At 64.2% G+C, this 65,916-nt stretch overlaps 5 protein-coding genes across 7 annotated transcripts; 3 read left to right on the top strand and 2 right to left on the bottom strand.

Annotated features, from left to right (window-relative positions):
* The first annotated feature begins 2,135 nt into the window (after positions 1–2,135).
* On the top strand, positions 2,136–9,789 carry ZP1 (zona pellucida glycoprotein 1). Its single transcript, XM_059710918.1, has 13 exons — positions 2,136–2,442; positions 3,666–3,787; positions 4,043–4,163; positions 4,269–4,358; positions 4,532–4,675; positions 5,353–5,540; positions 5,632–5,729; positions 7,370–7,497; positions 7,579–7,768; positions 7,948–8,092; positions 9,140–9,221; positions 9,310–9,429; positions 9,599–9,789. The coding sequence occupies exons 1-13, from the start codon at positions 2,247–2,249 to the stop codon at positions 9,739–9,741; spliced, it is 1,767 nt and encodes a 588-aa protein (XP_059566901.1). The 5' UTR covers positions 2,136–2,246; the 3' UTR covers positions 9,742–9,789.
* Positions 9,790–13,893: 4,104 nt separating this feature from the next.
* Positions 13,894–23,476, bottom strand: PRPF19 (pre-mRNA processing factor 19). Its single transcript, XM_059710518.1, has 16 exons — positions 23,248–23,476; positions 21,220–21,369; positions 21,003–21,079; positions 20,235–20,376; positions 20,084–20,157; positions 19,926–19,988; positions 19,164–19,205; positions 18,986–19,060; positions 18,642–18,717; positions 18,404–18,513; positions 17,112–17,267; positions 16,861–16,930; positions 16,627–16,712; positions 16,190–16,360; positions 15,971–16,076; positions 13,894–14,330 (listed from the first exon to the last, which is right to left on the bottom strand). Exons 1-16 carry the CDS (start codon positions 23,264–23,266, stop codon positions 14,233–14,235), a joined length of 1,515 nt encoding a protein of 504 aa, XP_059566501.1. The 5' UTR covers positions 23,267–23,476; the 3' UTR covers positions 13,894–14,232.
* Positions 23,477–25,430: 1,954 nt separating this feature from the next.
* TMEM109 (transmembrane protein 109) lies at positions 25,431–33,670 on the top strand. Of its 3 annotated transcripts, none has more exons than XM_059710520.1 (4): positions 25,431–25,590; positions 30,656–30,899; positions 31,554–31,656; positions 32,140–33,670. In XM_059710520.1, the coding sequence occupies exons 2-4, from the start codon at positions 30,663–30,665 to the stop codon at positions 32,529–32,531; spliced, it is 732 nt and encodes a 243-aa protein (XP_059566503.1). In that variant the 5' UTR covers positions 25,431–25,590; positions 30,656–30,662; the 3' UTR covers positions 32,532–33,670. The 3 variants fall into 3 exon arrangements, with proteins under 3 accessions (XP_059566503.1, XP_059566504.1, XP_059566502.1); XM_059710521.1 differs by lacking the exon at positions 25,431–25,590 and adding an exon at positions 26,015–26,037; XM_059710519.1 differs by lacking the exon at positions 25,431–25,590 and adding an exon at positions 30,186–30,283.
* A 916-nt stretch (positions 33,671–34,586) lies between these two features.
* Positions 34,587–47,250, top strand: TMEM132A (transmembrane protein 132A). Its single transcript, XM_059710515.1, has 11 exons — positions 34,587–34,844; positions 37,582–37,796; positions 38,009–38,227; positions 38,910–39,235; positions 40,485–40,634; positions 42,495–42,690; positions 42,774–42,917; positions 43,859–44,061; positions 44,751–45,021; positions 45,424–45,615; positions 45,991–47,250. The coding sequence occupies exons 1-11, from the start codon at positions 34,763–34,765 to the stop codon at positions 47,029–47,031; spliced, it is 3,039 nt and encodes a 1,012-aa protein (XP_059566498.1). The 5' UTR covers positions 34,587–34,762; the 3' UTR covers positions 47,032–47,250.
* Positions 47,192–59,927, bottom strand: SLC15A3 (solute carrier family 15 member 3). Its single transcript, XM_059710517.1, has 8 exons — positions 59,330–59,927; positions 55,605–55,894; positions 53,121–53,268; positions 51,907–52,017; positions 51,092–51,260; positions 49,331–49,489; positions 47,884–48,039; positions 47,192–47,458 (listed from the first exon to the last, which is right to left on the bottom strand). Exons 1-8 carry the CDS (start codon positions 59,879–59,881, stop codon positions 47,304–47,306), a joined length of 1,740 nt encoding a protein of 579 aa, XP_059566500.1. The 5' UTR covers positions 59,882–59,927; the 3' UTR covers positions 47,192–47,303.
* Between the last annotated feature and the right edge of the window lie 5,989 nt (positions 59,928–65,916).

Raw genomic sequence — 65,916 nt, 5'->3', positions numbered from 1 at the left:
GAACCGGAGCGAGGCCGGCCTGGGCACCTGGCCTGCAGGCCCCCGGGATGTGCAGGGGGTGACGAGGGGAGAGTGACAGGGACTGTCCCAGGTCGGAGGCGGCCAAGGCAACAGGATCCTGACCTTGGACGGGACGCTGGCCTAGGAAACAAACACACAGAAAAACATACCTTTCTCGGCTGTAAAAGTCCTCACGCCAACACCCATGAACCGAGCGCGTGAGGTGGGCAGGTTACACAATCGGGTGCAGAGTGCTGACCTCCTGATTTCTATCTGTTCACTGTGGTTGCTTGTTTTCAAGAAGCAGGCGCTGCAGACCTTACGGGGCGAAGGAGGAATCAGGTGTGTCAACGACTAGCTCTCAGGTGGCGTGGAAGGGTGCGTGCGCGCGCAGAGAGCAAGAGCCAGAACCCCAGCTCCTGCCGGAGGAACCTGGGCGGAGGGTATATGGGTATTCTTTGCAGTGAGTCTGAAATTATTTTTTTTCAAATATATTTTTATTGATTTCAGAGAGGAAGGGAGAGAGAGAGGGAGAGAAAAACATCGATGATGAGAGAGAATCATGGATCGGCTGCCTCCTGCAGGCCCCACACTGGGGATCGAGCCCGGAACCCGGGCATGTACCGGGAATCGAACCACTCGATCTCCTGGTTCATAGGTCGATGCTCAACCACTGAGCCACCACGGCCGGGCCAGGCATAACATTTAAAAAAAATTATTTTAGATTGGAGTCGGGGGTGGGAGGGCGAGAAACATCAACGTGAGAGAGAAACATCGACCGGTTGCCTCCCCCGCACACCCTGACGGGATGGACCCCCACCTCCTGCCCCAATGACACGCCAACTGCAGGAGTTTAAAAACATGCAAACCCCAATCCCTGACTATTCAGTCAGGGGCTCTGGCCTCTTTCCCCTTAGATTGTAAAATAAAAAGACAACAGCCAACACAACAATAGCCGTCCAGTGTGAATTAATCAAAATGATACCATTTTTTTTCTTTTTTTTTGGTCAGATCAGCCAAAAATAAATTTTGGGTGTGCCATGCGATGACAAAGGTTGAAATCACTGCACTTATCGGCCCCAGCTCACACACAGGAAACCCAAAGCTCAGGCAGCGTGGGCCTCACAGCCTGCAGGGCACTGGGCTGGCTGGACCCCGCCCCCACCCGCACCCCCTCCGGGCTCCCGCCTCAGGTTACTCCAACCCTGTGCACTGGCACTTGCTGGGCAGGACTCTGCCAGGCCCTGGGCCCCGTGTGGCAGGAAGCCAGGGTGGGGACACCCTCCGAGGATGACCGTCAAGAGCGAACACCAGCGAGCCCTGGGCTGTGCCCGCCTGCAGGGGCCGGGCGCCGGGCTGTTCGGAATAAACTTGATTTCTTAGGACGGCGCCAGGTGGACAGCGCACCGTGAGGTCGGCACAGGCTTCCCAGACGCCCGCAGCCAGGATGCCCGTCGTGAGCACCTGGCACTAGGGTGGCGCAGGTGTTGGGCTAAGGAGCCGAGGTCGTCCATCGTTAGCAACGGAAGCGGTTGCCGCAGCTTTTACCGGACGTCCCTCTCCCGTGCCAGGACCATAGGAGGCCGGTGCCACTTGGTGCCCATCATCCCCGCTGGCTTTTATGAGCAATAACCACGCGTTAGTAGCTGCCTTGACTCTCAGGAGAGCGCTGTGAGGCGCTACTTGTTCACCTGTGGCCCGTCCGTCCGTCCGTCTGTCCGGCTGCACGCTTTGAGGGCAGGGCTGCGGCTCGGGCTCGTTCCGGGGGGCCTGAGGAATGGGGTGTAAACTAACCCGCCTGCCGCCCACCACCCCTGCCCTGCAGCTCAACCCGAGGCCCTGAGAGTCTGGCTGGGCAGGGAGGGGACCTGAGGGCAGTGGGCGAGCCCGCAGGGCCCCAGCCGTGGATCCGCCCACAGCCCACCTGCAGCTCACCCGCCCTCAGCTGCCCGCTCCCCAGCGGCCTCACCCACCTGAGCCGCATGAGCCCCAGCTGCCAGGCAGAAACCCGGTGGGTGGGCGGCGAGGGGCCGCTCTCTCGCTCTCTCGCTTACCAGGTGCTTTTGGAGCCCCAGGGCCCGGGCTGGGAGGGCACCGCCCCCGGCCTTCAGGGAGGAGTTTCCCCGGCGCCCCCAGGTGGGGCCCCTTTGCCTTTAGAGCGCCCACCTGCCACCGTCCCTATATAAGGCCCGGCCCTCCGCCCTCCAGGGGCTGCAGCTGGGAGAAGCTCTCTGGGATCCGCTCCGATGGCTGGAGCCTTGACCATGGCCTGGGATCGCGGGTTGGCCCTGCTGCTGCTGCTGGTCACGCTGGGGCTGGGCCAGCGGCCACCCCCCACGCCCGGCTTCCCGGGCCTGAGGCACAGCTATGACTGTGGGGTCGAGGGCATGCAGCTGCTGGTGCTCCCCCCGGAAGGCCGCACTGTGCGGTTCAAGGTGCTGGGTGAGTGCCCGCTGACTCGGGGACCCCGTGCCCTGGCTGCAGGGGGGGCTGGGGCCCTCTGCGTCGCAGGGACAGGAAGAGGAGGGGCCGCCCCCCACCACACAGGGAGGGGGAGGAAGGCTGGTCCCCCCTCCGTTTCCCTGGTCCCCCAGGCAGCGTCGCTGTGCCAGTTGGTGCCACCTGGCCACCGTGCGAGCGGCAGGGCCAGGCTCTGAGGCCCAGTGGGCCTGCCCACCGCTCTCGGGGGCAGGGTGCGGCCGTGGGGAGACGAGGGAGGCGGGTTTCCAACCACCGTCCGGCTCTGTGAGCGGCCCGGCTCCCGCTGGGCTTCAGCTCTTTCTAGCCCCTCAGCTGCGTGACCTTGAGCGTCCACCTGGCCCCTCCGAGCCCCCGTTCCTTGTCCGTAAGATGGGCAAGATGTGCCCTGAGGCCTGAGCACACGCGGGGGACGTGCCCACCCCAGGGGGTGCCGTGGCTGTGCCGGGCTGACCAGGGAGGTGGACGCGGAGCAGGTGTGCCCAGGTGAAGTGACTGCAAAGCCCGGTTAGCCTGGCGAACACTCAGCGCTTCCCACTCAGCGCAGCCCCAGGTGCCCGTCCTCACGGGGGGCGCTGGGGAGGCTCCCCACTCACTCCGGCCTCGGCTGCCTCGCCCAGCACGGGGAGGACTCGGTCGGAAAGAACGGACGTAAAACACGCAGCCAGTGCCCGGGACCTACTCCTTCGTCCGCACCTGCGGCTGAGCGCTGCCAAGGCGAACCGAGCCAGAAGGAGCCTAAGACCAGGGCAAGCCGCCCGCCCCTCACAGAGGTGGACACTCGGACAGAGAGGCCAAGGGGCTGGCCCAAGGCCACACAGCAAGCAGCTAGCAAGGCTGAGGCTGGAACCTGGTCTCTGTTCCTGAACCGGGAGGAGTCTTCTCAGCAGACCCACCGCCTGTGGCTTCAGCCTCCAGCCCCTCTCCCCTCCCCTCCAGCCCCTCTCCCCTCTCCTCCAGCCCCTCTCCTCTCTCCTCCAGCCCCTCTCCCCTCCCCTCCAGCCCCTCTCCCCTCCCCTCCAGCCCCTCTCCCCTCTCCTCTCTCCTCCAGCCCCTCTCCCCTCTCCTCTCTCCTCCAGCCCCTCTCCCCTCTCCTCCAGCCCCTCTCCCCTCTCCTCCAGCCTCTCTCCCCTCCCCTCCAACCCCTCTCCCCTCCCCTCCAGCCTCTCTCCCCTCTCCCGCTGCAGATGAATTTGGGAACCAATTTGAGGTGAACAACTGCTCCAGCTGCTACCACTGGGTCACGGCCAAGCCCCAGGGGCCTGCAGTCTTCTCTGCTGATTACAAAGGCTGCCACGTGCTGGAGAAGGTGGGCCCACCCCCTCTCTGGGGGGCGTCCAGGGCCGGGGGCCGGCTTGGCCTCACAGGCGTCAGGCTGGGAGGCCCCTCATGGGCCAGGGATGCACCCACATCACTCAGGGAGCGGGTGGACGAGGGGGACTAAGTCCTGGGCTGCCGCCCACAAACCCAGCCCCCGCCTGCCGCCCAGCTGGGCGCTCCCTGGACGTCAGCCTGGCTGCAGCACGGCCCCCAGCTGCTCTCCCATTTGCCTTCTGCCCTGCAGGCCGGGCGCGCCCACCTGAGCGTGTTCATCGAAGCTCTGCTGCCTGACGGTCATGTGGACATGGCACAAAACCTCACGCTGGTCTGTCCCAAGCCCGCCCACAGCTGGACGACGCCCGACGGCCCGCTGGGCCCATCCACCAGCTTCTCGCTCTCCACCCCGCACACCCATGAGCTCAGCCCCACCCCTGAGCCCAGCATCAGCCCCCCAACCCCTGCCTCCCCAGCCCTTGGGTCGGGCCCCACCCACCCCACCCAGGCCGGCGCCCAGGGGGCCACGGAGGTGACCTGGGGAGCTGACAAGCCGGAGGACATCGGTAAGTAGGACTCCCCTGTGTGCTTAGCCCTGGGACCTATTGGGCAGAGTGGGGAGGGGGGAAGCGGGGCAGAGATCGCCCTTTCCTGGGCTCAGGAAGCCACTCCCTCCATTTCCCTGCAATTTCTGCCCTGGCTCCTTCTCACGTCCTCACCACTCTGCCGCCGGTCCTAGGCACCCGCCCGACCCCGGAGCAGTGTCGGGGGGACTCGGGGCACATCCCCTGCATGGCGCCAGGAAGCTCAAAGGAAGCCTGTCAGCAGGCTGGCTGCTGCTATGACAACACCAGGGATGTTCCCTGTTACTATGGCAACACAGGTACGTTCCCTGTTACTATGGCAACACAGGTACCACGTTCCATGCCCAGCAGGGTCCCATCCTCTGAATCCTGGAGCCATGGGAGGGCCTTCTCTACCCTGTTCCGAGGAGAGCCCGGCGCAGCGTGGACTGCAGAGCAGACCCCTCGGCAGGAGGTGCCCCGGGAACCACCCACTAACAGATCTCCCCGTGCACGTCCCCCTTCCTCTTTTTAAATGATCTTTTATTCTTTAACTGATTTTAGAGAGAGGAAGGGAGCGAGAGGGAGAGAGAAGAAACATCCACGATGAGAGAGAACCATGGGTCGGCTGCCTCCTGCACGCCCCACACTGGGGACTGAGCCCACAACCCGGGCCTGTGCCCTGACCGGGAATCGAACCGAGACCTCCTGGTTCCTAGGTCGACGCTCAGCCCCTGGGCCACGCCGGCCGGGCTGTTCTCCTCGCTTCAGACCTAGAACCTCCGGGGGATGAGTTAGGTGGTGGCTTTCCTCTCAGATGATAGTGCGACCGGTGGCGTGAGACCCGGGTCTGGGAAGGCTGGCTCGGCTGGCACGGCCCCGGCATGGCGGAGAGGAGAGAACCGGGTCCTGGCTCCTCGGCCAGCAGCCCCGCGTCCGTGCTGGGCGCGCCTAAACCCCGAGGCCCTGACCGGTCTCTGACCCGCCTCTGTCCCAGCGACGGTCCAGTGCTTCAGGGACGGCCACTTCGTCCTGGTGGTGTCCCGAGAGACGGCCTTGGCGCACAGGGTCACGCCGGCCAACGTCCACCTGGCCTACGCCCCCACCCGCTGCGCCCCCACCCAGGACACGGGGGCCTTCGTCGTCTTCCGCTTCCCGTTCACCCACTGCGGCACCACCGTCCAGGCAGGCGCGGGGGGCGGGGGAGAGGGCGGGGCCTGGGGCCCGGGCAGGCTGCCTGGGGGGGGCGGGGGCTCACCCGCTGTCCCCTCCACAGGTGGCTGGCAACCAGCTCATCTATGAGAACCAGCTGGTGTCGGACGTGGATGTCCAGGAGGGACCGCGGGGCGCCATCACCCGGGACGGAAGCTTCCGGTGAGGAGGCCGTCCCCGCAGAGGCTGGGCGTGGGCTCGGGGGAAGGGAGCGTGGGTGAGCTGAGGGCGGGATTTGGGGCCATCGGGGTCAGGTTCAAACCCTGCCGCCGGGTGGTGTGACCTCGGCCCAGCCCCCCTGAGGCCCCCACCTGGTGGCTGTGAGCGTGGCCAGGGTCTGCCCAACTGACAGGGAAGCGTGGCCGTGCCCGCGGGCCAGGCCCTCCGAGCCCCGCCTTTACCCCTCCGAGGACCAAGCGCAGGGACCGGCACCCGCAGCGAAGCTGACGGGTCCCCTGCGGCCCCAGGAAGAAGCCGAGCTGTGGCCGCTCTTGTGGCTGCTCCTGTGGCCGCTCCTGTCTGACTTAGTCCCCGAGGAGGCGGGACCTGGGGCGGGCGGTTGGGGTGGTGGGCAGAGGAGCCGAGGGAGAAACCCCTGTGAAAGGGGCAGCAGGACCTGCTGACTCGGGCATGACCACCCCGTGCCCAGGATGCCCGTGGGGGTGCCCCGGGGGATCTGCTGGTCACGCTGCCTCTGTGCCAGGCACCCAGGCCCCTGTACCTGCCAGAGCGAGCGCGTTACCGTGGCTGGAGGCGCTCTGCACCTGGCACCACACGGACAACCGGGCATCTTCTCCCCACCCGCTGCCGTGGGTCTGGGGCCAGGTGCTGGCCTCGGGACACCTAAGGACGAAAGTGTGGGAGGGGGACAAGTGGTCAGGCATTAGGCCCGTGGGTACAGGAGGAAGGGAGCTGGCCAGGATCTGTCCAGCCTGGCGCCAGGGGCTCAGGGAGGGGCCCCCTGGAGCAGCCGCAGCCCAGCAGGGGCCGTGGGAGGCTCCAGGACCAAAGGCCTGGGCGGGATCACAGAACCTGTTAGCTCCCACTTTGCACCAGCGCCCCCCTCGCCTGCAGGGTGTCTCCTCCAGGGCTCCCCAGCCAAGCGCAGGCTCGTACCAGGGCCCTGTCTCAAGCGGAGGTAGCGGTAGATAGAGCACTCAGGAGCTGGGGGGCGGGGGGCGGTCAGGGGGGTCAGGAGCTGGGGGGGGGGGTCAGCTACTCTTGCAGACACCTCTGGGCGCTGGGTATGGCCCCGCCAAGACTGTGCAGGGCACTCAGCGGGTGAGGGACCCGAGACCCAGCGACAGACCAGCTACGACGACAGGGACAAGGGCCACACTGGGCACGTCCTGTCACCTCACCGATCCGACCCCAGCCCTTGAGGGGAGGGGGCTATTGCCATTTTACAAACGAGGAAACGGAGGCTCAGGCTAAGCCGTTTGCTGGGGGTCCTGTGGCCAGTGCATGCTAAGTGCATGCTAAGTACATGCTAAGGACATTCAAGCCCAGGTCTGCCCACCAGGCTTGCCTGGCAGGCAAGGAGGGAGCTTCAAATGCCAGAACGAGGGGGGCCCCTGTTAGCCCCGTGCCCTGTGCCCCGTGCCCGGCCTCCGTCCGCTGGGCCCTGCACGGGGAGGGCAGCTGGGCATGGCAGGCTGAGCTGTCCCAGGAAGGCGAGCAGGGCCGAGGCGAGGGCCGGGGTGCACGTCACCCCAGTGAACCCAGGTGCCCACCTGCCTGCCTGGGCCTGTTGTCGCGTCCGGGACGCTGACCTGCGCCCCCTCCTCTCGCCCGAACTCCAGGCTTCAGGTTCGCTGCATCTTCAATGGCAGCGACTTCCTGCCCCTACAGGCGGCTGTCTTCCCGCCCCTGTCGCCCGCCTCTGTGGCCCAGCCTGGCCCCCTGCGGCTCGAGCTGCGGATCGCCAAGGGTACGTGTCCCCGGGCCCCGCTCCCTCCTCCGCCCGCTCCTGGGACCCGCAGCCCGAGGCTCACGCGCCCTCTGCCCGCAGATGAGACTTTCGGCTCCTACTACGAGGAGAGGGACTACCCGCTGGTGCGGCTGCTCCTGGAGCCCGTCCGCGTGGAGGTCCGGCTCCTGCAGAGGACGGACCCCCGCCTGGCCCTGGTGCTGCACCGCTGCTGGGCCACCCCCGGCGCCAGCCCCTTCCAGCAGCCGCAGTGGCCCCTCCTGTCCGACGGGTGAGGGGTGGCGGCTGCTGGCTGCCCAGGCCTCCCCCAGCCCCCCCAGGGCCCCCCAGGCTCCCCCAGCCTCCCCAGGGCCCCCCAGGCTCCCTCGCTGCCTCCCCAGGGCCCCCCCCCAGGCTCCCCCGCCGCCTCCCCGCCTCAGTGGGCGGCCGCCTCGCCTTCTCTCCTCCCAGGTGCCCTTTCGAGGGCGACAGCTACAGGACGCGCCTGGTGGCCTTGGACAGGGCCGGGCTGCCTTTCCCGGCGCATTACCAGCGCTTCACCGTGGCCACCTTCGCGTTCCTGGACTCCGGCTCCAGCAGGGCCCTCAGGGGACCGGTGAGAAGCCCGTGCCCTGTTCTGGGCTCCCTGTGCCCCGTGCCCCGTGCCCCGTGCCCGCTCCCCATGCTGCTGTCACCACATCCCTCGGCACCCGGCCAGCTGGGGCGGACGCGGGTTCCCAGACGGCTCGCTTCACCAGGTGCCCTGGAGGCCCCAGTGCTGGTCTCAGGGCAGCCGAGGTGGCCGGTGAACAAGGGGGGGGGTGCAGGGGGGGGAGCGCCACCCTGAGGCTGAGCCCCGTCACGGGCTGAGAGCAGCCTCGCCTGACCCTACAGCGTGTCCGGCCTGCTCTGCCAGGAGTCTGTCTGCCCAGCAGCGTCTCCCGCAGGCAGACGCGGCAAACACGGGTGTCCTTAGGGTTCCTGCACGACAGATACACGGCACAGAGGCCACACCCGTCGTATAGCTTTTGTCCCACTGAGCAATATCTATCTTTCATGTTAATATACACAGACTCTCTATATAGTTCATTTATTTTTAAAAACATTCCTATTAATGTCAGAGAGGAAGGAAGAAGGGGAGAGAGATAGAAACATCAGTGAGGAGAGAGAATCATGGGCCAGCTGCCTCCTGCAGGCCCCACACTGGGGATGGAGCCTGCAATCTGGGCCTGTGCCCTGACCGGGAATCGAACCGAGACCTCCTGGATCCTAGGTCGATGCTCAGGCCCTGAGCCACGCTGGCCGGGCCCCTCTACATCTTAAACAGCTGCACGCCAGCCTGTCCTCCCCCTGCCCGTGGGCACTGGGGCCAGGGCAGGTCAAACCCCACCTTCTAGACACCTCCTCTGTCAGTCACTCGCTCAGGGAGCAAGACGGCCTCCCAGGGGCTCTGCGGCCGGAGGAGTCCGGGGGACAGGCCGAGGGCTGGGCAGTGGTCCCTGCCCTAAGAATCTGGGCTGTGGGGAAGGAGAGGAGATACATGGGTTGCACACTGGCCCAGGGGCCCAGATGCCCCCCGCCCGCCTGGGTCCGGGGTCCCGGCCTCGGTGCTTCTTCCAGGGCCTGAGCCAGCGCCTGCCTCGGCCTTTTTCTCCTCCGCCAGGTCTACTTCTTCTGCAGCGCCTCCGCCTGCTCCCCGTCGGGGCTGGAGCCCTGCTCCGCTCCCTGCGGCTCCAGGACTGCACGTGCGTCTGGGGTGGGGGTGTCTGTATTCTTGTATCCGTCTGTCCTGGCCTCTGGGCCTCCAGCCGAGATGCCACTCCTCCCCCGCAGGCCAGCGCCGGGCCGCGAGGGGCCGCGGGGACACTGCCGAGCCGCAGGACGTGGTCAGCTCTCCGGGGCCCGTGGGCTTTGTGGACTCGTACAGGCAGGAGCCCGCGCCGGGGGCCACAGGTACGGGCCGGGGCTGCCGGGGCTGCTCAGCAGGGACGCTCGCGTCGTAAGGGCAGGAGACATCATTCGTTCCGTGGGAGCAACAGAGGGAGAAGGCCCGGCGGCCGGCGGGAGGTCACCAGGCTGGAGGGAGGCCGCCCACCCTGACAGCCTCGCCTCCCCTCTGCAGGCTCCACAGGGAACTCGGACCCGAGGCTTCCCCTCGGGGTGGCCCTGCTGCTGGCGGCTGCGGCCCTGGTCCTGGGGATCGGTGTCTTCGTGGGCCTGACTCGGGCCCAGGCCCCGGGGCTCTTGGGGGGCAGCAGGGGCTGAACGGCTCAATAAACGTGTTCTCAGGCTCTCTGTGCGGAGCAGACTTTCTCGTCCCCGAAACCTGTTCCTTAGGTCGGCGCCGCCCTCGCAGTCGCCCGTCTCACACGCTGGGGCCAGTCGGGTTCCCCGCGTCCGGATTGGGGAGGCTCGGTGGCTCGGCCTCTCGGGGAGGAAACGTGGTTTTCGGGGGGCGGGCACCTCATGGTAGAGGAAGGTGACGTTGGGCGTCAGGGGCCACAGGAGCTGGGACTCGGAGCCCGCAGGGCTGGTGGCCTGGGAGCGACCCAGAGCCCCTGGGACCAAAAGAACCGAACCGCCTTGAACAGCTGCTCCCAGTCCTGCTGAGCCCCCAGCCTCCCCCTCCAGGCTGTGGGTGACTTTTCTGGGCGCCAGCATCCTCCCCAGCCCCGGCCCCGTCACTCGGCCCCACAACCAGTCACCCAGAAACACAGGCCTGGTGGGGGGGAGGGGGGCGCAGCATGGCCCCCGACAGTCATGCTGGCCTGGCTGGTGGCGGAGGAGCCAGGCTGGCTGCCCTTAGAGGCCAGGCTTCTGGCTCCAACCCAGCATCGTCGCTTCCTCTCCCCTCTTCCTCTCCCCTCTTCCTCTCCCCTCTTCCTCTCCCCTCTCCCCTCTCCCCAGTGCGTTCTAAGCCAATGGCATCTGCACGAAGGTGCTGCTATCAATGGCATCGGTGCTGTGTAAACGAAGTGCGATTCTGTAGATACCGATCAGAATCATGTAACCAACTCTTTAACTTTTTAACACACACTTCTTGTGTCACTTCTTATTTTGCCTGTAGTTTCCTCTGTAGTGTGGTTAAGCGGTGTTTCTGATGGAGACCCAGCCTGTGTTGAGGATGACAAGTGCTGCACACAATGGTATCAGCATGTCATTCTTTGTACCCCTTTTCCTGGAAGAGATTCTTAGAGCTGCTGGGTCCAGAGCGGCGCCTTCCGACGCCCGGGCTCTGGGTGGGCGTGGGCCTGGCCCCACGGCCTGCCCGTGGCAGATGGCGTTGCCGACTGAAAATGGGCCTCTCAACAGAAGCCAAGCATCTCCTGGCCACGCATGGGTTGCCTCTTCGGTCTTTGCGTATGCCTTGTCTATAAAGAGCGCTCACTAGTCCAGGGGTCGACAACCTCATCTGACACGTCCCCCGGGGCTGGCCACTGGGTTTCCTGGGGGGGGGGGGTGGTCTTGTTGTGGAAGAAGCTATGTAAGGAGTATTTCCCCTCGTGCTTTTATCTTGGTACATAGCAGGATCTTCCCCTGCCCCACGTACTCTCGAAAGTGCCCCCTTTTCTCGCGATACACCCGTGACAGTGTACGTGTGTCCCTCCTGCCCAGTGTATTGAGGTACAAGATTTTAAAAAATTGTTATTAATTTTAGAGAGGAAGGGAGAGGGAGAAACATCAACGATGAGAGAGAATCAGGGATCGGCTGCCTCCCGCACGCCCCACACTGGGGATGGAGCCCGCAATTGGGGCCTGTGCCCTGACCGGAAATCGAACCGAGACCTCCGGGTTCCTAGTGGACGCTCAGCCCCTGGGCCGCCGGCCGGGCCAGGTGACGTTGGGAATCAATGTTCAAGTTGTGCACGGGATTCTCTCAGTCCTTCTGTGTCAAACACGGGTGCAGCCGAGGTTCCCCAGCTCTGCTGAGGCAGGGCACGCTCCGCTTTCCCAGATGCTGAGACCTCACCCGATCCGCCCAACTCCAACCTTCCCTCCCCACCCCGCCTCCCGGCACAGCAGCACCTGAGCCCTGCGAACCTGAGTCAGACCCGATGGGGTGATAACAAACCACGCCGCTGACCTGCGGCAGGAAGCAGAGCTGGGGCCGGTCAGGTGGGTCTCTTCCTGCCTTTTCGGGGGCGGGGCCCGGGCAGCGGCTGCGAGGTGAGACCACGGCTCCCGCCTGTCTCCCCAGGCTGCTTCCTATACTCCGTGGTTGAGAGCAAATGGCCGCCGGGTGCGACACAGGCGGGGAGACGGCTCCGGCTCAAGTGAAACGCAGCTCCCGCCACGGGCTCCGCGCCCAGGCCAGTCTGGGAGCGCGTGCCACACACAAGCGCCACGGCTGGTGCAGCCGCGGGAGAGGCGGCTCCGTCAGCCTTCTGGTGTGAACGACACGGCAGGCTGTGTCGGCACATTTAGAAAACGTGTTGAAATCACTAAGATAACATCGAAAAGAAAAAGGGGAGAAAAAAGACTGACACTTAGGACCGAAACAAGCACGAACGAGGAGTAAAAGCAGCCTGGGCCACAGCCTGTGTGGTTCAGTGGATAGTGTCGGCCTGTGGACTGAAGGGTCCCGGGTTCGATTCCGGTCAAGGGCACATGCCCAGGCTGCAGGCTCAGCCCCGGCGGTATCCCTGGGTGCGGGACGGGCAGAAGCAGGGGAGGCGGGGCCAGCTCATGGGCCCAGATCAGCCCGGGAGCAGGCCCATCGATTTGGGCTTTCAGATGCAGATGCTGACAGACCGTGGAGCCTGCGGAGCTGGGACCCCAAGGAGCTGGGACCCCAATCCGGGCTTGCCTCCCGGAGCCCCGCTGGCCACTCCCGTCCTAAATCGAGCGGCTCCTCAGCTCCCGTCCCATCAGGGCGTGGTCCGCGTGGGGTCTCCAGTCAGACGGCTTCCAGTCTCAGCCTCACTCCCCGCTGGTCTCCTGTGGCAGATCAGGCCCAGGCAGGGCTGCCCTAGGGCGCTGAGCCCAGGCTGGGGCGGTGTGGGGCCACGGGGCAGGCTACGGAGCTACAGTGCCCCAAGGTGGCCGCCCTGGGCAGTGCGCCAAGGCTGAGAGCACCGCAGCCCCACCCTCCCCTTCAGCAGGGGGGACGCTGGGCTGGGGGCATGCCTGCTGGGGCGCTCAGGGTCACGTGGGAGGCAAGAGGCACCGGGTACACCCCCAAACCATTTCCCTTCACAAGCGGGACTACGGCTGCTCCTGGGCCCGAAAGACAAGCCTCAGTGGCCCGACCACACGGGTCCGGAGAAGGTTCCCTACAAGGCAGCCGAGCCCACACCTGGAGCCGTGACAGGCGGTGGCAAGATCCACCACCCCCCCCCCCCGGCACTGGGGCCGAGACCCCGGCCGCCCGCCTCCCCCCCTGCTCCAGGCCCACGAAAGGCTCGCAGGGGAATGCGGACTGAGGGAACGGGGTGAAAAGGGCAGCCCCGGGTTTTCCTAGCCCCACCCCCTCCAGGGCACACTCATCTCCCCCCGGAACCGGCCCTATGTGGACTCAGCTGCCAGTTACAAATCCTTTCTGCTTAAGCCGGTTCACAACGAAGGATCCTTGCTCACTGCTCAGTTCCTCACCAGCAAAAGCCATCTTTTAAAAAAATGTTCTTATTGATTTCAGAGAGGAAGGGAGGGGGAGAGACCCATCAGTGATGAGAATCATGGACCAGCTGCCTCCTGCACGCCCCCCACTGGGGCTGGAGCCTGCAACCCGGGCATGTGCCCTGACGGAATCGCACCGTGACCTACTGGTTCATAGGTCGATGCTCAACCACTGTGCAACACCGGCCGGGCAAGAAAAGGCCACTTGCCCACACTTCTCTCCCTGCCAGGCTGGGAGCACGAGTGACATGAAACCCTATGAAGCACAGGCCTAGGCCTGCAGGGACCTGGAGAGACTTTCTGGCAAATGGCTTGTAGGTTTGTTCTTGTTTTCTTTGATTTAAGGGGGGGTGGGGGGCGTGTAAGAGAGCGACGAAAGCAAAGGACAGAGGCTGCCGGCTTCCTGAGGGGCCGCACCCCCAGTTCCCACCCACTCCCGCCACTGATGCAGCCCAGGTCCCTGTCACCCACACCCACACCCACACCCACACCCAGGTCCCTGTCACTCACACACACACACCCAGGTCCCAGCCACCCACACTCGCACCCAGGTCCTTGCCACACACACACCCACACCCAGGTCCCTGTCACACACACACACACACACACACACACACACACCCAGGTCCCAGCCACCCACACTCACACCCAGGTCCCTGCCACACCCACACCCAGGTCCCTATCACACACACACACACACACACACACACCCAGGTCCCAGCCACCCACACTTACACCCAGGTCCCTGCCACACCCACACCCAGGTCCCTGCCACACACACACACAGAGGAGGTGACCAGCTTTATGGTTTCCTTTTTTTAATGAAATTAGGTCGCTGCTTACAAAACCCTGCGCCAGCCCTCGTGCCCATCCCTTCAGTTCCCTGGGCTCAGCCTGTGCGTCTGGAACCGGAGCCCAGGGTGTGCAGCGGCCGTGCCGACCGGCCCCCGGAGGGTGACAGCGCTACCTCCACGTCTGCGCCCGGGCCTGGAAGCTGTGGGTGAGGGTGGTGCAGGCCCCCCCCAGACCAGTGAAATGATGTGAATGTCCCCCCCAAGGCCCCCCTCCCCCCCAGTAGTCTCTCCCCTGCCTCCCCCCTCCCCGACCCTAACTCTACCCCACCGTCAGAAGGGACAGGGCCTACAGGCTGTAGAACTTGAGGCTCCTGTCCATGCCCGTGGACGCGATGAACTTGGCGTGCTGCCCGAAAGCCACCCCTGTGGTCAGGCCGCTGTGCTCTGCAAGAGACGGGGTGTCGTGAGGCCTTCCCCTCGGGTCTGAGCGCTGACCCGACGACACACGCCCCCCCCCCAGTCCCCCCGCACCCCCCCTATGTGACTGCTTGGCAGGGCAGGGCCTCACGCGGTGCCGGGCTTTGCCGTGGGCTGAGTGCACAGAGGACTACCAGCCCCCACCCCCGGCCCCGAGCTTCCGTGCAGCTGCGGTCCGCCCGTCGGTGAGCTGCCCTGAGCCGGGCGGCGAGCGCTGAGCCAGAAGCGGGCGGAGGCCGGCTTTCACTGTGGCTGAGCCCTGGTTGAAGTGTCAGTGGTCAGCCTGCTTGTAGCTGGAACGGCCCTCCGCTTGCTCTAGCTCACGGGTTCCGACTCTTAGAGAACCCAGGCCCCTTACAGGGCCTGGGGCGGGGCAGCACTCCCCCGGGACTCGGGCGTCACTGCATGTTCCTCAGGCCCGTTCAGGGGGATCTGCTGCCAGCAGTTCAGGGTCCACTGCAGGCCCCTGGCTCCCGCCGGCCTCAGACCCCGGCGTCGGGGAAGGGCTCAGCCACGGCCGCGGTTAGGCTTGGGAGCCCCCGAAACACTGCGCTGTGAGGTCTGGGAGCCCCCGAAACACCGCGCTGTGAGGCCTGGGAGCCCCCGAAACACCGCGCTGTGAGGCCTGGGAGCCCCCGAAACACCGCGCTGTGAGGCCTGGGAGCCCCCGAAACACCGCGCTGTGAGGTCTGGGAGCCCCCGAAACACCGCGCTGTGAGGCCTGGGAGCCCCCGAAACACCGCGCTGTGAGGCCTGGGAGCCCCCGAAACACCGCGCTGTGAGGCCTGGGAGCCCCCGAAACACCGCGCTGTGAGGCCTGGGAGCCCCCGAAACACCGCGCTGTGAGGCCTGGGAGCCCCCGAAACACCGCGCTGTGAGGTCTGGGAGCCCCCGAAACACCGCGCTGTGAGGCCTGGGAGCCCCCGAAACACCGCGCTGTGAGGCCTGGGAGCCCCCGAAACACCGCGCTGTGAGGCCTGGGAGCATGCCGAGGGAGAAGTAGCCTTCGTCCCGCCCACCACCTGCCACTCACACAAGAACTGTCCACACAGACGGCAGCTGCCACCACGCAGCCACCCCCACGTCCCTGCTGGCGCCACCTGCACAGCAGAGCCGCTCTGCCCGCTTCCAAGGCGGAGAGCGACAGCCCCGCGAGGGACAGGGACGCGCCCAGGCCACAGCGGCGGCGGCGGCGGCCTGTGTCCGTCTCGGCACCTTGGACCTTCTTGTCCGGCACGGTCACATGCAGTTAGGCGTTTACCGGGAGTCACGTGCACCCCTCCCTCACCGACCAGACAGCCCATCAGGGCGGGGCCTCCTCCCTCGCACTCGGCTCTAACCCCACGGACAGGGCGCGTGCGGAGCACCGAGGGCAGCTCCTCCCGACAGGCAGGCCCCGTGCTGACACCCGCTTCGCGGCCCCGGAGAGCGGAGGACTGGCCGTGTCCCCGCCCCTCCCGAGTCCGTCTTCTCAGTCACTGCGCGCTCCTGCCTCAGGCTGGCTCACCGCTGCTGAGGCACATGAGCGCCCAGAAGTTCCTCACCCAGTGAGACCCCCCGCTCGGCCTGCCCCCCACCCCCGGAGACCTCGGGACCCCAGGCCCCACCTGTGAAGTGGAGAATCTCCGTCCACTGCTTGCAGATGTAGATCTGGACGTCGGTGCCCCCCAGGGCCAGGTAGGTCCCGCTCTGGTCAAAGATCAGGGACTTCACCTGCCAGAGCCAGGACAGAGGTCACACGAGGGCAAGGGGATCGGGCCGCCGGGGGAGCGAGGCTGTTCAGATGTTCCGGTGAGTAACTGACAGATGGGGGGCGGGGGGCACACCTCAAAGTTGTTGTCCAGCTGCAGCGTCTTGAAGTTCTTCAGCTTGCGCAGGTCCCAGAGCTTGACGGAGGAGTCGTCGGCCGCCGTGGCCAGGTAGTAGCCGTTCTCGGAGAAGGCGATGCTGGTGATGGGGCCCGAGTGGCCAGGGAAGTTGGCCACGTTGGTGCGCTCCTGCATGGGGGGGGGGGGGGGGGGGGGGGGTAGGTCACCACTGCTCAGGACAGGGAGGAACGGAGCTCGCCAAACCCTCCCTCTGAGACGTCCTGTCTCTCAGGGAAGGACAGCAGCAGGAAGAGCAGGGGTGGGGCCAGCCCAGGGCCCCGACTACCCCTCACGTCACACACAGCCCTCTCCCCGCTCGGGACCCCAGGCCGGACGCCACAGGCGCACGAGCATCACGGGCTCTGGCTGCGGCAGGTGGAGGCTGCGGGTCCTACCTTCAGGTCCCAGATCTTGATCTGAGAGTCCATGGTTCCGGTCCCAAAGATGAGCCCATCGGGGTGGAACTGCGCACAGGTGAGAGCTGGGGGAAGGGGGCGTGGTCAGAGCCCCGGGACAAGCACGGCAGAAGGTGCCCCCACGCCTGGCGCTCAGTGCGTTTTTGTAAGAACACGTGAGCAAGTGACACGTAGAGATAAATGACAGACAGCCAATGAAGGGAGACCACTCACCGCAGCCGGAGGTCTCATCCGTCACCTTGGTGAGCACGCGCCCCGTCTGGATGTCCGAGAAGGCCCAGTACTGAAACACACACCAGGCAGCAGTGAGAAAGGGGGTGCCCTCCAGGGAGCAGGGACCCGGGCCGGCAAGCCCTGAAGCCAGCCCCACGGGCAGAGGAAACGCTCTCCGTGCTGGGGAGCGGCCGGGGGTGTGTGTGTGGCTGTCCCTCCTCCCGCGATGCTCGGGGCCCTCAGGGCCGCACCTGGTCATCGGAGGAGCTCAGGAGATAGTCGCCAGTGGCGTGGAGGCTGAGGCCCGTCACGGAGCTCTCGTGGGCCCGCACCACCTGCACACAGGAGGAGCTCGGGACCGACCAAATCCTGATGGTGGCGTCCGGGGAAGCAGAGAACACCAGCTCCTGAGAGGACAGAGAGGCGGGCACTCAGGGAGAGAAGAGGTGCACCGAACGACCTCAGAGGCTGGGGCTGGCCACCCCCGCGCGGCTCCTCCCAGGGCCACCGGGTAAACACCAGATGCTAAATCAACCAGCACGGGCCTTGGAGGCCTCGCCACCTAGTGGTGAGCGGAGACTGCAGCCGGTGCAGCATCCCCGGACCAGAGAAGCTGGCCGGGCGATGGGCCGCACTGCTGCGTTCATAGCCGGGCAGGGCCAGTGCCTCCGGGCGGATGGCAGGTGGCAGGTGGCGGGTGGCGGCCTCTGCACTGGCCCCGAAGGGCTGCAAGGCATGTCCAGTGCCTCTAAGGCTCCTAGGACACTCTGGGCAGGGAGGGAACTTCTATAGCATCGCCAACCACTGTGGTTAGAACATTAAAAACGAAGGTAAAACCAACCACCATCTCTTGTCAACGTGATTTCATAAGAGAAATATTAGCCCCAGTAAGAAAGGAGGGCTTTCCCTCGAAGAAGTTTATTTTATGAAAGATTCACCACGTTCTTCTGTTTCTAACTTCCTGAAGGAACAGGCAAAGGCTGGCTGAGCCCCACTGTCTCAGTGCCAGACCCACCGTCCGAGGCCTGAGCAGCCACACCCACGACGCCAGGGCGCTGCCAGGACTGCCTCCCGCAGCCCCACGGCCTGCCTATCCTGCCCCACTGGCCGCGACAGGCACCACGCCCCCCCCCCCCCCCCCCCGAGGACCGGGGGGACCGGCGGCCTCGGATCCTCGAGCCCCGGTTCCGTTGGGCTTAGTTTCCTGCGGTTTGTGTTGTAAACACAGGGCCTTGGTCCTTCTCCTAATAACACCACGTGACGAAGAGGCTTTTGCTGCCTGGTCCGAGGGCCGCCTTGCGGGCCCCACAGAGTAAAGGGGGACAGATGACTCCAAGCAGAGCCCCTAACTGTCCACTCGGGAGAGCAGAGCGCTTCCTCAGGAGGCAGCAGGGGCGGGGCTGGTTCTGGGGCCTGAGCTGCTGACAGGGAGCTCAGAGATGAGGGGGCGGGAGCGCGCTCCCTGGGAGGGGTGGGGGCTGGAGATGGGGGGGAGCCCACCTGGGAGGGGTGGGGGCTGGAGATGGGGGGGGGGGGAGCCCACCTGGGAGGGGTGGAACACCACGCTGGTGACCTTCTTGGCGTGGCCCTTGAGGGTGGCCAGGATCTGCTCGGAGCTCTTGTCGAAGACCACGACGTTCTTGTCCGCCCCGCCTGGAAGGACGCGCGTGAGGCCCGGAGCCGAGCCCTTCTGGCTCCTTTTGCCCCGCGGCTCACGCACAGGACAGACAAGCACCCCCGTCCCCCCTGCACCCCGCGGGCCAGGCCAGGCCAGCTCTCACCAGTGAGGATCTTGTTGGTGTCGGCAGGGCAGAGGTCCAGGGCGAGGATCCCGGGGATGCTGGCGCTGTGCAGGCCCTGTCACAGCGAACCCAGTCGGGCCCCGTCTCGGCAGGTCAGGGCCCCACATCCCCCGGCCCCGCGCCCAGCCAGCCAGCGGCCTGTGTTCCCACCTCTGCACTTGGCCTCTGCCTGGACCAGCACCTCCCTCACCGCATCACTGGGAAGCCAGAGCGGGCAGGAAGCGAGGTGACCAGGCAGCAGCCAAGGCTGGAGACGGGGCCAGAGGCGCGGGCCAGCTCGCTGCCCGCTGGCTCCAGGCTGGCCTGCCCGCCCGGCCACTCACCACGTGGGAAGACACCTGCCGGTACTTGCTGAGCTCCTCCGGCTTCACCAGCTCCTCAGGCACCGTCTTGCCTCTCTGAGGAAGGACAGGGCCCGGGAAGGGTGGTGAGTGCAGGACGCAGCCGCCCCCGCAGGGTTCTGCCCCCCGGCCACCTGCCCGGCCCCGGGAGCACACGCACCTTCTTACGCTCCGTGGTCAGCACGGTGGCCTTGTCTTGAAGCTGCGGACGAGAGGGAGCAGACTCAGTGCAGGCAGGCTATTCGCCAAGACGAGGGGAGCTGGGTGCGGGCACAGCCCTATCCCACAGGTGTCTGTCAGGGGCCGAGCACGAGCCCTTCCCTCGCCCTCCAGGCTGGGGGGCGGGTGCTGATGACTTGGCGGCAGGGGAAATGGAGCCTCGGAGAAGTGGTCACTCGGCCAAGGCCGCAGAGGGGACAACGGCAGAGCAAGGAGACAGGTGCGCAGAGCACCAGGCCCGCCTGGCTGAGCTGAGGTGCAGCCTGGGGGCCCGCACTGCTCGTTAGACACAAATGAGTGCGTCCTGGGGGGAGGGCTGCATCCTAACAGCCCGCCCCACCTGGCCAGCTCTGCGCTGTGAGCTGTGCCCTGGGATCTGAGTCTCCATCCTGAAAAGGAAGATGCTAATTCCTGTCCCTTCTCCCTCAGCGCACAGCCTGAAGACTTACAACAAAGTGTTTAACACCTGCAAAGAGCCCCCTGAGGGAAGCGCTGGGCTACAGTCTAACGCCCACAAGTCTGTGAGGAGGCGCTGGTCCTCATTCTAGAAGCAGCGAAATGGACACGAAAGAGCTGGTAAGTGGCCCAAGGTCATAAAGTTCATGAAAGGCGACATAAATCTGCGCCGCCTAACAGCCTGGGTCCCACTCATACCGGCCTCCAGGGGGACGCGAGGCCCCCGCTCCCCCCCCAGCGCACCTACCTTCTGGATAATCTCGGGCGTCATTCCCACCAGCTCGCCCAGCTCCATCGGCTCGCCGGCTCCCTGCAGGGAAGACATGAAGGTGAGGGGGGCCTGGGGTGCCAGGCGCGTGCAGGAAAGGGCAGCGGGGGGGGGGGGGGGCGGGTAATGGCACTCACCACAACACTTGGCTGAGAGCTTGGCACAGCCTGTGGCACAATGAGGCCAGCCTGCGGTTTCAGCGTAGCCAGAGCTGAGAGAGAAGACGGCGTTAGGAACGGGCGTGACGAAGCGAGGCCAGCCCAGCGTGGGGTGGGGCGGGGGCTGTACCTTCTCGGGCAGCGGTGACTTCCTTGGTGAGACGGGCAATGACCCGGCAGGCAGCATCGTGCTGGTACAGCGCGTGGGACAGCTCCTGGCGGGTCGTCTGCAGCTGCTGGCGCAGAGTGAAGCTGTGCAGCATGACCGCGTCCTGGGGGCAACCACGCGTGAGGGGCAGCGAGGAGCGGGGAGCACCCAGCAGAAGGGTCGGCCGTGGTGAGAGGACACGGCCTCGGCGACCTGAGCACTATTTGCGTGGCCCTGAACGCGCTGCAGCCACCCAGTGCCCGGGCCTGCCGACCTGGGCACACACAGGCGCGGGAGCCACTCTCCCCAGCCCTCGCCACGACCTCACCGGCAACCCCCCCCCCCCCCCAGAGGGACCGAGAATGCTATGCACTGGCCGCCCTCAGCGCCAGGCACCGCGCCCGGCACCCCCACGCCCTCGCTCACATCTGAGCACCTACCACATGCCGGCCCGGCTCCCAGTGCTGCAGATGCACCGACAGGTGAAACCAGCCCCGAAGACATGAATCTAGACCCTAATTCTCCCCACGCCCTGAGCGGCACTGGCCGCGCTGTTCAGGGAGGAACACTAGAGCTGGCACACGGCAGGTGCGCGCGGAGCTCAGGCGGGACCCAGATCTGTGATGTCAGCACCAGGCCCCTCCACGGCCATCCTGCCCTTGAATGAGAACACAGTGCTCCGTCCTGCCCCCAGGCCCCATCCAGTGAGGACTTCCAGTGGGGAGCCCCGGTGCTCCCCCAGGGACTCACCCACTCATCCTGGAGGGCCTTCAGAATGGCTGGGATGCTGGTGGCTGAGGGAGGCTTGGGCCGGATTGGGTGAGCCACTGCCGAGAGAGGGGGAGCGGCATGAGAACCACCTCCCGGGGGACCCTTCCACTCCCCGCTCTCCCCCCTCGGCTGCGGCTCCTCCCGCGCACACTCCCCCCACGCGCTGCGCTGGGACAGACGGGCGGCCTCCAGGCACCTTTGATGTCCACCAGCTGCTCCTCAGACAGAGGCTGGTTGTTGATGGGGTCGGTGCCGTTCTCGGCGATGTACTTCTCAATGAGCCGCCGCTCGTAGATGTGGTTGGAGACGGGGGACACGCACGGGTGCTCTGGCACTTCATTGGAGACTGCGGAGACGGCAGGCAGGGCACTTGGGTGGTGAAGGGACCTTGGGCCAAGGGGCGCCTCCTCTGCCGCTGGCCCCAGCACGCCATGTGTCCCCACCCTCAACGAACAGGAGTCAAGACATGACACCACGCCAGCTCTGTCCTGTCCCCCGAACGCTTCCCTGCGACATAACCAGCTCCTCCCGGCCTCCTGACAGCCAGAAGCCCACACGCACGGCCGTGTGCAGGCACCTGAGAGCAGACACCCTCCCGCCACCTCGTTCTGAACGAGATGCTCGTATTCTGGGACATGCAGACACACAGGCCACTGGAACCTCAGTCCAGAGCAGCGACTGTCACCCTCTTCCATCTCCCGGGGTAAACTCATTCCTACAACCCCCCGGCTAAAGTGTCTGTCCGGCTGACACAAAGAAGCATTTATCGTTTGATTCCCTCCACTGGAGGCCAGTATCGTGTTGGCTGCTGCCATGTTTTTGTTTGACAGCCTAAGGGAAAGGGGTCCCTGCCCCTGCCTGACAGCCAGGTATGGCGTGTTTTCAAAATTCCTGCCACAACCAGCTGAACGTTGCTGGTCCGGAGCCTGGATGGAGTGTGGGACAAAGAAATGCCAAAGCAACGTGACAGGTGCTATAAGGATACGAAACAGCCACGTGTTGTTTACTAGTCGCCAAGCTCCACAGATTAATTCATCTGCACCACCTCCCGCAACAGAGGCACCATTCCCTCGCCTGCTGCTGCTGCGCAGTGCGCATCCCCTGAGGACCGCGCTTGCAGCTGGACTCCCGCAGCCCAGCAGGCGCTCGGTAAACACCGTGAACACGTCGCATGCAGAGGAGGGAAGGGGCGGGAGGATGCTGGGGATATGGGAACGCGCTTCCTCCGGACGGAGAGGAAACAATAAATGCGAAATACTCTGCACACGGTGACTTCTTCAAGGAGAAGGCTTCCTTCTGCTAATCACCACTGCCCTCCCTTTTCTTTGCCCGGGAGTGGGGGGCGGGGGGGGGGACGGAAAGATTCTAACAGAAAAGAGCTTGAGCGTCAGGAAGCAAATAGAGAAAGGGATGCGAAGGCAGTGACCTGTTGAGGCAGCGAGGATGGACATCTGCAGGCCACGACAAATACCAAGGGGAGGGCGGCGCATGCATGGAAAACGCACGGATGCGGGATCAGGGAGCCTCGCCGCGGCACCCAGCTCCGCCCCCGGCCGGCTGCGCGGCACTAGCAAAGCCCATCTCCCCGGACCTCACGTCTCGTCCGAAACCACCACCGCCGCCACCACGGGCCTCTACTCCCGCTCGGAGGCCACCAGCCCGCTGAGCTGGAGGCCAAGGAAGGCGACGCCAATGCCCGCGGCTTTCGCACGGGGTGAGGCGGGGAGATGCAGACCTGGCTGCCAGCCCCGCCGCCGCCGCCGCCTCTCCGCGTGACCCGCGCACACTGCAGCAGCGGGGCCCACCCGAGCGAGAGCTCAACGACACCCAGTGCAATGATCGCCTTTGCAGGGGAAACGCAGGCCCCCGAGCCGCGCACCAGCCCCCCAGGCGGACCGTGCACGAGCCCTCGCGATCCCGATACCTACGCCAGAGCTGGCTCCCTCCCTCCGGCCGTCCAGGCCTCGAAGCCCGCTGCGTGAGCGAGGTGGCAGGCCTCGGCGATGCGTGCGACAATGAGCTCGAGGCGTTACGTAAACGGTGAGGCGCTGCGCAGATGCATCCCACGCAGAGGGGGAGGACCCCCGTGCTGACAGGCGGCCGCCCAGCCTCCCCCGCGCCCCGCGGTCACCTCCGCCCGGCCCCGGCGCCGCAGCGGCCGCAGACCCTCCCGCTCGGCTCCCCGGCCTCCTGCGACCCTCGATCGGCCGCAGCAGGTACTCACTGGAGCAGATCAAGGACATGGTGCCGCCGCTGTGCTCCGAGGCGCCACACGCCGGGCTCCGGGCTCAGCTTCGGAGCTGCCGCGGGACAGTTCTTGCTCCCCGCTGCTTCCGGGACGCTCCGCGGCCAGCGGAGAGCTACCACCCCGAGCGACGATCGCGCAGCCCTTCACGTGCGACTGCGGCGGATCGCGCGCCTCTGCCTGTACTTAACGGAAACTGCCCTTTCCCAGAATGCCACGGGGCAGGAAAGGGCGCGCCAGGGGACACTCGGCTATTTCCGGACCAACTCGGCGCCTTCCGTAAAATGCTCCCTGCGGCGGGGAGAGGAGAGGTCCGGAACTACACTTCCCGTGATGCAGCGGGAATTTTAAAACCAACGCATTTTCGCAACCTTTTTGAGACCCATGCGCGCTGGGCCCTGGGGCCACGATCTTGCAAACTCTGAAGTGTACGCGAGCATTACCTAACAAACTTGGTAAAACGCATATTCTTGAGGTCTGGCTTAGAGAGCCTGCTAGGTGACCCGGTGAAGAAAGCAGCCACTGGCCGAAGCCGTGCTGGCCCTGCCTGGACTCCCAATTTGCTCTGAGATCTCGGGCAAGTCATCAGCTCCTCTGCCCCTTTCCTACATGACTTCTGTTTCCCTTCCAACTCAGATCGTGTAGGCTTCTTTGTGGATACCTATAAAATACGATACTCCCAGAAATCATGTACAGAACATGTGGGGTGAGCTATAAGGGGGTCCAGACCAAGCAGCAGGACAGACAGGTGTGTCTTCTTCGCCGAAGAGGTGTGGCTGATGGAAGAGAAGCAGCACAGAGGGCGCCCCAAGAGGAGGGACAGCACAAACAAGGGCTGGGGAGAAGGGCAGAAATTGCGGGAGTGAAGGTTAGTATGGCATGGTGCCCAAGAGCGTGGACTCTGACGTCGGACTGTGTGTGCCCGAATCCCAGCTGGTAAACTTGTGAACTTCTCTGCCTCAATCCCCGCATCGGTAAAACCGGGGGGTGACAACAAGGGTTGCACTAACTCAGAGGGCTGTTGTGAGGACCTAATATTCAAAAAGCGCTTTGAATAAACTTGACGCAACTGTTAGGCTTCTGGAAGGCGAGGCCCAGGATGCCACAGAGCCTGTTGGGAAGAGAGACCCGTGGCGGAGGGTCCAGGGCACGATGGATGCTCTGGCCAACGTCCGAGGGAAAGGAACACCTGGAAGGGGCGACAGGCTGTTGCTGACTCCCGTGCCGGCGGGTCCGGGAAGAAGACAGAGTTAGAAGGCTGATGAGTCGGGGAAAGGGAGTGTGGAGTTTGGGGAACTGCTTTAGCGTCAAAGGCGAGCTCTCCCAGGGCAGCCGATGTCATCTAAGCATTGAAACAGCAACTGGGATGTTTTTAAAAAATGAGATCAATTTTGTGTGACTTTATTGTTTTTGTTTTAATCCTCACCCGAGGATAATTTCCCATGGATTTTCAGAGAGGGGGAAAGACGGAGAAACGCACCGATTGGTTGCCTCCGGCACGTGCCCCCACCGGTGCCCTTGACCGAATCGAACCCGGGGCCGCAGGGCAATGCTCTATCCACTGAGGCAAACCGGCTAAGGCACCTGGGATGCTTTGTAAGTGCACACTGTTACCTCATTGAATTTCCACACAACTGAGACTCAGAGAGATGAAGCCGGCAAGGGGTCACCTCATTCCAAATCCGCCCCCACTCCCCCCACCCCCCAATGCTGCCGGTGTTCGGCAGAGATGGGGCCGGAGAGTTGGCGCCCCTCCTCCTCTGCAACTGAACCGCTGGGCGCCACCTGCAGGCCGGGCGTGGAACTGCTCTCAGAGGGAACGGCTGCGCGGCTGTAACTGCTCCAGCACCGCTTCCCTTTGTGCCTTTTCAGCGAGAAAAGTTCCTGAAAAGACCAAGGGCCCTGGGGCGCCCCTTCCTTAGGACACTGCCCAGGAGGCACCGCGGCGCTCAGGCACGACAGAGCCCCAAATGCCGAGGCGCTGGAGGGGGTGTGGGCTTTCGAACCCCGAGTTCAGAGATGCAGCTGACCCACCCTGCAGCCCAGATGTGGTCACGCCTTTCCCCTTTCCCGCCAGACTTCCGTTCCCAGCTCGAGCCGCCCGCCCCACGGCGCTCCCGGTGGGAAAGCTCGGGAAAAACACCGTCGGGAGGGGAGGGCGCATGCGCACAGCGCGCCGAGCGGGGCGGGAGGGAGCGGCGGGTCCCAGGCGCGTCCGCCCTGCGCGTGCGCAGACGATAAACCAACGCCCGGGGATCGAGGCGCGGGTTTGGTGGCGCGTTTAGAGGAGTCGCACGTGAAGGGCAGCCGTGGCCGGAGGCGGTGAGTGTGAACCGAAACCGGGGCTCAGGGGCCGGCCGGGCCAGGGAGGCGGCAGCCACGCAGGCGGGGCCGGGGCGGAGCCGCGAGGCTCGCGAGCACGACTGGGGAGGGGTCCGACTGAGGACCCGGATCCCTGTTGCTATGCAACAGGGGGCGTCGTTACCAGGCAACGGGAGGCACGCGTTTCCTGGGAACCGAGGGTTCCGAGGCTGCTAGGAAATCCGGCCGAGGCGCGGCGGGGTCAGGCTGGGCAACGAGGCCGGCGCCTCGCGCCTCGCCCCAGAGCCCCCGCCCGCCGGCCCAGCCTCCTGCGGCCCCGCTCCGAGACCTTTGGGGTACCCCGAACCCATGGGCCGTGCCGGGTCCCTCGCCAGAGACGCCACCCAGCAAGGGCTTGGCAGGGGACACGCTGTTCGAAATAGCACATGCCACTGACACCCTGCCTGGGTAGGCTGGGCCCTGGGGAGGGCTCGGTTCGGCTGGAAGCTGCCCCTTTGCCTGTCGCCCTGCCCCCAAACAGTTGCTGGGAAGCAGCTGTTGGGGGTGAGCGGGGCCGCCCCCACCTGCCAGGACGCTGACTTCATTCCCCTCCGTGGCAGCTTCGCCCCGTCTCGGAGCTTCCTTTCAACACAGGCGGTCCTGGGGTGGCCGCTGCGTGTTTGGATCAACTTTAAAAGAAGCCTTCCCCCACCTCTGTCTGCATGGCTCCCCGTTGCTGCCTCCCCTGCACCCTCCCGGCTTCGGGCCAGGCTTCTACTAGTCACCAGCAAGCATGGATGAGCCGTTCTGTGCCAGGCGCTGGGGAGCCTGAGAAAAGTTAGCTGTCAGGTCGGGACCAGGTGCTCAAAGCCTAAAGGGGAGGCAGGCGTTTAACCCGTTAAACCCGCTGCAGTGTGGTGGGTAGTATATTGTTTGTGTCCTGCACCTTCCTTTGCTTTGTTTTGTCTGTTTTCTGTTATTTTTCCTCTTTGTGCTGTCCCCGCCACGCCCCTAGGTGTGCGCAGTGTACCGAGTTCCTGCGGAGCCAGGTTGGGTCCCTGCAGTAGCTCGTGGCCCCGCTTAACCCCGGTGAACATTGGAGGAGCCTGGACCTCGGATAAAGTCATAGGCAGGAGACAGTGGCTTCTAGTTTGTGGCAGAATTGAGCCTGGGGCCAAAATGGAGGTACACTTGCAGGGCTTTGCCTGGAGTATACTTTTCCCTGAGCTGCCGACACTGGTTCCGCATCAGAAGTTCCCCAGGAGCTCTGGAAACACAAGTTTGACCCCTCGTGGGGAGAGTCGGGGGTCGTTGGCCCCGATGGCACAGAACCCCTGGCTGTGACGGGCTCCACCGGCCATTCTGACGGGCGGCCCGAGCTGAGAACCACGGCTGCCCCCCAGGATGAGGAAGTCAGGGCCCGGGGAGGCACGCAGTCAGCGCCCTCCTGCCCCGTGGTGATTCATAGTGTGAAAGAAAACCAGCCAGAGGAAGGAGCCACCCTGCCTGTCGGCAAACCACACCTAAACACGGGGAGCTTCCCACCGCCATGGCTGAAGGAGCCGGCCCCCCTCCGCTGGGCTTCCCGGCCCTCCCGAGCCACAGTGCAGCGGCAGGTCTGGCCCCAGAGTTTTGCTGTCCTCACCTGTCGCTTGGTACCAACCCTGACCTGTAAGCCCAGCGGGTGGGATGGGTCACCTGGTGTGTAGCCTTGTCCTGGGAGTCTGGGTGCCCTCTCACTCTGAGTCTGTTGATACTGGGGAGACCTTTCAGTGCCTTGAGGGCAGGGGCCATGTCTTAGGGGTGCAGCACGAGGGTGTGGAATGAGCAAAAGGGCATCTGGAGTCAAGTCCCAGTTCTGCTTTGTGAACTTGAGCAAGTCAGCTGACCTCCCTACGCATGGTGTTCTGAGTAAAATGCGGGGAGTGGCGGCGCCTTATGAGGCGGTTTTAGGAGTTGAATGGAGTGGTGGGCTCACAAGCACTTTGTAACTTACAAAGGGACACGCACCACGCATGCGTGTGCACACACGGCTTGTGCTCTGGGATGCCTGCTAGGCGAGGCCGGCCGCTGCGGGAGGCGAAGCCGCGTGGACACTTCCCCTCAGAGCCGAGGCTCCTCCTGCCCTTGACCGGGGCCTTCTTTAGCGAGAAAGTGTGCGACTGAGCTGAGGTGAGGCGGCGGATGGCGAGGGTTCAGGTTCTTGCTGCCTGGGATTAACCTGGAGGAAAAGACGGAGACGCCTGTTAAAGAAAACAGAGGAGACGGAGCTGCCCGTCCTCTGCACGCTTCTCTGCGCAGGACGCGCCCCAGAGTCCCACGCCGGTTCCCGGCGCCCCTCAGAGGCCAGTGCAGGGCCACGGCCTCGCTGCGGAGGGTTTATTTCAGGGTCCCCCGGCTCCCCTCCGCGGGGGCAGGTGGCCGCTTCCAAGTGGAGGCCAGCGCAGAACTCAGCAGGCTGCCACGGGGAGGGGGGGGAGCAACTCACGTCAGGCCAACCTCCTAGCATGGAGAGGTGACACCTGATTCCTGCTGGTGGAGCTCCTGGGATATAGGATCCCACCCACGACAGCAGGCCTGCCCTTTAGTCCCGGGTGCGGGTGCGGGTGACCCAGATAGCTCAGGAGCCGCCGGCTTTCCTCACCTAGGACCACGGCAGGCAGCAGCCATCTGCTTCCTGATTTGTGCCAAGACCAGCAGAAGGCTTCCCAGCCTGGGGCCGTCCCTCGGGAATTGCACGCTTCACAGCCCTGCTTGGTCCCATAGCCTCGGGAGACTTCAGCAGCTGTTCCAGGGCCAGGAAGTGCCCGAATTCGATATTTTTATAGATAACCCTTTCTCGAACCCTCTTCCTCCCCACAAAGCAAGGAAGGGAACGTCCTCTGTCCCCTCTCCTCCATCCTGATGGCTCTGATTTCGGGCCAGCTCTCTGCCTGCCCCTGGCTGCTCCTCCCTCGGCCGCCCCGCCCCGGCTTAGCCTCTGAGTCCTGGGAACGCCCCGGAGCTACAGGTTCCCTGTGGGGCCTGGAAGGGGGCTGATTGACGTCTCTGGAGCATGGCGGCCCAGAGATGTTGGTGCTGAAAACGGTTCTTGGCCGATCCTCCCTGCTTCAGTGAGTCAGTGCTTGCTGGGCCCTAACTTGCCTGTAGCATCACGGAACACGACATGGAGCACAGAACCCAAGGTGGTGAAGTGACTTGTCCCCACTAAGTCACGGAGATGATTGATAGGCACCTACTTGCTTTTAGCTACGCTGGCGGCCATGTGGCAGGGAGGTGTCTGCTGTCAAATGTACCTGGATTGAAGTCCTGGCTTTTCTATTTAATTAATTAATTTATTTATTTTATTTCAGGGAGGAAGGGTGAGGGAGAGAGAGAGAGAAACATCGATGATGAGAGAGAATCATTGCTCGGCTGCCTCCTGCATGCCCCACACTGGGGATCGAGCCCACCACCCTGGCATGTGCCCTTGACCGGGAATCGAACCGTGACCTCCTGGTTCATAGGTTGACGCTCAACCACTGAGCCACACTGGCTGGGCTTTTCCACTTCTTTTTTTTAATTATTATTCTCAACTGAGGATATTTTTCCATTGATTTTTAGAGAGCGTGGAAAGAAGGGAGAGGGAGAGACAGAGAGAGAGAAACATCAGTGTGAGAGAGACACATTGATTGGTTGCCTCTCGCACTGGCCCTGACTCCGGTGAGGGATTGAGCCTGCAACTGAGGTACATGCCCTGGATCAGGAATCGAACCCGAGACCCTTCAATCCCCGGGCCTATGCTCTAACCACTGAGAGCAGGACTGGCCAGGGCTCCTCCCCGGCCCGGGCCCTGGTTGCGGCCTGTGCAGGAGGCAACCAATCAATGTGTTTCTGTCGCATCGCTATTTCTCTCTGTCCCTCTCTCTTCCACTCTCCCTAAAAATCAATGGAAAATCCTCGGGTGAGGATTAGCAAAAAACCAAAAAAGATTAAATGAGATAGGTGGTGCATTTTATGAGATGGTTAGCTTTTTATGTTTTAATTATTTTTAAAATACATTTTTATTGATTTCAGAGAGGAAGAGAGAGGGGGAGAGAGAGAGAAACATCGGTGATGAGAGAGAATCATTGATCAGCTGCCTCCTGCACGCCCCCTACTGGGGATCGAGCCTGCAACTCAGTCATGTGCCCTTGACCAGAATCGAACCCGGAACCCTTCAGTCCGCTGGCCGACACTCTATCCACTGAGCAACACCAGCCAGGGCAGTTTTCTATTAGGAAAAATATCTTTCCTTCAAGGTGGTGGTCTTACCCTTTGCCTCCATGGTGGCTGGGGAGCAGAGGGCCTTCTGAGTCTGGGGTCTCGCCTTCGCACAGTGAAGTGAAGTCCCCGGGAGCTTGTGGTCTACGCCTTGGCACCTCCAGGCAGCGCCAGCGCCAGCGAAGCTCCCGGTGACCCCAGGGAGCAGCCGCATTGGCATTGCAATCCGCTGTGTTGCCTGCACCCCAGCGAGTCTGTGATTCGAGAGCGGAAGCTTAGGTTCAAACCCCGGCCTTTCCACTTGGCAGGGACCCTGGGCTCACACTTCCCTCCTGTCTCCTCTGCACCCACAGGGCGAGGAGGCCAGCGTGCCCCCCCCCCCCCCCCCCATGGCCCTGCAGAGCCCCTGCGTCCTCTTCCTGCGCGAGCAGGAACCGAGCGCTTTCTTGATGATGTTATACGGGGTCATCCTGTGTGTGCACTGTTTTTAAGTTGTTTTTATATTAGCTTTGTCTTAAGTCGATTATAATCTCCATGGGAACAAAGCCTTATAGACTTACTATTTTTTATGCCCGAAGCAGCTAAGACACAGCCAGGCTTTCGGATGTTTAGAGCTGGAGTGAGGGTTAGAGAGCGCGCTCATCCCCCTAAGGCATTGAGCAATGCTCAGGGTTAGTTAATATGCGGGGTAAGGGGTGTGAGAGGGTGAGAGGGAGGAATCCCGGGACCAGCCAAAGCTGCCAGTCCGCCTTTCTCCACTGACGGGAGGGGGAGGGGTGCCGCGGTGGCGACAGCGGGTTTCCCTGCGTAGGCTCCCTGCTCACCCTGTGCTTCTCCCCCGCAGACCCGTCATGGCAGGTTCAGGCAGCACGTGGCCCTCGCGCAAGCAGCTGTTCAAGGCCCTCCTGCTGGTCCTCGTGGCCCTCGTCCTCCTCCACTCAGCGTCGTCCGAGCCCTCCCAGGACTTCGTGCCGCCCGGCAGGCAGAAGAGGGAGGTCCCCGCTGACCTCCTGAGCCAGATGGGCCGGGCCGTGCGGGGGACGCTGGATGCCTGGATCGGGCCGGAGACCATGCACCTGGTCTCTGAGGTGAGCGAGGTGGTCCCTGCTGAGACCGCACACACCGAGGAAGATACAGGAGGAGACGTGGGCGGCCACTCCGTCTCTCTCGCTCTGCGTCCGGCGTGTCATCACCCCTGGTGGCCCAGAGTCCACACGATGAAGCAGACATACCTGCCTCTCGCGCTCCCATTGGTTGAATTCTACCTGAAGGCCCTTAGTTCCACCCCCGTCTTTCCCTTGTTCCTGCCTTTCTGGCCAGAAAGGCGGGGAAAGGAGCCATCTTTACAAACCCATGTCACCAGGTCACGATAGAGTCACTGTAGAGTCTACACGTGACCTAGTGTCGTGAGTTGGCACATCAAGACCTGTATCATTTCTTCACCGTAGAGGTGGGGGCGGGGCTGGCCCAGGGGCTTCAGGCCGAGCTCTCTCCCCCACCTAATGGGATCTGATGCTCCCCCCATACCCCGCTCCCACAGCAGTGTCCCAGCAGGTCCGCGGAGTCGGGGGCCCAGGAAGGAGGAGCGGCCTGCTGGCCCGGCCTGTGCACTGGGAGGGGCCCCCGAGGCCCGCGGCAAACCCTGGCTGAGCAGCGGGTGGAGCCGGTCCCGCGGGCCCGGCCTGGACTGGCAGCGAGGCTTGGAGAGGAGCCTCACTCCTTAGGGCCACATCTCTCCACAGACCACGGCTCAGGTGCTGGGGACCATCTCCTCCTGCCTCTCCGTGGGCTTCTTCGCTCTGTCGGGCATCGCCGCCCAGCTGCTGAACGCCTTGGGGCTGGATGGTGAGTGGCAGGGGCTGGTGGGTCAGCTGGAGCCTAGCCCATCACTTCCTGTTGGTGGGAGCTTATCTTTTCAGGGTCTAAACTCTCCCCCAGCCTCCTGCCCCCTCCCAGGGTTCCCCAGAGGCCAGCTTAATGGCAGGCCAGAGACTGCCGCCACCTGCCGGTCAGCCTGCTGTCGGAGCAGCGTCCTGCTCAGCCATAGCATCTCATTTAACCGCCCAGGAATTACTCCCATTCTGTAGATGAAACTGGCTCAGCCAAGGCAGGTGGCCTGCCCAGGGCGGCAGGAAGCGGAGCGAGATTCAGGCTCACGTCTCCGCATCTCTGTGACCCTGTGGGAGGGGATGTTTTTCACTTTGCAGGGAGGTTTAAGTTCGCCCTCTCTTTGGGTTTTAACACCCCCCTTGTCCCTCCCCCCCCCCCCCCCCCCCCGCCGGCCCATCAGCACTGCGGGCTGGCTGACCCTGTGACTCTTCCCCGCAGGAGAACACCTCACCCAGGTCCTGCAGCTCAGCCCCAGCCAGGTGCAGACCTTCCTGCTGTGGGGCGCGGGCGCCCTGGTGGCCTACTGGCTGCTGTCCCTGCTCCTGGGCCTGCTCTTGGCCTTGCTGGGGCGGATCCTGTGGGGCCTGAAGCTGGTGGTCTTCCTGGTCGGCTTTGTGGCCCTGGTGCGGTCGGTGCCCGACCCGTCCACCCGGGCCCTGCTCCTCCTGGGCTTGCTGACCCTCTACGCTCTGCTGAGCCGGCTCACGGGCAGCCGGGCCTCGGGGGTCCAGCTGGAGGCCAAGGTCCGAGCGCTGGAGCGCCAGGTGGAGGAGATGCGCTGGCGGCAGAGGCGAGCGGTCAAGGGCACCCGGGGCCTGGAGGAGGAGTGAGAAGGACGCCGGCACCTTCGTCGTCTTCGTACCAAAGAGCTGAGCTGCTTCTGGGCCGCTGGCCCTCCTTCCAGCCCCTGCCCCCCGCTGGCCCTGTCTCTGGACCCTCCGGACTCTTACCTCTGCCCCAGCCCCCCAGCTGAGCGGGAGGGAGCCCCGTCCCCTGCTGGTCCTCTGACCCCTTCTCTGCCCCCAGCCGTCTCCGCAGGGCGGCTTGGAAGCCCCCCTTACCCCCCAGCTCGTGCTTCTGCTCTCCGAGCATCACTGCCGTCGGCCTCCTGCGACTCTGCCGCCCCCTCGCCTTCCTGCTGCTGCTCTTGCTCTCCCGTCCTCTTCTCCTTTGCCGAGTTCCAGCTCCCTCCCTGTTCGTCTCCTCCCCGCCCTGCGCCCCAGCCCCCCACTGTCCTTCAAGGCCGGCTCCTTTCCCTTCTGAGGGGAAGGGAGGTGGGGACCTTGCCCCGTGGGGCTGGGGGTGAGAGGGACCTTGAGTCTGTTACAAGTGCCTTAATCCGAGCCAGCGGGCCCTGCGCTTGCCTGCTGCCCTATGCGTGCCGTGGGCCCCGTGTGTGCTGTGGGCCCCATGCTTGCCCGCTGCCCTACTGTGTGTAGGAGAGTGTGCTGTGGTTGCTTTGTGTCCAGTAGAGAGTGGATCCTCAGGAGCCCGATTCCCCTCCAGCCGAAGCAGAGGCTGGCTGCCCCGTTGGGTGCTTGCAAGCAGGCCCAGTGGGGGTTTCAGGGACCTGAGGACAAAAGGACTTGTCTGCGGAGCTCAGGAAGCCTCCATCTCTCTCCACTCCCGCCACCGCCCCAGAGGCTGCTGATCAGGCCACTCCCAGGGCCTGGGAGGGTCACGGAGCAGACACTCCGAGATGGCCCCCCCTTCCCTTCACATGCTCTGCGGGGGGCAGGGGAGTCTGCAGACCCCTCTCTGCCGGGCGCTTCTCCCCTGAGGCTCCGGTGGGTGGGCACCCTCCTCTGCCCGCCGGGCATGTGACACGTGACGTGGAGTGACCACGTGCCAGCTCTTACTGTCAAGGTTTGAGGAGGAATCACGGCTGGAGTGATACGTGTTTTTATCAGCACTTGGTGGTTTTAAATAAAGTGCACGCAGTGTCATTGCCTGGTGCCGCCTACATGCACTCGCAGAGTCTGGACGGCTTTGATTTCCTGCCACAGCTGAACCCACCCTGTGGTCCCACCCTTTCTCCCAGCGCTGAGCGAGGCTGGGGAAGGGAAGGAGGGAGGGGATGGGAACCAGGTACCCTCCCCTCCAGGAGCGTGAGGAATGAGGGAGGCCTGCCCCCATTACAAGCCTCCCAGGAGCCGGCTGGCACCCCACGCCCTGCCCCTTCGTGCAGGAGTCAGAGGCTGGCCCTAAGCCAGGACACTTGCACCTCCCTCCTGGCCCCACAGACCGGTTTCCTGCACTGGGTTCCTCACCCAGCCCGGAGCTGGGCCCAGTTACTCCATGGAGGGCCTGGGCAGGTTTCCTTTTGTAAGCTTCCCTGGAGGAGCTGCTGTTCAGCCAGGTGCCCTGCTCTGGACCCTCCCAACCGCCTAGCAGGCCAGCCTGGTCCGGAGGCTGCCAGGACCTGGGAGGCCGGCCTTCCCTGGGGAGCAGAGGCAAGTCCTCACACTTCCCGTGTCCACAGGCCTGTCCCTGGGATGGGCTGGGCATGAACTCTAGCCGCCTGCACCTGGAGCCCTCCCTCCACGGTCAGGGTCAGGGCACATGGTTGTCACCGGCCCCACCGGCCCCTTTCACCCCTTCTCACCCCATGCCCCACGGTCCCCCTTGTCCTTGAATTCAGGTTCCAATTCAGGGGTCAGCGCCTTTACAGGTGAGCTGGGGGGCGGGCAGCGGGGTGGCCGCCGCCTCAGTCCGGAGCTTCTGAGACCGAGCGCACGGAAGCGTCCTGTCCCTCTTGGCAACAGCGGGCGGGCCCTGCGGGGCAGTGTCCAGGGAAGCGGCCTTCGCCCCCCTTGGCGCTGGGGGGCGCCCCGGGGTGGGAGCGCGGGGCACTAGGACCCGGCGGGGCGGAGGGCCAGCCCGGGCCGCGTGCGCCGCTCCCGCCCACGTCCCCTCCGCTCCCCGCGCCCGCGCCCGCTCCATTGTCTCGGAACCGCCGCCGCGGGATCGGGCCGGCGCCGGGCGGGCGCGGAGATGCCGGGCGGCCCGCGACCTCGTGCCCCCGCCTAGCCCCCGCCTTCCGTGGGGAGGACGCGCCCGGATGGAGGGGCGCGCGGCCCCCCGGGGACCCTGCGCCCCCGGGCCCTGCCTCCTGGTGGCCCTCGCCCTGCACGTCGTGAGAGGTCAGCGGAAGGGGTGCGGGCCGGGGGGCGGGGGGCGGCGGGGCCGGCCGGGCCCGAGCTCCGGGGATGCCCGAGAGCGGGGATGCCCGAGAGCCGGGAGTCTGCGGTGCTCGGACTGAGCCCACGTGCCCGGAGGGCTGGGGAGACCTCACCCGGGAGGGTCCCGCCCCCGCTGCCTCCCGCCCCCGCTGCCTCCACCCGCCCCGCCCCGCACCCCTTCCGACCCAGGACAGCGGCCAGGGCCCGCACTTTCCACGGCCTCCCCTGCAGCCAGGGCACCCACCCCGCTGCCCCCCGGGCGCACCAGCTCCCTCCTCTGCCCTCCCAGAGCTGCACCCCGCTGGCTGCTAGCCCCGTCCCCCCACCACCCCACCCGGGAGCGGAAGCTGCCCCTTTGCAGGGACCTTGGAGAAGATCTGAGGCCGCGCTCCCTGCCCCAGCGAGTTCCGTGACCCGGAGTCCCAGGAGATCGCCCCATCCGTGCCTTCCTGGCGCTTAGGGGATCCCCATCCCTGGGGAGGGGCAGCGGCGCCCCTTGGCATGGGCCGCGGCTGTAGGTGGATGATGCCACAGAAGAGGGGGGCACAGTGAGGCCTCCCCGCCCCCAGCTGGGATCTGGATGCGGGAAATCCGTGGGAGTCAGGCCTCCAGCATCTTGTAATTATCCGGGCGATGGAGTAGGAGGAGGGAGGGAGGCCCGTGGCTGCCCCTGGAGCCAGTCACTCACCTGTTACACTGGGGGGGAGGGGGGGGGCGGGGCGGGGGGGGGGTCTCAGACACAGGCTCTTGGATGGGGAGGGTCGTGAGGGAGGTTGAAACCATCAAGGCCAGCCCAGCATCGGGGCTGAGCGGCTCTGGGGCTGCTTTCAGCCACCTGCCCCCTCCCCGGGGACCACAGGAGCCCATAACCCTCTCACAGGGAGGAGAGCCCCTCACATCCATTAGCAGGAGGAGCAGCCCCCGCTCCACAGGCCACAGTTTACAAAGCCCTCCGTCTCCCGTGTCACCGAGGAAACAGGCTCCAAGAGTTAAAGGACCGGCCCAACCTCCCCCGAGGCCGAGTTAGGGCGCAAATGCCGAGTTAGGGCGCAAATGCCGAGTTAGGGCGCAAATGCCTGTCTGCAGGCTCCCAGGACATCTGCTCCGGGGAGAGCTGCCCAGCGTGGGATCCAGGATCAGTCAGCCAGGCCCCGGGTGATAAACGGGAAGATAACTAATTCAGAGAAGGCAGCCAGAGCCGCGAATAGTGGAGGGGATGGGTGAGAGTGCAAGCAATCAAGGAGGGCTTCCTTAAGGAGGCGGCATTCTCTGTTGGCCCTGAAGGGGAAGGGAGACCCACAGTCTAGGCCAGTGATGGCGAACCTTTTGAGCTCGGCGTGTCAGCATTTTGAAAAACCCTAACTTAACTCTGGTGCCGTGTCACATAGAGAAATTTTTTGACATTTGCAACCATAGTAAAACAAAGACTTATATTTTTGATATTTATTTTATATATTTAAATGCCATTTAACAAAGAAAAATCAACCAAAAAAATGAGTTCGCGTGTCACCTCTGACACGCGTGTCATAGGTCCGCCATCACTGGTCTAGGGAGTGAACAGCATAGGGTGGAGAGAGGTAGAGCGGAGGCAGGGTGGTCCAGTGGTTGGTGCCTGGGCTCTGACTCCCCGCTCCACCATGCACCAACTGTGGGACCCAGCAAGTACCCTAACCTCTCAGCCTCATTGTCTCCATCCATACCATGGGATCAGTCCGGCCGGCGTGGCTCAGGGGTTGAGCATCGACCTATGAACCAGGAGGTCACAGTTCATTCCCGGCCAGGGCGCATGCCCGGGCTGTGGGCTCGATCCCCAGTGGGGGGCGTGCAGGAGGCAGCCGATCCATGATTCTCTCTCATCATTGGTGCTTCTATCTCTCCCTCCCTCTCCTTTCCTCTCTGAAATCAACAAAAATAATTTAAAAAGTAAACAAACATAAAATGAGATTAACAGTCATAAAACCTCAGTTGTTACAAAAACTGAAAGTTAATACACGTACGTAACGTGTTTTAAATGGTGGCCTGCACGTAGCTGGTGTTCTAAAGTGTTAATTATTATTGTTAGGCTGGACTGCTAGTGGGGTACACGCTGAGTGTGGTCTTGGTGGTCCTTTGTCCTGGTTGTTAGTACCAGATTCTCTTCCCGCTCCGGTCCCCACCCACACCCCTCCCCCCTCTCGCACTCAGTACCGGGTTGGGATGGTTGGGATCGGGATAGAAGGGAGCGCGTTTGGGAAACTGGTGCGGAGTTGCCATGGTGATGATGGAGAGGAGGGTGGACGTCCAGCCACGTTGGCCAGGGCCTAGGGGCAGAGGAAGGGTCTCTACTTCTGCAAAACCCGCCTGTTATCTGCGGGGCCCTGTCTAGCCAGAGCTGCCCCCGCAGATGCCTTGATGTCGGGGGGGCAGTTACATAAGGGGTAGGATGGGGGCGGCGGCGGCGGAGGAGGTGCTGCTGGAGGGAGAGAGGCAGGAAAGGAATGGCCGGGGGCCGGCGTCCGGTCCTGGGCTCGGATTCACATCCCGGCCCTGCCTCCTGCTGCCTGTGTCACCCTCTTTGGGGCTCAGTTTCCTCCTCTGTGCCGCGGAGACCCTCTACGCCCCAGGCTGGGCATGCATCGCCCTCCTTCCTCCGCTGCCCGCGGCGCTGTGCCCGGCTCCGCAGCTCTCGCCATCTCTCTCTGTCCCTCTCGCTCCTCAGTGGGCTGTGACCAGGGCCCCCTGGACCCCGTGTACCTGCCGGCAGCCCTGGAGCTTCTGGACGCCCCCGAGCACTTCCGCGTGCAGCAGGTGGGCCGCTACCCGCCTGCCAACTCCTCTCTGGGCTCCCGGTCCGAGACCTTCCTGCTCCTGCAGCCCTGGCCCAGGGCCCAGCCGCTCCTCCGGGCCTCCTACCCGCCCTTTGCCACTCAGCAGGTAAGGAGGGCACGGGGGCTCCCAGGCGAACAGGACTCAGCCGCGGTCTGCTGTGTGCGGCTCGGGCCTGCCCCCGCCCAGTTTCCAGAGGGGGAAACTGAGGCCCATAAAGCCTCTCTCCGGCCAGGCTGGACCTGGAAGCCTAGCCTCCCATCTTCCCACATCTTACTGCCCCTCCCCTGCTGTGTTGAGCACCCCCATTCTCCCTGCAGGTTGTCCCTCCTCGGGTCGCCGAGCCCCACCACAGGCCAGTCCCGTGGGACGTGCGGGCCGTGTCGGTGGAAGTGGCGGTGACGCCAGCAGAGCCCCACGCCCGAGTGCTCTTCCACCTCAAAGGGCAGGACTGGCCGCCGGGGCCTGGCAGCCTGCCCTGTGCCCGGCTCCACGCCACGCACCCGGCAGGCACAGCTCACCGCGCCTGCCGCTTCCAGGTGAGCGGGCGGCCCCCCCCCCACCCCAGGCCGGCCCCGCTGCTGTGCCTGCTGGAGGGGGGTCCTGGAGGAGGAGAAAGCGGGCTCGCCCCTCCCGGGAAGTGTGGGGTCAGGGACCAGCTGCTCCAACCTTCTCTGCTGGCTTTCCCGGGACCCTGCGCGGGGTACTTCGGGTCCCTCATGGAGTTCAGTGTAGATGGTTTGGGGCAAGTAACTGAATCTCTGGGACTCAGTTTTCTCATCTGTAAAATGGGGCAGCAGTAACCCCCAGCTCATAGGGAGGCGGGATAGAGAACGAGTGGGGTGAGGGCGGTGCCTGGCGCGGAGCCGCCCTCCAGCAAGGGTTTGCGTCCTCGTCAGTGTGGGGCTTGTCACTGCGCTCCACTGCTTCGGGGTCTCGCGCAGGAACCGGCGGGAGAGGCACGCTGTGGACTTTGGGATTCCGAGACCCTGAGCTGTGGTCAGGGTGGTCAGGGCCTGGGTGGGGGAGGCATTCGGGGTCGGCTCCCTTTGGAATGAGACTGTTCCCAAGGGCAGAGCGGCCCGTGGACGCCTTCCGAGACCTCGCCCCGCCCTGTCCCTGGTTGGCCGTGCCACCTGGGAGTCGTCTCTGGCCCATGCTGGCCCTGCTTGTCAGCTCCGGGTCCCTGACATGCCAACCATGGCCGTCGTGTCTTTGCAGCCATCCCTGGGCGCCTGCGTGGTGGAGCTGGCGCTCCCCTCCCACTGGTTCTCCCCGGGCTCCTCGCGGGCCGAGCTGGCTTACACGCTGGAGCCCGCCGCCGATGGCCCCGGGGGCTGCGGCCCTGGCGGGGAGGACCCTGGGGAGCAGGCCCTGCCAGTGGGCAGTGTGGAGCTGCGCCCGGCGGGCCCCCCCCAGTACCAGGAGGTGCCCTTGGATGAGGCAGTGACTCTGCGGGTGCCCGACGTGCCCGTGCGGCCTGGCCAGCTCTTCAGTGCCACCCTCCTGCTTCGCCACAACTTCACGGCCAGCGTCCTGACCCTGCGGTGAGTGCCGGCCCCCAGGGTGTGGCCGGAGGCAGGAACCTCTGCAGGAAGCCTGGGCGGGTGCCCCTCCTTGGGGTCCTCGCTGGGATCTTTGACTGTAAAGCATGGGTCCACCCACCCCTCCAGGCCGAGCACCGCAATTGCCCGGCAGCAGGCAGACCCAGCTGTGGGCACAGCCCTGAACTGAAGTCCAAAGTAGGACACTCTCCTCTCCTGGGTCCTGGGTCTAGTGGGGCTGACTCACAGGGCTGCTGGGAGGCTCCAGGGAGGGGAAACGGGAAAGGGCTTGGAAACTGGCAGGTGCAGTGCCTGGGGGTAGCGAATGCTCTGACGCCTCAGGAGGGGTATTTGCCCCCCCCCCCCTCACTGGCACGTTCTCCCGCTTGCCGCCCTCACCACGGGTCCCTCCCCTTAGCACCGAGCCCAGGAGCCTCCACAGAAAGGACCCCCTCTCTGTTCCTTCCCGCAGGAAGCTCCCTAAAGCAGCCCCACCCAGCCCATGACAAGGCCTTGCAGAGCGTCCCGGGCCTCTCCCATCTGGGACTTGTGTGTGCCCCTTCCCCTGTGTCTCTGAGTGCCTGTCCCAGCCCCGTCTCGCGTCCTCCTGTGTCAATAGATCATTCCTGGGCTTAAACTACTCCCAGCCCCGTCTCTCCACTCTGGAGGGGGAGCCAACCCAGGGCCCTGCTGGCACCAGGGGCCCCAGCGCTAGGGAAGGGGGCAGGATGGGCATGAGCCGGAGCGCATGCTCTGCTGAAGGGGCACAGTGCGGCAGGGGCTGGGGCGGGCGGTGAGGAAGGGACCTTCATCCTGCCAGGCAGAGCTTCCTAGGACTGGCATCTGAGTTGCTGGAGGCTGGGAGAACCAGCAGTGTCAGAAAGGAAGGGCAGGCGGGCGGCGGGACCAGCCTGAGCCAGGCGGAGAGGCACGGCATGTGGGCAGGAGCTCTGGGTGTAGCGACAGCAGAGTGATGGAGAGAGGTCACGGCTGGAGATAAAACTGGACCAGACCCTGGGAGGCCTTGGATGCCAGGCTTGGACGTGACCTGTGGCCCGTTGGGGGGGGTCATAAGTGGCCCTGGGGTGGGGAGAGCGACATGGCATGGCCTGCACTGAGGCCGCGTCCTTCTGGCTTGGAGATGGCGAAGAGGGTAGTCAGACCTGAACTCGGGGACACCAGGCGGAGGCTGCCGTCCTCAGCCCCGGGTCTTCCCGCCGGACCCGGACTAACTGCGCCTGTGTCCCCCCAGCATCAAGGTGAAGAAGGGGCTGCATGTGACGGCCGCCCGCCCAGCCCAGCCCACCCTCTGGACTTCCAGGCTGGACCGCTTCAAGGGCTCCAAGCACCACACCACCCTCATCACCTGCCACCGCGCTGGGCCTGCAGGACCCGACGCCAGGTAGGGAGTTGGCTCCCGGGGTGCAGGCAGAGGAGGGGGGGCTGCGGGCTGACGACGGGCTCCAGGGCAGAGGCTGCGCTCTGCATCGTCTCCCCATGTGAGCAGGTGAAGGAACAGACTCCTTGAAGGAAGCAGTGTAGCAGATAGAGCATCCATCCATCCATCCATCCATCCATTCATTCATTCATTCACTCATTCATTCATGCATCCATCCATTCATTCATTCATTCACTCATTCATCCATCCATCCATCCATCCATCCATCCATCCATCCATCCATCCATTCATTCATCCATCCACTCATTCATTCATTCACTCATTCATTCATGCATCCATCCATTCATTCATTCATTCACTCATTCATTCATCCATCCATCCAGCCATCCATCCATTCACTCATTCACTCATTCATTCATTCATCCATCCATCCATTCATTCATTCACTCATTCATTCATCCATCCATCCACTCATTCATCCATCCATCCATCCATCCATCTACTCATTCATTCATTCATCCATCCATCCATCCATCCATCCATCCATTCATCCATCCATCCATCCATCCACTCATTCATCCATCCATCCATCCATCCATCCATCCACTCATTCATTCATTCATCTATCCATCCATCCATCCATCCATCTACTCATTCATTCATTCATCCATCCATCCATCCATCCATTCATTCATCCATCCATCCATCCATCCGTCCATCCATCCATCCATCCATTCATTCATCCATCCATCCATCCATCCGTCCATCCATCCATCCATCCACCCATTCAGCTACTATTTATCCATCCCCAGCCACATGCCCGGTACAGTGAGTGTCTCTGAGTCTTATTCCAGGTGAGGCCCAGCCTCCCGTCACAGCCCTCACAGCCGCCACCCCACCTCTCCCCAGCACCAGATGGGTCCCTTTTGGGGGTTGTTACTATTCCAAAGCCCAGCCACACTTCTTTTTTTTTTTTTTAATATATTTTATTGATTTTTTAACAGAGAGGAAGGGAGAGGGATAGAGAGTTAGAAACATCCATGAGAGAGAAACATCGATCAGCTGCCTTCTGCACACTCCCTACTGGGGATGTGCCCGCAACCCAGGTACATGCCCTTGACCGGAATCGAACCTGTGACCCTTGAGTCCGCAGGCCAACGCTCTATCCACTGAGCCAAACCGGTTGGGCCTAGCTGCAGCTTTTACCATTTACACTCTTCTTCATGCCCCGAGCCTGGGTCAAGGCCACGGGCTTTGAAGCTCCTGTTTGATCCTAGTTTTGACATTTACTTGGGCAAACCAGTTCATCTCCCTGCCACTCCCCCCCTTCCCACCCCCCCCACACCAGAGCCTCAGTTTCCCCACTTGTAAAATGGGGACATACTGCATCCCTGAGGCTTCGTGAAATGAAATAAGATACTGTGTAGCCAACGTCCAGGCGAGTTCCTGGCACCAGCAGGCACTTGGTCCAAGGACGCTGTGAGGCCGAGGGTCGTGTGCCAGTTGTGGGGCTTGGAAGTGAATCTTCCCTCTCAATAGGAATTGAGCCAGGTGCCTTCTGCCACCCTGATGGCTGTGGAAGGCAGAGGGTAGGAGGCCCAGGAAGGCAGGAGAGGGAGCGAGCCTGGGGGTGGGGGAGGGGGAGGGAGCCTCATGGATCCTGCAGGGCCAAGACTGGAGGAGAGCTTGGGTGCTGGGGCCAGGAGGCTTGGGCTTAATGCCAGCCCTGCTGCTTTCCCCGTGTGACCTTGGGCGAGTTATGTGACCTCTGAACCTCGGTTTTCTCATCTGTGAAATGGGGGTGATCACAGACCGTCCCTCAGGAACACAGAGCGCCTCAGTCTCTCTCTCCTCTGCCAGCAGCCCCCGCGAGCTGTCCGAGTTCCTGTGGGTGGACTTTCTGGTGGACAATGGCACTAGCGGGGGCCTGGCAGTCACTCGCCCTGTCACATGGCAGCTGGAGTACCCAGGCCAGGCTCCTGAAGCAGAGAAGGACAAAATGGTGTGGGAGATCCCGGTATCGGAGCGGGACATACGAGCCCTCGTCCCACTGGCCAAGGTAAGGGGGGCCCCCTCTGCCCTGCCAGGTGGGGGGCCGCGTGAGGGGAAGAGCTTGGGGTTGAGCTCCTCCTGCACCCCCAGGCCGAGGAGCTGGTGAACACAGCACCGCTGACCGGAGTGCCGCGGCGGGTCCCCGTGCGCCTGGTCACCGTGGACAGTGGGGGGGCTCTGGTGGAGGTGACGGAGCACATTGGCTGCGAGTCGGCCAATGCCCAGGTCCTGCAGGTGAGTGGCACGTCCAGTCCCGCGTGAGCACACAGTTGTGTGCAGTGAGGCACACACAGCTTTCCTCCCTCCCCATTCAGGTCCCCACGAGGCAGCTCCGTGGCCCCAGGGACCTCTTGGGGGTGCCAGAGCTCACCTTCCCTTGTTCCCACCACCTCTTCCCAGAGTCCAGTGGGAGCTGAGTGACCCCCGCCCCCAGCTCAGGCCCTGTCACGGTGATCGCTGCGTTGGCGAGTGCACTGCCGTGGGAGAGAGAACAGCGTGTACTTGGGGACCAGAAAATTTCTGTTTGAAACCCTTGGTGATCAGCTAGCTGTGTGGTTGTGGGCAAATCTCCTAACCTCTCTGAGCCTCAGTTTCCCAAGCTTTAAAATGGGAATGCGCTTTAGAGATGTTGCAAGAATTAAAAGCAGCCCAATTCATTCGCAGCAGAATGCTGTTGCTATAACAATGATATGATAAAAATAGTGCTGATTCTTGTTGGAGCCTCATCATGCCCCATAAGGTAAAATGGGGGCCAGGCAACACTGCCCACCTTGACATTCTAAGAGCCTGTGTTTCCTAAATCCTGGCCCCTGAGGGGAGAAAGGTGCCTTCGGCCACTGTTGGTGGCACTTGGTCCGTGTGCGCGTGGCTCCTCCCTCCCTGTAGCAGGGTGCCAGGTGGCTCCGGCATCAAAGTCAGAGGCCAGCACCCAGGAGGCAAATTTTGGGGTTCAACCCCCCCCCCCCTTTCAGGAGAAAGGTTCTGTTGTGGGCAAATAGCCAGTTCCCCCAGCTGAGCCCCTCGTGCGCTTGGAGTGGTGGTCCCTCCAGGGAGGCGGACCTGGCTGCCTGGTGAAGTCTTGCTCTCAGGACAGGCATGCCCCGGGCGGGGTCAGGGTGCGCTCTCTGACTCACGCAGGTCCTCCCGGGCGTGGCCCACGCCCTGCCCTCCCACAGGTGTCGGAGGCCTGTGACGCCGTGTTTGTGACGGGCAAGGAGAGCCGGGGCGCTCGAGGGGTGCGGGTGGACTTCTGGTGGCGCCGGCTGCGGGCCTCGCTGCGGCTGACCGTATGGGCCCCGCTGCTGCCCCTGCGCATCCAGCTGACGGACACCACCCTGGAGCAGGTCCGCGGCTGGAGGGTGCCCAGCCCGGTGGAGGGGTGAGTGGAGGCCTGGAGACGCTGGCCGGCCTGGGCGTAGGTGCTCGGGGACGGACTCAGGGCCCGGGACACAGCCACGGTCTCCAGCTGGGGTCTGGAAAACTGCCCAGCTGCTGGTGGTTCCTGCCACCATCCGGGCCCTTCATTGCCCAGCCTCTGCCCATCGTGCCGACCTCCACACTCTCCCCTTCCCCACCTTCCTGCACTTGGATGGTACAGACCCCTTCTCGGATGTCCTCTGATGCGTCCTGTTTGTGGACGGCCGGGCTGCCCCTGCACACCCCTCCCCTAGAGTGCAAACCCTTGAAGGCAGCTCTCTGCTGTGTCCTCAAAGCCTACCGCGGCGCCTGGATCAGTAAAGATTGGGGCTGTCCCACCAGAGCCCGCGGGTGCGAGGCCTCAGGAACCTGAGCTGGGGCCCTGCAGACGGTAACCCTGGTAACCCTGTCTCCCCGCGGGAGGGGCTCCTGCCGCCGCCACCAGGTTCCAATTAGGAGCAGGAGGGAGGGGGCGGGGAGAGCAGCTTGATGGATAGGTACAGGCACCAATCAGGAATGGGCCCGGCACTCAGCGCCTACCTGGCCCAACAGGTGCGCCTGTGGGCGGGGCCTAGGAAACGGGGCGGGTCCTCGCGGCGGGAGGCGGGGCCGGCGCTGACGCCCCTCCCCCGGGCCGCCCCTGCCCCGCAGGGCGCCGGAGGCCGAGGCCGGGGAGGAGGCGGAGCGGCGGGCCCGGGGCTGCCGCCTGCAGTACCAGCGCGCGGGCGTGCGCTTCCTCGTCCCGTTTGCGGCCCACCCGCTGGACGGCGGCCGCCGCCTCACCCACCTGCTCGGCCCCGACTGGCTGCTGGACGTGTCCCACCTCGTGGCGCCGCACGCCCGCGTGCAGGACCCGCGCGTGGCGTCGCTTGAGGGCGGCCGGGTGCTGGTGGGCCTGGAGCCCGGGGTCACCTCCATCGAGGTGAGCAGCTCCCCGGAGAAGGGTGCAGGTGGCCCCCAGAATGTGCATGGGCGGGCGTGAAGGGTGTCGGAGCGGGCGGGGGGGGGGGGGGCGGTGTACCCATTGAGGCCTGAGCCCAGTGGGATAGGGATTGGGTGGGAATGGATGGCGGTGGAATGGAGCGAGAGGCTGGGTTGGGTGTGGGGGGACCAGGTCTGGAGGGAGGAGGGGACTGTCCCCCATGTGTAGGATTGGGGTGCAGGAATGTATAGGGTCTGGCGTTGGAGCAGGGAGGGTGGGGGGGGGGCAGCCTGTGCAGGTGCTGGGAGCAGACACCTGACCCCTTTGTGGGGCTGTCGGGGTCGCAGAGGGCAAAGGCGGCCTGTGTATGCGGACCCCACCGCCCGCCCTTGTCACCCTCAGGTGCGGTCCCCCCTGTCTGACTCCGTCCTGGGGGAGCAGGCGCTGGCCGTGACAGACGACAAGGTCTCGGTGCTGGAGCTGCAGGTGCAGCCGGTCATGGGCCTATCTCTGGCCCTGAGCCGGGGCGCCGCCCACCCCGGGGAGGTCACAGCCACGTGCTGGGCGCAGTCAGCCCTTCCCGCCCCAAAGCAGGTGACAGCTGGGGGTCAGGGGGCTACGGTCCGTATCCCCAGGTGGGGGTTGGTGACGGGAGTGGGAGGGACCGCGACCCCTCACCTCAGGGTTTCAGAATAAGGACTGGCTGCCCTGGAAGGTAGTGAGCTCTCCGTGGCTAGAGGTGGCCAAGCAGCGGCCGGAGCGTGTCAGTGGGAGGTTGATTATGGCTCTGAGGACCCTCCCGATGGCTCGGACCCTGGGGCCTAGTGGCCGACAGGTGATTGACGCCCGTCCCCTCTCTCCCCGTGTGTGTCCATCTGCCTGTCTGTTTCCTCTCTGGCCCCTCCCCTCCGTGTGGCCTGTCTCTGTGGGCGTGCCTGCCCTCGGTGTCTGCCTGTCTGTGCCCCGCAGGAGGTGGCCCTGTCCCTGTGGCTGTCCTTCTCCGACCACACCCTGGCCCCCGCTGAGCTCTACCCCCACCAGGACCTGGGGCTCTCCGTCTCGGCCGAGGAGCCCAGCGCCGTGCTGCCAGCCGAGGGGCGGGGTGCCCGGCTCGGCGTGGTGGTGAGTGGCGCGGGCACCGAGGCGCTGCCTCTGCACGTGGCTCTGCACCCGCCGGAGCCCTGCCGTCGGGGCCGCCACCGCGTGCCCCTGGCCTCGGGCACCGCCTGGCTGGGGCGGCCTCCGGCTCCCAGCCCAGCCCCTGCCCTGCCGTCCGGTCCTGCCGGGACCGCACAGGCCACGGAGGCCAGTGTGGGTGGTGAAAGGCGTGCGGCGGGCAGTGTGGGGGGCGGCGGGCATGTGAGGGGCAAGTTTGAGCGGACAGAAGAGGCCGGGCAGGGGGAGGAGGAGGAGGGGGAGGCAGAGACGAGGGAGGAGGAGGGGGAAGAGGAGGAGATGGTCCCCGCCCCTCGGCGGGTGACCAGCCTGGAGCTGGGCATGTACGCCCTGCTGGGCATTTTCTGCCTGGCCGTCCTCCTCTTCCTGGTCCACGGGGTGGTGTTTGTGCTGCGCTACCAGCGCAAGGAGCCCCCCGACGGCGCCCCGGACCCCGCCTCCCCGCAGCCCCACAACTGGGTGTGGCTGGGCACCGACCAGGGGGACCTGGGCCGCCAGCTAGACCGGCCGCCCCCTGGCCCCGTCAAGGGGGAAAGCGGCTGCCCCTGCGAGAGCGGGGGCGGGGAGACCCTGACCCTGGCCCCCGCCCCGACCGCGGGCACCCCCGGCACCCTGGCCCGGAAAGAAGCTGGGGGGCGCCGGAAGCGGGTGGAGTTCGTGACGTTCGCGCCAGCGCCCCCAGCCCAGCTGCCCGAGGAGCCCGCGGCGGCCCCTGCCGTGCAGTCCATCCTGGTGGCGGGCGAGGAGGACATCCGCTGGGTGTGTGAGGACATGGGGCTCAGGGACCCCGAGGAGCTCCGCAGCTACATGGAGCGGATCCGGGGCAGCTCCTGACCCCCGCCCAGCCTCCTGGCCCAGCCCGCCCGGCGGGCGGCCTCCTGCTCCTCCTCCGGTGCTCGCTGGCCCGGTCCCCGCCGGGCCCCTCACCAGCCCCGCCCTGGCCCCTGCCCTGCTCCTGGCCATGGACCGCGGTTGCGAGGAGGGGCTCACCCCCTTATTTATGGGAATCGTTTCATCTGATGTTGGTACAGAATAAATGGAGGAGGGAGCCCAGCAGGCCTGCTGCTGTCTGTCCGGGGACCGGGGAGGGGAGGGGGGGGCGTGTGTCAGCCCCTGTCCCTGTTGGAGTCGCTCTGGGAGGCGGGGCCCTGCGCTGCCCTCTCATAGCGACCAGCGATCCACACGAACAGCAGGGCCGCGGCCACCTGGATGCCGGCCAGCAGGAAGAAGTACAGGTCCATCCGGCAGTTGTTGATGTTCCCTGGGGGAGGAGAAGCTGGCATTGGGGCGGGCAGGGCCCCCCTGAGCTGGCAGCGTGACCCAGAGGTGGATGGGAAGGCCCTGGGCTGGGGGCCCTCTAGCGTCTGGCCGCCCTGGGTCTCTGCGCCCCGTGAGCCGGTGTTCTTTCTGGGGCTGAGAACATAGCACAGGGCCAGCGGCCCCTCCCCCGGAACGGCCGGGTTCCGGCAGCAGGAAGCACCCCGAGTTCCATGCTTCCCTTTGACAGGTGGGGAAACTGAGGCCCAAGGAGGGCAGCCATGCTGGGGTGACTGGCCAACTTCAGCACGAGCCCGTTCTCTGAACCCAGCCTGCTGCTTCGTTCGGCTGCGGGTCAGGGCGCTTGGCCAGGCCACCTCCTGCCCATGCCTCCCCCCACACACACACTCACAGGGAGGCCCCGCTCACCATGGTCCTCGGGGCAGTGTAGCCAGCCCCTGGGCAGGGACAGCAGAGCCACCAGGCTGGAGCCCAGCAGCGAGCCCACCCCCGACAGGGAGAAGAAGATGCCCATGATGGCGCCCTGCATGGAGCGCGGGGCCTCCGAGTACGCGAACTCCAGGCCTGCGGAGGAGGGAGGAGGGAGGAGGGAGGAGGGAGGGATGAGCCGGGTGGCCAGGCCCCTGCCCACTGGGCCGCCCCTGCCCCGGCCAGCCACACCCTGGCTTTCCCTCGATGCCTGACTGCTCCGGGGCCATGACAACGCCCGTGCCTGTCCCCTCTGCCCTGTCATCCACCCCGTGACCTCCCCGTGGACACCCCCACATGGTCCCAGGATTCTGGGTCCCCTCCCTCACCTCCCTGCCGTCTTCAGCCTCTGTCCCCTGTCCGCTGCTCACCTTCAGTGTCATCACCAAGTCATTGGACTCAGCCTCAGAACCTCTCTTCGTTCTGCCCCCCTCTGGGTCCCCTCTGCCCTGGGCCAAACCCCAGCGCTCACTTCCGGCCCAGCCTCTGCAAATGCCTCCGAAACTCCCGCCTCCGTCCTCCCCACAGCCAGATGTCGGGGACCTCTCTATGGGGTCCACCCTGCCCAGGTCCCTCGGGTGGGGTTGTCGTCCTTTGGGGGGGACCTCAACATCCAGGCTCCACCCACAAGGACCTGCGCCTGCAGCCTCCCCCGCTCCCTGCAAGACTCAGCTCCTCGCTGTGCTGCTCCCCGGCCTGTGAGGTCCCTGCTGCCACGGCTGAGTTCCGTCCCCTCCCCACCTGGCCTCGGGCTCCCCGACACCCCAGTCACTTCCACAGCACTCCCTTAGCTTGCTGTTCAGGAGACTGATCCCCCCCCCTTCCCCCATCCAACGGGGAGTCCCACCGCCTCCCCCCCCCCCCCACCCCGTGCCTGCAGCTGAGTAGGCCCTATTCCTGGGCTCCTTGGAGAGCCTGCCCAGCCCTGAGCGCTCTCAGCTCACAGCCCAGCCCGGGGTGCAGACACACAATTGCATTATTACAGCAGCGTGACCTGTGTGCTGCGACAGGTGATGAGGAGGGGGAGGACCCTGTGCCTCGGGCGGGGCATTGGGGGGGACCTCGTGAGGGAGACGGCGCTGTGGCCCAGAATTGCAGGGGAAACAGGAGTTCACTTTCAATCTGAGGGAACAGCCGCTGCGGACGTGGCAGTGGGGAGACGTGTGGAAAGTCCGAACGGGAAGTGTCTTAGTCACCCCCAAATCCCCGTGCCCCTTGTAGTGCCCGGCATGGCCAGGTGCTGATGAACCCCCACTGGGTGCACGCAGCCCCACAACCGGTCCCGCCTCCTCCACACAGATGGGCTCTAGAGGCTGTGCCGTGAGACCTCGGACCGGGAGGTGCCACCAGGCCGCGCCCATTACTGGTGCGAGGGGGCGCGGGGTACCTGGGATGCTGGCAAACATCTCACTGACGCCGATGAGCAGGTACTGGGGGGTCTGCCACCAGATGGACAGGGGCGCCGCATAGTACACGCTGTCCCCGATCTGCTGGGGCACCGTCTGGTTGTGGTGGATGTATTCTAGGCGCTTCATCTCCAGCAATCCTGGGTGGGAGAGAAGGACTGCAGCCAGGCCCACCCCAGGCAGCTTAGCCCCTGGCAGAGCGCGGCACCCCGTGGGCCTTCACTAAGTAGCCAGTGACTGGGCAGCAGGCAAGGAACGCAACACCGGGCTAGGGTGTGTGTGTCAAGATTTGGGTTCCAACTCTTCCCTTTTTTGCCTTGGCCGCTAGGAAGCTCAGAGCTAGGTTTGGCACTCAGTAAGAGGAACAGCTCTTGCCCTAACCGGTTTGGCTCAGTGGATAGAGCGTCAGCCTGCGGACTGAAGGGTCCCAGGTTCGATTCCGGTCAAGGGCATGTACCTTGGTTGCAGGCACATCCCCAGTGGGGAGTGTGCAGGAGGCAGCTGACCGATGTTTCTCTCTCATCGATGTTCCTAACTCTCTCTCCCTCTCCCTTCCTCTCTGTAAGAAAATCAATAAAATATATTTTTAAAAAAAGAGGAACAGCTCTTGTTAATTGAGAGCCCGTTGTGTGCGAGCCCTGTAATGTGCATCCTGGCAGGTGAAGAGAGAGGGATTTAGGTTAAGCAACCAGCCCAGAGTCGCACAGCTGATAAGAAATCGGGGCTGGATCTGAGCCTGGGCGTGTGGTTTCGAAGCTGGCCCGCTGTCCGTGGTATCGCGTGACTCCTCTCCGGCAGCATCGCCGCAGGGTTTCTGGCCTGGCTTGCCAGTGTCCGTCCTTCCCCTTCGCGGCTTGGGAGGCAGCACGTGGAGGTGGGCTCCAGTCCTCCCTGCCACTGACCAGCTGTGTGACTGGGACCAATCACTTAGCCTGGCCGAGACCCAGTTCCCCGGCAGGGAGTAGGGCGGAAAGCGCCCGCATTAACGCGAGGACGAAACAGGACCAAGTGCACTCAAGCACATCGCCCGCGAGGAACCTAGTTTGGTTCCATCCTTGCAACACAAGTCTGTTCCTTCGTCGCTCTGGTTCCGACGCGTGCCGCAGGCGGAGTGCTGGGCACTCTGCGGACTTCATCTCCTTTCACCTGCACAGCACGCCTGCGGGCTGCATCCCGTGGGCGGAGCCTGGCCCCGCCCCGGCTCGGGGATGGATGACTCTCTGTTTTAAAGACGAGGCTCAGAGGCTCCGAGAAACTTGGGGATCGTTAGGTGACTGATCGGAAACGGCAGAGGTCTGTGCGCCTCACCTGAGCGCCTTTTAAATACGTGGCTTCCGATTCTTTTGAAAGGGAAGAAGGACGAGAATAAATAAATACTTGAAAAACGATGTTCCCTGATACCACTAAGAGGCCGCGTGTCTTTGGAAAACCCGACGTGTGTTCGGCGCCCCGTGCAGTGTGCACAGCTGTGAGCGAGAAAGGATAGGATGCCGGCCTCGGGGAGCAGGCGACCCCCTGGGCACACCTGCTTCCTCTCTCGTCGCTTCCTCAGGTGTCGCACGAGGGGGTGCTGGCTCCCGGGGAAGCCTCCCTCCGGGCCCACCCTCTGGGAGGCCGAGATGGCACCGCGGGGCGGGGGGCGGGGAGACACTTGGCCCAGGCCCGGCTTCGGCATCAGCCACAGTGAGCTGGCCGCGTCCTGCCCCAGCCCAGGCCAGCGCCCTCGCCCGAGGCCCACACACCTGCCACGACGACGGAGGCAAAACCGAAGAGCATGCCCAGCGCCATCTTCTGCAGAGCCGAGGGGAGCAGCTGGCACCGCAGGAGGCAGGGGTCCAGCAGGCGGTCCTTCACGGGCACCAGGATCAGCAGTACCACCACGTTGGCCAGGAGGAGCCAGGCCTCCGGGATCTGGGCACGAGGGGGCCAAGAGAGGCAGCTGGCAGGCCGAAGGAGCTCGGGGCTGGCGCCGGAGACCGGGACCCCAGACTGTCCCTGGGTGACCCAGAGCCAGCCCCCCCCCCCCCCCCGTTCCAGGAGGCACACTCCTCAGCTGTGTACTAGGGGTGGGTTTGGATCACAGTGGCAAACGGGTTCCTCTAACTTCTACCCATTGGTAGCAGCTGCCTGCACATCCACCAGCTCAGCATAGAGAATGTCTGGATTGATTAGTGATGTCTGCCACGGGCAGCAAAGGGGGTAGGGTGGCCTATATGCCATTCTCCTGCCAGCTCTGAGATGCCAAGGTGCTGGTTTGGAAAGTCCTGGTGAAAGGCAGGGTCCCGAGAGGGAGAGGCGGAGCGGAGGGGGGACGAGCCGGGCAGCGAGCCCGCTCAGAGCAGCAGGGGGGTAGTGCACTGGCCTGAACTCTCTGGAGCAGTTGGGCATCCCGGCAGGGTGGCCGGGCAGTGGCACAATCCGCCCACCCTCCAGGTGTGTTTCCTGCGCCCCGAGGGCACCCTGCCGTGGGCGAGGGGAGCTCAGAGGCCGCTTCATTCCCTCCTCTTCTAGGGGGAAGCCCGCCTGGCCTGCCCCGGCTGCACACACCGCGCCTCACCTTGTAGCCGCCGGCCGGGGCTCCCCGCGCCCCCGAGTTGTTGCTGGGGTAGTTTGGGAAAATGCTCGGGATGCGGAGGTGAAGGCCTTGGAGGACATACGTGGACTGCATCTGCAAGAGAGGAGGTGGGGCGGGCAGAGCTGGCCGCCTCACGCCAGCCGGACGCTCGGGCTCCCTGCTCCCGGCTCCCGGGCAGGCATCGCACGTGCGGCACAGGGCGCCGGGCAGGGTCCCGGCCCCGCCTCAGGGGGCACGACCTCCCACCCGCCTTGTTCCCCAGAAGCAGGCCTGGCCGTGCGCCGCGTGGCGGCTCTCTTCCAGAGCGGGCGCAGCTGGTGGGACCTGCTGTCTCCAGGGAGGCCCGGAGCAGGCGTGGCTGAGGGCTCCCACCCAGGGAAGCAATGACACGCTGTCCCCCGGGCGGGCTCCTGGCAGAGGCCAAGCAAGTCCCCAGGCTGACCCACTGGAGTGGCTCTGCACCTGGTGACGGGCGCCGGCTCTGCGCCTTTAGATGCTATAAAATGGAGGGGCCCTGGTGCGCCCACAGGAGGGCCTGGGCCGGGGCGGGCGCTGGCTGCGGGCAGCAGCTCTTTATCAACCGGTGTGGAAGGACGTCAATATCTTGACCAGCGGTACGACAGAATCAGCCGTGGACACGCACACACGCACACGCATGCACACGCACGCACATGCACGCACACATGCACACACACATGCACACATGCACACCTATTCATCTTCGCCGCGGGGCAGGGCGAGAGGCAGAGGCCAGTGTCTCTGAGCAGCTGATTCCGCGAGGCCCGCCCCCCCTCCCCGCTGCAGTTCCCTCTCGGTGGTCTGGGTGGGACTTTGTTTTTTAAAAGCTCTGCAGGGGACACTGGGGCACAGCCAGGAAGCCACTGCTACAAAGCACTCAGTGCACTGAGCTTGCCCCTCGCCAGGTCCGGGAGAGGTGACGGGGCGGGGCCCCTAGCCTCTGTCCACGCTCTCATTCGCACGAGGTGCCGAGGCCCAGAGAGACGGGCGCAAGGCCTGGCCCCAGAGCGCCTCGCGCCTGGTGTTCCACCCCCCCCCCCCCCCCCCCGGGGGAGGAGGCTGACTAAGGACCCACGCCAGCTGCTCACTTTGCAAACCCTCCCCTTTCCGCTGTCCTGCTTCTCTGGTGAGGGGCCTGGGCAGCCCGTCCCCCCAGAGCGAGGGGCAGGGGTGCTCACCTGGAAGTACACCATCCAGTAGGGCACCAGGGTCACCATGATGGGCAGGAGCCTCACCAGCCCCCGGAAGTTGGCGATGTCCTGCTGGGGGGAAGCGCCAGGCTGGGGCGGCCTCTGGTCAGGCAGCAGCTGGGCCCCTTCAGGGCCTCTGTGGGCAGCGGATAAAGTGGGGGTGTCATCCCTGCACGTGGCCACGGCTTCACCTCCTCATTTAACCCGCTCCCCGGGCCTCGGTAACCACAGCCCCCCTCCGACGCCACCCCGTCTCCACTCCACCGTTAGCGCCACCACCAGTGCCCGCGTCCTCACGGCCACTGCCCTTGGGAAGGTGACCAGTCACCAACGCCACATGCGGCTCTTTGGCCCCTTGAGTGTGGCTCTTCCGAAGCCTTAGGAGCACCCTAATTAAGTTAATAACAATGGACCTACCGATATAGTTTAAGTTTAAAAAATCAGGCTCTCAAAAGACATTTCAATCGTCGTCCTGTTGATATTTGGCTCTGTTGACTAATGAGTTTGCCGACCACTGCTCGACCAGTGGTTCTCAACCTTGGCTGCACGTTAGAATCACCTGGGAATCTTTTTAAAATCCTGATTTCTGGGCCTCATCCTCCGGAAATTCTGTGTCTTTGTTATGGGGTGGGGGCCACAACATGAGTAACAAAGAAACAGAATTTCCGGAGGATGAGGCCCAGAAATCAGGATTTTAAAAAGATTCCCAGGTGATTCTAATGTGCAGCCCAGGTCGAGAACCACTGCTCTAGACCTACTGACGGGAGCTGTAGCCCCCAAGGCCTGGGGCAGCTTTGCTCGTAGAAGCAGCTAGCGGCTAACGTAGGGAGGGGAGAGGCAGGAGGGAGCCGTAAGGCAAGCGCAAGGGCCAGGCCTGGGAGGAGTCCGTGTGGCCGAGTTCTTCGACTTCACAGCAGGGACGTGTAGAATTACGTGCATTATACCCGGGACACCACCCCGCCACCATCAGCACCTCTCCTGCCACTGTCATCACCATGACAGGGCTTCTCTTCCCCGTGGCGACTAACACCAGCACCCCGGCTTTATCACCACCGTCACTGTCAAGACCATGAACGCCCTCATAGTTAGCCCATCGCCCATCCCACCACCACTGCCTTGACCTCCATCGCCGCCCTCAGTCCCAGAGGCGGCCCTGGCCCCCTGGAGATCAGTCACCCTAAAGGGCTGCCAGAACGTGTTGCAACTGGGCCACGATGTCCCCCTCACTCGGGGCCCCCTCACCCAGGGCCCCCCTCACCCAGGGCCCCCTCACCCAGGGCCCCCCTCACCCAGGGCCCCCCTCACCCAGGGCCCCCTCACCCAGGGCCCCCTCACCCAGGGCCCCCTCACCCAGAGCCCCCCTCACCCAGGGCCCCCTCACCCAGGGCCCCCCTCACCCAGGGGCCCCCTCACCCAGGGCCCCCCTCACCCAGGGCCCCCTCACCCAGGGCCCCCCTCACCCAGGGCCCCCCTCACCCAGGGCCCCCCTCACCCAGAGCCCCCCTCACCCAGGGCCCCCCTCACCCAGAGCCCCCCTCACCCAGGGCCCCCCTCACCCAGAGCCCCCCTCACCCAGAGCCCCCCTCACCCGGGGCCCCCCTCACCCAGGGCCCCCCTCACCCAGGGGCCCCCTCACCCAGAGCCCCCCTCACCCAGGGCCCCCTCACCCAGGGCCCCCCTCACCCAGGGCCCCCCTCACCCAGAGCCCCCCTCACCCAGGGCCCCCTCACCCAGAGCCCCCCTCACCCAGGGCCCCCTCACCCGGGGCCCCCCTCACCCAGGGCCCCCCTCACCCAGGGGCCCCCTCACCCAGGGCCCCCCTCACCCAGGGCCCCCTCACCCAGGGCCCCCTCACCCAGAGCCCCCCTCACCCGGGGCCCCCCTCACCCGGGGCCCCCCTCACCCGGGGCCCCCCTCACCCAGGGCCCCCCTCACCCAGAGCCCCCCTCACCCAGGGCCCCCCTCACCCAGGGCCCCCTCACCCAGGGCCCCCCTCACCCAGAGCCCCCCTCACCCAGAGCCCCCCTCACCCAGAGCCCCCCTCACCCGGGGCCCCCCTCACCCAGAGCCCCCCTCACCCAGGGCCCCCTCACCCAGGGCCCCCCTCACCCGGGGCCCCCCTCACCCAGGGCCCCCCTCACCCAGGGCCCCCTCACCCAGGGCCCCCCTCACCCAGGGCCCCCCTCACCCGGGGCCCCCCTCACCCAGGGCCCCCCTCACCCAGGGCCCCCTCACCCGGGGCCCCCCTCACCCAGAGCCCCCCTCACCCAGAGCCCCCCTCACCCGGGGCCCCCCTCACCCAGGGCCCCCCTCACCCAGGGCCCCCCTCACCCAGAGCCCCCCTCACCCAGAGCCCCCCTCACCCAGAGCCCCCCTCACCCAGGGCCCCCTCACCCAGGGCCCCCCTCACCCGGGGCCCCCCTCACCCAGGGCCCCCTCACCCAGGGCCCCCCTCACCCAGGGCCCCCTCACCTGGCAGCGTGGGGGCCCCACAGCCGGGGACAGCAGTTCTGGAGAGCCAGTTTGAGCATGGAAGACACTTGGCTGCCCTCGGGGGGCTTGGTGATGAAGATGGGGGTGGCGAAGAGGAAGACGACGAAGGCCAGGCCCACGCAGCCCACGGGGAGGCTGTAGCCCACCAGGAAGCTGATGTTCTGCTGGACAAAGGCCACCACCAGCAGCGACAGCACCGCGCCCGCGTTGATGCTCCAGTAAAACCAGTTGAAGAAGCGGCGGTTGGCATGGCGCCCAAGACCCATCACCTGCCAGGCAGGGGTGGGAGAGTGAGGGCCCGCGAGGGCCAGGGGCACCCTGCCCTGGCCTGCTCTCTGGACCCGCACCCCCTCTCCCTCAGGGGCACGTCCCGAGTCTGGGGGTGGGCATCCCGGCTCTTCCCTCAGCCCCGGGCAGTAAGCAGATGCTCAATAAACATTGGGTGACCGCGTGAATGAACCCTTTTGTCGGGAGTCACCGGTTAGCGATCACTTGGGCACGGCTGCTGCCTCACGCCCACCACACATGTTGCTTTTTTATTGTCGCCGAGCAGTGCCCAGAGCAGCTGTCTGAGGCCACGCGTTCCTGTCTGGGTGATGTATCCTTGTCTCTGACTGCGCCCCCCACACTACGCACCAACTTCATAATCGGAAAAAAAGCCAACGAAGACCTCCAGTCTGCCCTGCGTGATTCGACGTGATGCATGCGTGTGCCTGCGGGAGTGGGGAGGGGTCTCACGGAGAGTCCCCCACCGCTGGGAGTTGCAGACCTTTCCACGGGGGCCCAGCCCTCCATCCGGCCTCTCCTCCCTCTGACCTGTGCCTCAGGGAGAGCAGACACAGCCGCCGGGGGGGAGGGGAACGGAGTGCAGGCCCAGCCAGGGCAGAGGCTGCAAATCTTCACCCAGGATTCGAATCGATCGCAACGCCAGGCCCCAGGCCCCTTCCGCTCTGCGGGGCCCGGGGCAGCCGCACTGGCGCCCCCGCCCGCCCAGACCCTGGTCCCAGAGGCCCGCTCAGCAGGCCTGGGCACGGCCTGGGCACCTGCATTTCTAAAAAGCAGTGAGGACTGGAGGTCGCCCCTCTCGATAAAGGGTCCTGTGCGCTGTCAGCCCCTCACCCGCTCAGGCACCCCCGACGCCGTCGCTCTCCTATCCGGAGAGAGACTTCCAGAGCGAAGGTTTTGTCAAGCTTTGCTTTTGCGGTTGCATTGGGGGAAAGGTACGCATTTTATTCCTTTTCCAAATGTGACCCGATAGTCCACAGGGGGGCCTTTAAAGCTGTACTCCCGCCCGAGCTGGTTTGGCTCAGTGGCGCGAGCGCCGGCCTGCGGACTGAAGGGTCCTGGGTTTGCTTCCGGTCAAGGGCACATGCCCGGGTTGCAGGCTCGATCTCCGGGGGTGCCGGAGGCAGCCTGTCGAAGATTCTCTCATCATTGATGTTTCTTTATTTAAAAAAATATATTTTATTGATTTTTTACAGAGAGGAAGGGAGAGGGATAGAGAGTTAGAAACATCGATGAGAAACATTGATCAGCTGCCTCCTGCACGCCCCCTACTGGGGATGTGCCCGAAACCAAGATACACGCCCTTGACTGGAATCGAACCCGGGACCCTTGAGTCCGCAGGCCGACGCTCTATCCACTGAGCCAAAGCAGTCAGGGCTCATCATTGATGTTTCTATCTCTCTCTCCCTCTCCCTTCCTCCCTGAAATCAATAAAAATATATTAAAGAATAAAATAAAATGAAACTGTACTCCCTTGGAGATGCTGAATGATGGAGGGGGACGGGCATGCCCCCTCCTGCGGAATCCGTGCTGAGGACTTTCAAGCAGAAAACCGAGTAAGCCCCATTATGAGCAACCGTTTCCAAGGCTGAACTGGATATAAATGAATCTGACAGTTGCAGCTCCAAGGGGAAGAGCGGGCGGCCGATCGGGGTACAGACGAACACTTGTCGGGAATGATGGATGGCCCCCTCGGAGACCGGCAGTGTGTGAACACGTGGGTCCGGGCACAGCTGTCTGCCAGATGGTGCCATGCCCCCACCCGCACACCCCGTCTGACTGCCCCCTGGATTTGCAGCAGCCTTCACTGCTCTGCTGTGCCCACTCCAGTCCCTCCCAGCCACGCAACCCGGGCCACTTTAAAGAACGCAAGTGCAAGGTGTCCGTCCGCCTCAAGTCACGTCAGGCTTCCGGAACGGTCCCGGGGGTCAGGCCCAGACCCCTCCCCTCAGGCAGCTTCCAGCGTGGCCTGGTGCCCCCAAGTCCATGCCCAGAGCATGGGAGAAGGCACAGGCGCTGCTGTCCCTCCTGATGCCACTGAAGGCTCTGCCCAGCAGCCTGGCCTCTGAGGACAGTTCCACTCCCAGAAGGGGGGAGGGGGCGAGGGAAGGGAGAGGGAGGAGGGGGAGGGGGAGGGGGGAGTTGGGGGAGGAAGGCTGGAGGAGGGAGGGAGACAGGATGGTGAGGCCCTCTGGAGGCGGATGAGGGCCAGAGCACAGGTCAGCCACACCTGGGGGTGTCGTGGAAGCCGGTGAGGGAGAATGAAGGGAAGATGAGTTCCTATCCAGACAGTGGGGTCTCCTGGTCGGAAGGAAGGTCAGGGCTGCTCCGGGGGCCCTGAGGCCCCATCATCAGAGGAGCCCGACGGGCTGATGAGCAAGCCCTTGGCCAGGACCCTGGGAACCGCTGGGTGCCGGGCGGTGGGTGCCAGCTGGGTGCTATGATCCCTTAAAAAAGGCCCCTTTTATGGCTGCAGACACGCAGCTGAAGACGCTGAAGAGCAGGGACAGCTAGGAAACGCGCAGGCAGCGAGGTAGGTGACGGGATCACCCACTGGTAGCAATTCGGCGGGGTTGTCCCCTTGGTTTGGCGCCAAGTCCTTTCACCCGGCGGTGGTCGCACTCTGCACGCGCCCTGCGGCTGCTTTTGCTCATGAACGCCGCCCGTGGCTCTCAATCGTATTCCGTGTTATTTAAAATTATTGCCCTAATATCCCACTGAGCGGAGCGGTTGAACGTTAGTCACGGGGTAAGGCCCTTTCTCCTCCATCCAGCAGATATCTATGGGATGTCTCCCGTGTGCCCTGCTCTGCCCAGGGGGTCCGGATAAAGGCTCAGAGATGAAGGTATTGCCCGAGTGGCCCTGGCTAGTGAGTGGCAGAGCTGGGCTCGACAAGCCGGCCTGACCCCGCCTCTGGCATAGCTGGCAGGAAGGCCCGGACCCCCAGACACTGGGACACGTAAAGGTGGGTCTCACCGTGAGGCCTGGAGTCCACCACCCCGCCCCCCTCGGCCGGCTCTCTACGTGACCTTGTTCAGGGCGGTTAACGCCCTGAGACCTTACTGTCCTCACCTGTAAAATGGGCTCAGCAATACCACCTGCCTCCTGGCTAGGCAAGAGGATCAGATGAGTTGAAACACCCAGAGTGGCACCGAGAGAAAGACGGACAACTGCGGTTTAATGACTATGGTCGCGGTGCCCTCGTTAGAGTGAGCAATGCCCCCTTCCTGCCCCCCCCCCCCCCCCCAGTTCTTTCAAACAAGGAAACTGGGCCCAGATTGGGGAAGTGGTTTGTTTGCTCGAGGTCACCCTGGGAGCCAGGCCTCCCGACCCTGGGTCTCTGCCCAGGTCCCTGGCTTTCCCTGCCACCGCCCCGGCCTCCCGCCCGCCTCCCGAGGGGGCGCCCTCCGGCCACTCACCTGGTCGGCCCCGAAGGAGGTGAGGTTGCTCCTGACGGAGCTGGCAGCCAGGGCGAGCAGCAGCAGCCCCACGTAGAGGGTGGGCGCGCAGTACGGGGCGGGCGCGGGGCGCGGGCAGCCGGGCGCGGGGCAGGCGGGCGTGATGGGCGCCTGGGGCACCTCCCCGCAGAAGGAGCGGCGGCCGTCGGGGACGGCGGTGGCGGGCAGCAGGCCGCAGGCCGCCAGGTAGAGCAGCAGGCTGAGCGCGATGGCGCGGAAGCGGCCCAGGTACACGTCGGCCAGCCAGCCGCCCACGGGCGCCAGCAGGTAGGACGCGCCCAGGAAGACGAGCGCCGCGCGCGACGCCTGCTCGCCCGCCCAGTGGAAGCTGGCGTTGAGGTAGAGCACGAGGTTGCCCGCGACGCCGAAGAACGCCGCGCGCTCCAGCGCCTGCACCAGCAGCACCGCGCCCGCCGCCGCCCGCCGCCGCCCGGGGCCCCGCGGCCCGCGCCCCAGCAGCGCCTGGCGCTCCCCACGCCTGCGAGGCTCCCCCGGGGCGCGTGGCCCCGGCATCCCGCTGCCCCGCCCCGCCCCCGGTCCTCTCCTTCCCCCCACTGGCCCCCTCCGTCCTCACCCCTTACCGCTCTCTCCCCCCACCTCTACCCCCTCGCTTCCCTGCCCGCCTCTGCTGTGCCCAGGTTTCCCCTCCTCTCTCTCCTCCCCCTCCCACCCCCAACTCTTCCTCCTTTTCCACCTGGACTCGCTCTTGCTCCCCCTCCCCCCGGCCCTCACCCCCTCTGCCCGGCGCTTCTCTGCCCGCCCTTCCTTCTAGCTAACGGTCTCCCCCTTGGCCCCTTCTTAACTATGCCCCCTCCCGTGTGACTGACACCTGGCCCCTCTCTGGGGAGGGCCCTCTGCTGTCCCCTCGGCTGCCTCGACCTCCCCTCCAGGTCCCCGCCGGCCTCTGTCCAGCCGTCGGCGCTTCGAGAAAACGTCCCCTGGCTTCTTCCCCTTTCTGGCCGGTGGCCGGGCTGCGTCACGTGGTGCTGCGGGGTGTTCAGGAGAAATGAAAGCCTGGTCGGTCACAGGGGCCCAGCCGCCCAGCTTTCTAAAAATTTCCCTCCTGCCCTGCCTGTGCCCCGCCCTTGAGCCCGGAGGAACCGGTCCATTTTCACTTTCATTTCCCCTGAGCCCATTCTGGCTGCATCCTCTCCCAGCTGCCATCCAAGCTGGAATGATGCCCTGGAGAGGCCCTGTGCCACTGGGTCCCGCCCGCCCACGTTGCGAACAGGGAGACTGAGGCCCGGGGAGGGGGAGGGAGGCAGGATGAGGGGTTATGGGAACTGAAGGAGGGGGAACCCTTGCCCGGCCCCTGAGGGACAGGGAAGCTCTCGAAATGCAGTTCAGATTGTGCAAGTTTCCCCGCCAGGAAGGAAGTCGCCATCCCCAGGACGCATGTGGCGTCATCGTTACCCACAGGCGGGTTGAGATTGAGAGGGACGGACCTCAGACGCAATCAGAGCGGGGCCTCAGCACTCCCCCCCACCCCCGCCCCCGCCCCAGAGCCTGCAGGGCACCTGGGGGGAGAGCCCGCCCTCCCCCGGCCAAAGCCCCGCGAGACTGACCCCTGCCCTCCTCCAGCCTCCAGCAGCCCACGTCCACCCAAGTCCAGCCACACCGACCTCCTCTCTGCCCCCCCGCCCCCCCGCCCCCGCCAACGGGCCAAGCTCCTTCCTGCCGCAGGGCCTTTGCACCTGCCGTTTCCTCCTGGCCTCTGCATGGCCGGCTGCTGCTCTTTATTTAGGTCTCAGCTGAAATGCCTGCCCTGATCGCCCCATTGAAGTCGCACGTGGATTCTCCCACCGTCTCTCGGCCGCCTTGTCCGGATTTAACGTCTTCAGGGCACACGGTGCTCCTTCGATGGCTGGTTTATTTCCTCCCAGTAGAGCAGATGTCCCATGGGGGCTTGTCAAACGGTTCTCTTTAAGACTTTATCTCTTTAGAGCAGTTTTGGATTTATGCCTAAATTGAGGGGCGGATTCAAAGATGTCCCATACACCCCCGCGCCCACACGCACACAGCCGCCCCTTCTCAGCGTCACTCACCGGACGGTAGTTTCTTTTCCCATCATCACCCGAGACTTCACGCGTGATGCTGTGCATCGTATGGGCTTGGACAAAGGTGTGGTGACACATATCCATTTTAACGTCATATGGGCACCTCCACTGCCCCAGGGACCCTCTGTGCGCTGCTGGTCTCCCGCCCCCGGCCCCCGCCCATCCCCACCGCAGCCCCTGACCTGTTCGCTGTCTCGCTGGTTTTGCCTTTTCCAGAATGTCACGCAGCTGCCGTCCTGCCAGAGGCAGCCTTTGCAGACGGGCTCCTTTCCACGTCGTCCTGTGCACCCGAGTGTCCTCCATGTCTTTTCGTGGCCTGATAGCTCATGTCTTTTCTTTCTTTCTTTTATTTAAACATATTTTTGTTGATTTCAGAGGGGAAGGGAGAGGGAGGGAGAGACAGAAACATCAGTGATGGGAGAGAATCATGGATCGGCTGCCTCTTGCATGCCCCCTACTGGGGATCGAGCCCACAACCCGGTCACGTGTCCTTGAGTGGAATCGAACCTGGGACCCTTCAGTCTGCAGGCCGACGCTCTATCTACTGAGCCACACCGGCCAGGGCTGTTACAATTTTTAGAAGGGGTAAGTAGCCACGCGGTGAGAGATGGGCCGGGCGTAACGCAGGTGACGAGAAGGCAGAGCTGGCCCGAGCCTCTGGGTCAGCCACCGCAGGCAGGGACCAGGGCTCGGGAGGAGGTGGGCGGGCGGGCCCCCAGCTCGCCCACTGGTCCAGCTCAGCCGACTCGGCCTCTCTCTGGAGGAAGCTCAGGGTCACCAGGGCGTGGTGACCAAGTGCACATCCCGTCAGACAGCTCTGGCCTCTCTTGGCTAGGGCGTCAGCGCGGTGGGTAGGCCACCTGCCACCCAGGGACCGAGCCTTGCCAATGGGAGTGCTAAGCTGCTGCCAGGGACCTGCAGGGCGTGTGGCCGGAGGGAAAGTCCGGCGTAACCACGTGGGCAGCAGAGGGAAGGCCAAAGGAAAGGGGAGCGCGGTTTCCTCTTTCGGTCCAGCCTCTGGCCCCGAGCTGTGTGGGGCCCGGCACCAGGCGCGGTGGGTCGGGAAAGTCCTGGGGACCTGCTTAGTCGGGGAGACCCGAGGGCGGTGTGCCCCTGCGGAGAGGGAGCAGCATTCTGAAGGGAGATGTGACTGTCACCCAGGCACGAGTGTGACGCTGATGGCCAGTGGGGGGTGGGGGGGCTGGAGGGTTAGGGTTAGGTGGGGGGGGCCGGAGAGCGGGAGTTTAGTTCTGAGGAGGCCCAGAGCGGGGGGCCCTGACCACAGCCCACGGACATGGGGTCTGGCCCAGACTGCATTTGGCCACATGGCATGGAGTGGGTGTTCTTGTTTTCATTATTGTTTTTTAATTAAAAGAAATGTGTATATATGTATATATAGATATGTATATGTATATATATATATTTACTATATATAGTTACTGATTTCAGAAGGGAAGGGAGAGATAGAAACATCAATGATGAGAGAGAATCATGGATTAGCTGCCTCCTGCAGGCCCCCCAATGGGGGTCAAGCCCGCAACCCAGGCATGTGCCCTGACCGGGAATCAAACCGTGATCTCCCGGTTCATAGATCGACACTCACCCACTGAGTTGGGTTTGCCAGACGCCTTGAGAAGAGCAGAACAGAGCAGACAGGGGGCAGAGGCCGGGGACAGGGTCTCCCAGAGGCCCCGGCGGGAGGGCGGCCGCTGACCCTCGTGGAAATCGGGGACAGCAGCCACAGGACGCGAGTACAGAAGAGACAGGTCACGAGGGAGTGCGGTTTCACTATTGAACGCCATCGTCCAAGACTCGAATTTCCGCCGGAGAACTTACGAAAGAGACCGGTGGTGCGGACTCGGCTGGCCCTGTTCGCAGGGCGCACGGCGCTGGAAGGGTTGGTAAACCCTCTGCCCGGGGGCCCAGGCCCAGAGGACACCACCGCAGGCAGCTCCGTGCGGGCAGGGTGGACAGCCCCGAAGGCCAGGCCCTCTTCGCGGGGCCTCCAGACCCACCTGGAAGGGACCGGCAGGACGTGGCTGAGCGGCAGCCGGACCGAAAGATCCGGGGGCTTTTCATCAGCGGTGGTTCAGGATGAGTCACAGCGCTCAGGGCCCCCGGGCCACAGCGTCACAGCGGTTGCCAAGGCGACGAGATGATGGTGACTTTGTTCCTCTCCCTAATTTTCCCGAGTTCCTCTAATGTGGTTGGTTCCGAGGCTGCGATGATCGCACGAAGGTCAAGTTTGGTGTCGGGTATCGCACCTCGACCCCCGGCCCCACAGGGAGCGTTGGGTTCAGCGGGGACCTCACGTAAAGGTTCCACGGGGCGTGGCCAGGACAGGGAAAGGCCTTGAACGCCTACCCATGGAGGGAAGAGAGAAGTGACAGCGTGTCCCTGCTGTCAGATCTCCCCTGAGCTGCCCCTGGGAGAGGGGTCTACGTCTCGGGCCACGCTGAGGGGAAGAGCGGGACCCAAGATGCCGGGGCTCCGCTCTGAGCGCCGTGGCCCTTCCCTCGGAACCGCCAGTGCTCACCTGCGGTCCACGGACCGTTACGAGCCCCTGACCCCCTCAGGGATCGCTGAGGCCAGGGCCTTCTCATAACCACACAGTAGGAAGATGGAACTTGTGACCCCAAAGCAACAGTGGTGAGACTGCTGGTGCCGGAACCCGAATGGAAGCGCGGGCACGAGATGGCACCAGACGCCAGGGGGTCCATCCCCCCAGCACCCGGGGTGGGAGAGGAAAACGAATCGCCTGTTAGTAAAGGCGCCCTCACCGGAGCAGGGACGTCACTAACGTTGTGCGCCGCGATCCTCCGTGCCTGCTCCTGAGCGTTCTACGCGACCAGACGGGAGCCCTGACACGGCACTCGCGCTGAGTCCGGCGGACGGCCCCCGGGACGGGCTCCTGGGACGGGCGCTGGTGCCCGTTGGTTCGTGAGCGGAACGAGCTGCTGTTTGATTTCTGTTCCTCCGTCTGTGATTCTCCGCGGAACACCACCGACACCGTCTTTCCTCGAAGCTGCGGTGATGGGCCTCGATCTGGGCGCCCGGCTGGGCACATCCTCCGGCTTCCCGAGCAGAGACTCGCCTGTGAAGCGCGTCCCATCAGGTCCCCATGAGGCTCTCAGCACCGCGCCTGCCCCCGCGTGCCCTGTGCCCTCTGCCAGGAGGGCCCTGCCTGCCGCCCGCCTGGCGCCCACCTCCACCTTCCGAGACCCGCCCGTCCTGCTGCTGGTCCCGCCTCTCATGTCATTCCTGTTCCTCTCCTGCCTCCTCCTGGCGTTGGAGCGGGCTCCCCCGCGTTCCGTTTTACGGATCCGCTAGTCTAATAGATGCGCTGCCCTTAACGAAGTCAAACGTTAGCCACTGTTTTGTGCTCCCGCCAAGTAAGAGACCCTCTGTACCCACCACGCCTCACCAGCTGGCTTGTTATGGTTTTCTGGTTCTTTATGTTTGTCTTTTTTTCTAACCCCACAAATCAGAATTGCTTCATGCCATCCGTGCTCATGCAATGCGCCTCCCTGTCCACGTGGTGTCTTGCTCGCCGTTCCCAGTTGGGTCTTACGCTTCCTCCTGGGATGGTTTTCCTTGTTCCCGAGGAGCCTACCCGGAATGTCTCCGGGGCCTGTGGGTTGCAGATGCTCTCCGTTTGTGTCTGGACCTGCACCTGTTCAATCTCCACCTGGAAACATCGCAAAGTGGACGTCCGCGTTCGCCAGCACTTCGAGCTGTTCTTCCACCCTCTTCTGGCTTCAGTCGTCGAGGTTGGGGAGTCGCCCGCAAGACCGGCTCAGAGTTCATCCGCCTTCTCTTGAGCGGTTGGCAGCGTTGCCACCGTAAGTGCTTGCTGTCGATTTCTTTCTATTGATCGCGCGTGGTTTGGGGGAGCGTCCAGGACCCGAGGATTGTGCCTTTCATCGGTTCTGGGAATTTTCCAGATCGACCTGTTCAAACCCTTGTTTCACAGTTTCCATCCTGTGTGTCTCTGTGCTGCTGCCTTCTGGGTAAGCGCTCCAGGTCTGTCCTCCTGCTCACTAGCTCTCTCTTCAGCTGTGTTCATCTGCTCGTCTATCCATCTTTATGTTGTTAGTTTGGAAGATTATATTTTTGGTTGATAGAAGTACTACTTTTTTTTCCTTTCAAATCTTCCTGGTCATTTAAAATAGCCTCAGTCCTTGTCTATACCGGGGACGACTAACTTTTACTTCTTTAAGCCGGTGAAGCATCCTTCCGTCCTGTTACAGATTCCGTAATTCCATCGAAAGGTTTTGAAGGTCCAAGTCCACCATTTACTGCTCTGTGCGGTTCTCACTTCAAATGACTTGCTGTGATGGTCAATGGTACGTGCCCACCTGACTGGTCACAAGGTGCCCAGGCGTTTGGTTAAGTACTATTTCTGGGTGCGTCTGTGGGGGTGTTCCTGGGGGATACACATTTGAACCAAGAGACCGAGCAAAGCAGATGCGCTGCCCTAAGCGGCGGGCC

This window comes from Myotis daubentonii, chromosome 9, assembly GCF_963259705.1.
Source record: "Myotis daubentonii chromosome 9, mMyoDau2.1, whole genome shotgun sequence".
In the NCBI taxonomy this organism is placed as follows: Eukaryota; Metazoa; Chordata; class Mammalia; order Chiroptera; family Vespertilionidae; genus Myotis; species Myotis daubentonii.
Note: the sequence above shows the minus strand (reverse complement) of the source record. Positions and strands in the feature narration are given on the sequence as shown.

Coding starts and splice junctions, on each gene's coding strand:
- ZP1 (XM_059710918.1), top strand. CDS start 2,247: ATGGCTGGAGCCTTGACCATGGCCTGGGATCGCGGGTTGGCCCTGCTG. Junction 3,788..4,042: donor GCTGCCACGTGCTGGAGAAG/GTGGGCCCACCC, acceptor TCTGCCCTGCAG/GCCGGGCGCGCCCACCTGAG. Junction 7,769..7,947: donor TGGCCCCTCCTGTCCGACGG/GTGAGGGGTGGC, acceptor CTCTCCTCCCAG/GTGCCCTTTCGAGGGCGACA.
- PRPF19 (XM_059710518.1), bottom strand. Junction 19,206..19,925: donor CGCCCGAGATTATCCAGAAG/GTAGGTGCGCTG, acceptor TCTCGTCCGCAG/CTTCAAGACAAGGCCACCGT. Junction 14,331..15,970: donor GGAGATTCTCCACTTCACAG/GTGGGGCCTGGG, acceptor CGTCTCTTGCAG/AGCACAGCGGCCTGACCACA.
- TMEM109 (XM_059710519.1), top strand. CDS start 30,201: ATGGCCCTGCAGAGCCCCTGCGTCCTCTTCCTGCGCGAGCAGGAACCG. Junction 30,284..30,655: donor ATGTTATACGGGGTCATCCT/GTGTGTGCACTG, acceptor TCTCCCCCGCAG/ACCCGTCATGGCAGGTTCAG. Junction 31,657..32,139: donor GAACGCCTTGGGGCTGGATG/GTGAGTGGCAGG, acceptor TCTTCCCCGCAG/GAGAACACCTCACCCAGGTC.
- TMEM132A (XM_059710515.1), top strand. CDS start 34,763: ATGGAGGGGCGCGCGGCCCCCCGGGGACCCTGCGCCCCCGGGCCCTGC. Junction 34,845..37,581: donor CGCCCTGCACGTCGTGAGAG/GTCAGCGGAAGG, acceptor CTCGCTCCTCAG/TGGGCTGTGACCAGGGCCCC. Junction 42,691..42,773: donor CCCTCGTCCCACTGGCCAAG/GTAAGGGGGGCC, acceptor CTGCACCCCCAG/GCCGAGGAGCTGGTGAACAC.
- SLC15A3 (XM_059710517.1), bottom strand. CDS start 59,881: ATGCCGGGGCCACGCGCCCCGGGGGAGCCTCGCAGGCGTGGGGAGCGC. Junction 51,261..51,906: donor CCCCGGCCGGCGGCTACAAG/GTGAGGCGCGGT, acceptor CCTCGTGCCCAG/ATCCCGGAGGCCTGGCTCCT. Junction 48,040..49,330: donor GATGTTTGCCAGCATCCCAG/GTACCCCGCGCC, acceptor CCTCCTCCGCAG/GCCTGGAGTTCGCGTACTCG.